Below are 70,882 nucleotides of genomic sequence, written 5' to 3'. Positions count from 1 at the left end.
CAACACCATCCATGTGCGTAAGAATCAAAGCACCACCAGAGAAAGCCTTCTTGACAACATAAGGACCTTCATAGTTAGGTGTCCACTTGCCCCTTGGGTCGGGTTGCTGACTTATTCTTCTTTTCAATACAAGTTCGCCTTCCTTGAATTCTCGAGGTCGGACTTTCTTGTCAAAAGCATTCTTCATTCGCACTTGATACAACTGTCCATGAGTCATAGCATCCATACGTTTCTCTTCAATCAGATTCAATTGATCATACCGACTTTGACACCATTCAGCCTCAGTTAACTTTGCTTCCATGATCACTCGAAGAGATGGAATCTCCACTTCCAGGGGGAGAACTGCTTCCATGCCATATACCAGAGAGAAAGGAGTTGCCCCGGTTGAACTGCGCACCGTAGTACGGTAACCATGCAAGGCAAAAGGTAGCATTTCATGCCAGTCTTTGTAAGTAGTGACCATCTTCTGAACAATCTTCTTGATGTTCTTGTTAGCGGCCTCAACTGCACCATTCATCTGAGGTCTATAAGGAGAAGAGTTGTGATGTTCAATTTTGAATTCTTCACATAAAGCTTGCATCATGCTATTGTTCAGATTGGAACCATTGTCAGTGATGATTTTGTTGGGAACACCATATCGACAGATGATGTTATTCTTGATAAACTTGACAACCACTTGCTTGGTCACATTGGCGTAGGAAGCAGCTTCAACCCACTTGGTGAAATAGTCAATTGCCACTAGGATGAAACGATGTCCATTGGAAGCCTTTGGTTCAATTCTTCCGATCATGTCAATGCCCCACATAGAGAAAGGCCATGGGGAAGAGATAACATTGAGAGCATGTGGAGGCACATGAATCTTGTCGGCATAAATTTGACACTTGTGGCATCTTTTGGCATGTTTGTGGCAATCACGTTCCATAGTTATCCAGTAATAGCCGGCTCTTAACAGCTTTCTTGACATAGTGTGACCCGAAGCGTGGGTCCCAAAAGTACCATCATGTACATCATGCATCAACTTCTCAGCTTCTTGTTTGTCAACACATCTCAACAAGACCATGTCATAGTTCCTCTTGTATAGGATTTCTCCGTCCAGAAGGAACCTGCTAGCCCATCGTCTCAAAGTCTTTTTATCCCTGTTGGAAGCACCAGGTGGATATTCACGATTCTGCAAGAATTGTTTGATGTTGTAATACCAAGGCTTTTTGTCATTCACATCTTCATCAGCCTGATCTGGCACATTTTCAATAGTAAACACATGAGCGGGTCTATCAAGACGCTGCACCTTGATCACAGGCACGTCATTCCAGTGATTGACTCGAAACATGGAAGACAGAGTAGCAAGAGCGTCAGCCATCTGGTTTTCATCCCGAGGGATGTGGTGCAGCTCAACCTTTGTAAAGTATGTCAATAGACGTCTTGCATAGTCACGGTAAGGGATCAGCTTCTCATGATGAGTCTCCCATTCACCCTTTATCTGATTAATAACAAGTGCAGAATCTCCATAGATGTCAAGGTGCTTAATTCTCAGATCAAGGGCTTCTTCAATGCCCAAGATGCATGCTTCGTATTCAGCTATGTTGTTTGTGCAGTCAAAGGTTATTCGAGCGGTGAAAGGAATGTGGTGCCCCTGCGGAGTTACAATGATGGCCCCAATTCCTTTACCATAAGCATTAACAGCACCATCAAACACCAATCCCCACTTGCTATTGGGATCTGGCCCTTCATTGATCGGTGGCTCTTCACAGTCTTTTGCTTTCAGATACATAATTTCTTCATCAGGGAAATCAAACTTAATTGGCTGGTAATCATCAAGAGGCTGGCAAGCAAGATGCTCAGCAAGGACGCTTCCTTTGATGGCTTTCTGAGCTTTGTATACAATATCATATTCAGACAACAACATCTGCCAACGTGCAATCTTTCCAGTAACAGCAGGCTTTTCAAAGATGTACTTGATTGGATCCATTCGGGATATCAACCAAGTTGTGTGATTCACCATATAATGACGCAGGCGTTTGGCAGCCCAGGCTAAAGCACAACAAGTCTTTTCAAGCATTGTATACCGAGTCTCACAGTCGGTGAACTTCTTGCTCAGATAGTAGATGGCATGCTCTTTCTTACCAGTCTCATCTTGCTGACCGAGAACACAACCCACTGAATCATCTAACACTGACAGATACATAATCAAAGGCCTTCCTTCCACTGGCGGGACAAGGATAGGTGGCTCCAACAGGTATTCTTTGATGCTATCAAAAGCTTCCTGACATTCATCATTCCATACAACAGGCTGATTCTTTCTGAGCAATTTGAAAATTGGTCCACAGGTAGTAGTCATGTGAGATATGAATCTTGAAATATAGTTCAGACGTCCGAGGAAACCTCTGACTTGCTTCTCAGTCTGAGGGGCCGGCATCTCTCTGATGGCTCGGACTTTGTCAGGGTCAACTTCAATGCCTCTTTGGCTGACAATGAAGCCTAGCAACTTTCCAGATCGTACACCGAATGTGCACTTGTTAGGATTTAACCGCAGCTTGTACTTTCTCAGTCTTTCAAACATCTTTTTCAAATACACTACATGCTGCTCTTCATCACTTGATTTCACAATCATATCATCAACATATACTTCAATCTCTTTGTGAATCATATCGTGAAACAGAGTTGTCATACCCCTTTGATAGGTAGCACCAGCATTTATCAAGCCAAACGGCATCACTTTATAACAGAACGTTCCCCACGGAGTGATGAAGGACGTCTTTTCTCTATCTTCAGGAGACATTCGTATCTGATTATAACCAGAGAAACCATCCATAAAAGAGAATACTTTGGATTGAGCAGTACTGTCAACAAGCACATCAATATGAGGCAATGGGAAGTTATCTTTCGGACTGGCTTTATTCAGATCTCTGTAATCAACACACATTCGAACTTTCCCATCTTTCTTTGGTACTGGTACGATGTTGGCAATCCATTCAGGGTATTCAGCTGTCATGAGGAAACCCGCATCAATTTGCTTCTGCACTTCAGCCTTGATTTTAAGAGCCATGTCTGGACGAGACCTTCTCAATTTCTGTTTGACAGGAGGACATTCAGGTCTTGTCGGTATCCGATGTTCCACAATCTTGGGATCTAGACCCGGCATATCTTCATAGGACCATGCAAAGACATCTGGATAATCATGGAGAAGCTGAATGATCTTCTTTTTCACTTCTGGCTCAAGTGTAGCACCGATCTTGATCTCTCGCTTGTTCTCTTCAGTACCCAGGTTGATAAGCTCAATCTCTTCCTGGTGAGGCTGAATGGCTCTTCTTTCTTGCTCAAGCAGTCGAGTGATCTCATACGGTACCTCTTCATAATCATCATCCTCATCTTCAGCTTCATATACAGGGAATTCAAAATTTGGAGGAACCATAGGGTCACTGTGTTCAACGGGTTTATTATGGTTCAATCTGCATAATATGATTGGGATGATTTTTAGAAAAATGTTTTTTCTATGCAGATTTTTGAAATTAATAAGAAAAATACAGATGTTTTGGTTTTTTCTGGCATTACCATTATTTCCAAGAAAAAGGCACTAAAAAGTAAAAAAAACAAAGAGTCGTGAGAAAGACGACAACTTTTATTGATAACGGCAATGCCGAAACAAACATGCCCTTACAAAGATATCACTTTCGCCTTGGGCAGAGCGAAAGGATTGTTATTTTGAAAACAAGAAAAACATGAGCAACAAAACACATTACATGGAAGCATGCATGACTAAAGGAACATCAATGGCTTCCCAATTTCTCACGATGCCTCCTGGTATAACAAATGCAGGCACGTGGCTTCCTTCAGTGGCATTTTCAGTAATAGCATTGATGAACCCAGCACTGTAGAAAGTTCCCTTTGAAACAGCAGATGTCGGGGAGAATCCAAGGCCTTCTTTACGCTTGTTTTCCAAGATCTGAATCACCTTATCCCAGCCAGCAGCTTGCCCTGCTTGAACAGCCTTCTGGGCATCTTTCAGTGAGGCCATGCTAGCACCAACCCTCCGGGGCTCTGCGCCCTCAACAGTCAAGCCTTGGAATGACGTCCCTTCTGCGGACCCTGCTTCAACACAAGAGAATGATGATATTTGGCTAACCAGAAATGCCTCCTCACCATATACGGTGATAACCTTACCGTTTCTCATGAACTTGAGCTTCTGATGCAAAGTGGATGTGACTGCTCCAGCGTCGTGGATCCATGGTCTTCCGAGGAGACAGCTGTAAGAGGCGTTGATATCCATGACTTGGAAAGTAATTTGAAAGGTCTCAGGACCAATGGTAATGGGCAAGTCCACCTCCCCGAGAACATCTTTGCGGGATCCATCAAAAGCTTTAACCAGATAGCTGCTTCCTCTCAGAGAAATTCCATGATGGCTCAATTGCCCCAGCGTGGATTCGGGCATTACATTCAGAGACGATCCAGTGTCTACCAATACGTTGGATATCAGGTCAGATCCACAATGTACTGAGATATGCAGAGCCAAGTTGTGGCGTTTCCCTACTTCGGGGAGCTCATCATCACCAAAACCCAAGTTGTTGCAGGCAGTAATATTGCTCACTATCCCATCAAACTGATCCACAGAGACTTCGTGGTCAACATAAGCTTGCTCCAGTATCTTCATTAACACCTTCCTGTGAGCTTCTGAGCTCATGAGCAGAGACAAGATGGATATCTTTGATGGGGTTTGTAGCAGCTGGTCAACAATCTTATAGTCACTTTTCTTGATAAGCCTCAGGATTTCGTCCAGATTGGACTCTTCAATAGATTGGCCTGCTGGGCCGGTGTTCTTGTCAACAGGAGGAGCAACTGGTGGAGTTACCGTAGCAATGGGTGTGACCACCTGTCTTTGAAACAAGGGTGGACGGACCTTTCCGCTTCTCAGAGTTGTGATTTCACTAGCAACATTATCAACTGTAGCTGGGGATACGAGAGGCACCTCCACTCCATTCTCAATCATGGTTGCATTGTATTTGTAGGGAATTGCTTTGGTAGAGGTATACGATACCGGACCAGGTAGCCTGATCACCAAAGGCTCAACATTCTTTGCCTGAGATACACTTTCAACAGGAGAGTCATGGAACACTGGCACAATCACACATACATCACTGACAATCAAGTACTTGTCATCCATCAGACTCTGAATATCATTCTGCACAACACAACAGCCCATAGAATTCTGCAGACATTCTGAACAAGAATCATGATCATGATTGAACAGAGAAGCCTGGCAGAGCCTGATATGTAGAGGTACCAAGGGAGTAACGACATTGCGGACATCCAACATGGGATCCTCTTGAGGAACGGGAATCCTTTCAAAGGCCTCAATCATATTGACAGCAGCATGGTTTGGAAGCGGGTTGTCAAGGACGTGAGGAACGCTATTCTCAAAAGTCAACCGTCCCTTTTCTATCAGATCTTTCACAATATATTTCAGAGCAAAGCAACCTTCGACATCATGGCCTTGAGCACCCTGATGAAATTCACATGTTAAGTCCTGACGGAACCTCGGAGGTAATGGATTAGGCGGAGGCTTGCCTGGTCTGGTGACACAGTGCCCCTTAGCCAATAGAGTTGGGAGCAGCTCGCCATACGACATTGGTATTGGTGGAAAAGAAGGCTTGGGTCGGGGACCCTGTTGTTGCTGCCGTTGCTGTTGAGCAGGAGGCTGTTGTTGTGCTGGCTGAGGAATAGCATTGACGGGCATTGGTGGTTGACCCGGTGGCAGAGGATATTGCTGGTAGAATGGTGGGAAGAAAGGGTGTTGAGAGTATTGCATGTAGTGATAAGGCAGAGGTAGTTGCATGGCTGCTGCAGACGGGTTACCAGACACCATCCCTATGTCAGATTCTTTTCTCTTGTGATGTCCGTTACCGTATTTCTTTGGTGCACTGTTTGATGATTCACCTTTCTCAAGGACAATAATACCATCTCGGACGGCCTCCTCTAATCGAGTGCCCATTGTAACCATATCAGAGAAGTTGTTTGGAGCAGAGACTATCATTCTCTCCTTGTATTCCTTCTTCAGAGTCTTCAGGAATGTCTGCGTCAATTCTTCCTCATCAAGTCGGGGAGAAACACGGGCAGCTGCCCCTCTCCACCTTTGAGCGTATTCACGGAATGTTTCATCTGATTTCTGAGATAGGGCTTTGAGAGAGTCCCTGTTTGGCCTCAGACGGGTGTTGAACTCATATTGTCCTTCAAAAGCAGCAGCGAGTTCCTCAAAGGTATGGATGTTATCTTTGCTCAGACTAGTGTACCAATCTGCTGCATCGTCTGTCAAGCTACTCTGAAAGCAGTGGATCATCAGTGCATCATTGTCGGCATAGTTAGCCATCTTTCGGACATACCGGATAACATGGTTGTGTGGGCAAGAAGTCCCATTGTACTTGTCAAATTCTGGCTCTTTGAATTTCTTAGGAACCTCAAATCGGGATACCAAGCATAGATCACGAGCTTTAGCAGGAGCACCATTGTTTCCTCGGCTAGCCTTGACCTCACGGAGTTCTCCAGCCAACTCCCTTAACTGTCTCTTCATAGCTTCCATTGCGGGATCTTGTCCACGCGGAGTATCAACATCAATCACCTGTTGCACAGTGTGTACAATAGGGTCGGTAACAACAGTGGTTACTTGAGGCATAGCAGTAGACACAGGAATCTGTCCTTGACCAGCAAAACCAGAGATACCAGCAGCAGTATTAGGAGAATAGAAAGGTGGGAGTCCATAAGGACGGCCGTTGGGCATAACAAAACGAGCATCAGTAGCCACAGTAGATAGCGGGATAGGGGGAATCACCTCAGCAGTAACTGGAATAGAAGTGGCTGGTTGTTCCTGTGCAGCCATCATGGTGGACATAGCGTCATGAGCCTTAGCCAGATCTTCTTTCATAGCAGCCAATTCGGCCCGGAGCAGAGCGTTCTCTTCTTCAAAATTAGCCATCATCCTTCTCTTGTGAAATCTTGTCTGATGAATTCTATCTGGTTGGTAGACTTTGCGAGTACGAGCCACTTTTCAGACTGCGGCGGACAAAACCAGGAGGCAATGAGCACGAGAGAAGTTTTTTGTGGTCAATGAATGCATATGATGCATGAAATGTGTAAATGCATGCAAAAAAGACTCTTTTTACGTTATCGAAGGGTTTTAGACAAATTATAAACTCGTAAACATTACTAAACAACAATTAACATAAACGGGAAACACACAATCAACATATGGTTTTACAAGACAATTTCAACATGAACAAATGGAAATAACAACAGAAAATGGCAATCCTCAAGCATAGGAAGTGGAATCATCGTCCTCAGAGTCGGACTCATAGCTGCAGTATCGTGCATAGAAGTCACGGGCCCCCCTAGCTCTCTTGGAGTCCCTCATAAGCAGTCTATATTTCTCCTCAATCTCTCTCTTAGCCTTAGCTAACTCTTTCTTCAGTGTCAAGACCTCATGAGTCTGCTGCTCACCCTTTCCATCCAAAGTCATGATCAGGTTCTCAGCCTCATAGTATCTAGCCCTCCACTGATGCTTCTCCCGACTCTCCATAGCTAGATGCTCCTGATACATCTCCTGGGTAGGTGGGAGTAGAGGCAAAGGCATGGTAGGAACAGTTGCAGACACATATCTCATAGAGGGGTAAGGCATACCAATCTCCTCAGCTTGGTTTATCACCCACTGTGTATAGGCCTCATGAGCGATACCGGACCTCACACCCATATGCTTTACTTCTTTCTTCCGAAGCTTAGTCCAAGCTTGCATGAAATCTTCTCTAATTCCGGTAGGAGCATTGGAGTAGTGAAAGAAGTAAGGAGCTGTAGCAAGATTGATGGGCTTATCTTTCATCGGAAAACCAAATTGTCGCAAAGCAAGCTCCGGGTTATAGTTGATTCCACCCCGGGTACCGAGAAGAGGTACATTAAGAAACTTTCCACCACCAAAGATGATTTCCTTGACCCTAGAAGTGGGAGTGAGCCAAACCACTTCATTTGGAGTGAGGGCCATAATCCTCTGTGAAATAGACCAATTCCTCGGGTTGTCATGGAAAGACTGCGGAAGGTGCGAAATAAACCACCTATAGAGGAGAGGCACACAACAAAGAATGTATCCACGACCTTTGGCGGAACGATCGTGGATAGCATGGTATGTGTCAGCTAGCAAAGTAGGAACCGGATTCTTGGAGTGGAAGATTATAATAGCATTCATGTCCACGAAGCCATCAAGATTCGGAAAGAGAATAAACCCATAGATGAGAAGTGCAAGAATAGCCTCAAGAGTGTCCTGACAAGTGGTATTGAGGTTGGCTTTCCCAAGAAGATACTCTGAAGTGAACCCTCGGATATATGCCTTAGTGACAAGATTCTTGGAGACATCGGTGGTCTTGAGATAGAGATCTTTAGCAATAACCAATGGAGGAAGAGGATTTTCAGGTCCTGAGAAAGGTATCCCCTTAGCAATAGATAGACCTGTCAAGGAAGAATAGGCCTCTAGAGTAGGCACCAACTGAAAGTCTGGAAAAGTGAAGCACCGATACCCCGGATCATAGAATTGCACTAGAGTGTGCACAAGCTTCTCATCCACATTGGTATGGAGAATAGGCAGTAAAGCCCCGTAACGGCGTCGGAAACCAGTCGGATCCTCAATCTTGAGTGCCAAATCCCTCAAACTTGCCAAATCCACTTCCTTGAACTTGTAGGATTTAGTCATCTTCATCCCTACAATGCTTACAAATTCAACTTGTCTAAGCCCTTCGATAACAATGCATGACAAAAAGTTTATGCATGTATGCATGAATGCATAATTATGTTCAAGTTCGGAGAAAACATGGTGGGTTAAAGTTCAAAGTCGAGGAGTCATGGGTGGACACGGCGTCCGGTGAAGCTAGGGCTTTAGGAGATAGTAACCGGGTTCTAAAAAGGTTCCCAAGTTGCAACCTCTCCGACATATCTCACGGTGTCACGAGACAACTCTCGCTCCATGATTATACGTGGAAGGTCTAACTTGAGTGTAGTATCGCGTGACGACTAAAACTCGAGACGACACTCGGTTTAGCCTCCGCACTACGTCCTAGAAAATGGCCATGGATGGGTTTGGTTATCTACGGTCCATAGCGTCATAGAACAATTAGAGGCAAAGTGCCTAAACGCGACGTACACGCGCCGACAACATCACCCCCAAAATGCCTCAGCTATGTGGGATTGATCGCATAATCCAAAACACGAGGCAACCCCCGGAATGAATTGTCGATTATATCCCTCCTAAATCCTAAGTTCACTCAGCCCGGGTGCAGGACTTTTGATATTCTCACCCCACACGTTTGCAAGAAATTGAACATTTATTCACATAGGAAAGCAAGTAAAAGAAGCAAGTAAAAAAGAAGCGCAAGCGTGGAAATAAAGACTAGGCGTAACTCTCGAATCTCCCCAGTGAAGTCGCCAGCTGTTTTATCTTGGTTTTCGGGTGTCAAACATTGATTACGTTTGAACCTTTCAAACCGGTGATATCTTATTTTTTCCTTGGGAAGGGAAAAAGTAAGCAAAACCCTTGAGAATCGAGGTCCGGGAGTTGTTTTCGCTACGGGAAGGTGTTAGGCACCCATAACGACTATAGTAACCTATAGGAACCGTCTTTAATTTCTACGCGCGCGCTTTATTTTTAAATGCTATTTTGAAAGATGTTATTGAACCTAAGAGTTACTAAATGAAGAATTGGAGGGAGAAGAATGTTTTTGGAGTTTTATTTTAGTTGAATTGAAGGAATTTTGTTCCTTGCCTACGTACCCGTTTAAGGGATCAAATCCACCGTAGTTCTTTCTCAAAAAATGTTTTTGTTTTTGTTGGTTGATTTTTAAGTTTGAAAATGGATTTTGAAGAATAGAAAGAGGCCTCAAAGGCATGAGATTAGGAAAAAAGTGAGGTTGAATTAATGATTTGCAAAATATGGTCAAAGTTTGATTATTTTCATTGAAATTTGATTAAGAAAATGGAAAAGAAAATACAATGGGATATTGGATCCCAAGGTTTGTTTGGAAAAGATTTGAGTGGAGTTGTTCACATTTGTTTGGAAAATTGGTTTTTTTTTTCTAAGTATAAGTCCTAGGCATTCATCTAAACATACAATCCTAAACATACATCTAAACATGCATATTCTAGCTACTTAGTGATGTGTGTGCATGTGTCGGTGCTTGTGTCGGTGTACATTTTTAGAGTCCATTGTCCTTTACATCATACCCTAGATACATTCTATGGCCTCTTTGCCAAGAAATCAAAAGCATGAAAGTAAAATATTACAAGAATTCCTAAGTGTTTACATTCTAACTTTTGGTACAAATCAAGTTGCAAGAAAGAAAATAGAGATGAAAATGGGATGCAATGATGGTGCTTATGGTGAATATGAAATATGAAAGGAAAATGGTTAGTAGCATAAGGCAATGTCAAAGAAGTGAAGTAAGAGGAATATTAGAATGTAAAAGGTAGAAAATAAGTGCAAACATGGCTAAAATTTGTTCATAAAATGCAAGAACCAAGTGACCTATAATCCTCACATTCCAATTACATTTTAAAGGTTTAGAAACAAGTATTGGAATGGGAATTAAAGCTACATGGTTTACTTGACATTTTAAAACAAGTTTGAAGCATATTTACATTATTTATTTGCTTAGTGACTTGCAAGCTAGGTAACCTACCAAGACTCACAATTATGCAACAATATTAAACACAAACAGCAGCTAAAACCCTATGGAATCAAGTGGCATAGGTCACTAAAATTTAGCAAGCACCTTGGATTGAAATCAAGCAAAAGATCCACTTATTTTTAGCACAAAATATGACAAAAATAGCAAGAAAAATGATACCTAATTTTTTTTAACCAATTTTAACATGTGAAAATTATCACAAAATACTACAAAAACTATCAAGAGATCTACATGATTTTTTTTTTGGAGATTTTTTAAAGATTTTTAGACTAAAAATTGCAAGAAAGTTGCTAATTCTAATAAAAATGAAGAAAAAATGCTATGCATATTTTTTTTCAAATTTTACCATGTAAAATGTCATAAAAAAAACTAGAATATCATCAAGAACCTATGGAAATTTAATTGGAATTTCTAAAAGATTTTTGAACAGGCAGGGGGTGCAAATAACAAGAAACAGGGGTAAGAATAGCAACAAAGCAAGGAAACACGCAGGAAACTAAGCCCAAACCCAAGCCCAAGGGGTGAATGGATCCTGGATCCTTCAGGAATCAACGAAGGCCGCTGGATTGATCCAATTGGATCAACCCCTAGATCTAACGGCCAGGACATAAAGCTGGTGAACCAAAACTGAACCAGACCGGTTCAGTCACCTATACAAAGGCTATTGGACCGGTCCAGTCCATTATCACCATTCGTTTCTCTCTCTTCTCTCAGACTTCTCTCGTTCTCTCTTCTTCTTACCCTAACCCTAACGGCGCCGTTCATGGCTTTCACACATCAAACATGATTTTGGACACAAATCAAACATAGAACAGACATGAATCACTTCGATCTTGTTATTTTTCTGAAGAAAGTTGTTTGAACCGTTTGATTTTGATTTTTTTTTGGAGAACAAGAGTTCGAAACGCTTCGATCTACACGTTCTTTGAAGACGAGCGTTCAAAACGTTTCGATCTACATGTTTCTACAGGTTTGATTTCGGATTCTTGTGTTTTTTAGGGTTTCAACTTTCTTTTCAAAATTTTTTGAACCAAAACCCTAATTCGAACTACTTTCTTCATTATTCATGGATTTGAAACTCAATTGATGAAATAAACGGTGAATTTTGGACGATTCATGTTTCTAGGGTTTCGTTCGAACTTCTTCGAATCTTTTTCAAAATCTTTCTTCAATTCACCGTTTATTCTTGATCTCAAACCTTCGATGATGATTTCGAAGCAAAAACGAGGAGGTTTTTCATGAATATACCTGGATTTGTTTGGAGATTCGAACAAAAAGATCCACGCAGCTTTGAATTTTTCTGATAGGCTTCGAAACCGAAAATAAATCGGTGTTTTGATCTTTCTCTTCTTCGAACTGTGATCTTGCTTCAATTCCTCTTCTTCTCACTCTCTTCGAACTGTGATCGCACAATTGTGCTTGAATTGCAGTTTTTCAATTCGATGATGATGATTCCTTCGAATCTCTGAGAATTGCGAAACCAAATCACCTCAATCTTGAACTGTTTTCATTGTGCATTCGTTGAATTTGAGTTTTCTGTGATGAATTTCTATGGATTTTGGTTATGAATTGATGAATTTGAGAAACTTTGTGGCGGTGATTGATTTTGATTGCGGTGGTTTTAGTTTGTTACGGTGGTGATTGAATTCTGTTACGGTGGTGATTGGAGAGAGAAATTCTGTTAGAGATTTTTGATGGTGATGTGTCACTGAGTAATTGGGAAAAGTTCTGTGTAATTGGTGATGTGGCCTCAATTTATAGGCCAAGTGTAATGCTCTGGACCAATAGCCTTGTGACACCTGGACCTGGACTTGGAATAATTCGGCCTTGGACTATTTTTGGACTGAGGGCCTTTCTGCAAAATTGAAAGTTACAAGGACCTATCTGTAAAAATAATAAAAGGACTGAAGAAATAAACTTGGACAAAAAGGACTAACTTGCAAAACTGTTAAGTTTCTGGACTAAAGGGTAATTGACCAAAAGATTTAAGAAGTTTGACTTAAAAAAAAACAAATAAAGAAAAGGACCTAAAAGGAAATAGAGTGACTTAGGGGATTGGAATGCAATTTTTGGAATTTTAGGACTTAGGAAAAAAAACTAAAATAAAATTGGAATAAAAAAAGAAATCTGACTAAACGTAAAGTGAAACGTCTAAAATTGACAAAACGGACTAAAACGAACCAATGGCCTAAATGAGGTACTTTAAAGTACCTCTCTGCCGAAATTTCGTGTGAAATGACCAAAATGCCCCTGGGGCTAAAAACGACTAAAAATGACTCAGATGAAATTTTAAAAGGATTTTTATCAAGGAATTGAATCAAAGACTCCTACAAGCAAAATTAAAAGACTCAGAGACAATTTTTAGAGTTTAAACAGTGACTTGACACTTGAAAAGACTAAAATGCCCCTAGGGGCAAAACTGACCTAAAATGACCTCAAATGTAATTTTAAAATGGATTTTGACATAGAATTGAAATGAAGACTTATTCAAACTATTTGAAAGGACTCAAACAAATTTTTAAAGATTGAAAGAGATTTTGACATGGGAAATGACTAAAATGCCCCTAGGGGCTAAACTGACTAAAAAAAATGACTTAACTGATATTTTTGAAATGAATTTTGACATGAGATTGAAACAAGGGCTTATACAGACCAATTTAAAAAGACTCAAACAATTTTCAAAGATTAAAATGAATTGAATGCAGGAAATGACTAAAATACCCTTTTATGTGAATTTTGCAAATAACATTGAAATAAAATGCAGAGAAAGATGCAATTGATCAGAGACATATCAAATGACTTATAATGCAAGAAAAGAAGAATTGATTAGTATTTTTAGGTCCAAAATTAGGGTATAACATCATGCTTTAAGACCATCTTTTTTTTTTTGAAAACTCGGTATCCGATCCAAGAATCGACTAATCCGAGGGGACCAATCCCACCGTCCACTTGCGGGGGGCCCGTTTAAAGCCAGAGCAAGCTCTGTATGGACTTAGCCCACCGAAATTGGCACCAGAGGGAATCGAACCTGAAACCTCTGGAGGAGCAAACTCCAAGATCCCAAGTCAACCACTAGGTCAACCCCAAATGGGTTCAGAAGGAGGAAAGAATGCGTGCAGCTTTAAGGCCATCTTGTTGATGCCCATTGCATCGAAAGAGAATAGTTAGACAACAACTTCGTGATATGTTTTTTGTCAAAAAAAAAAACTTTGCGATATGTTTTAACTGGTTGATGTTGATGGGGCATCTTGAAAAACTAAATCTAGAGAAAGAAATTTAAGAAACAAGAGCATTATATTCAAAAAGACAAAGATCATCATATACTCCCTCCGGTCTCAAATATAAGAAAATATTCCTTTTTTAGATTCATTGAATAATTAATGTATCTGCTTGACAATGTAGTCCAGATACATTAACTACTCAATGAACCTAAAAAAGGAATATTTTCTTATATTTGAGACCGGAGGGAGTACCATGTAATTGAAATGTCATACTCCTATATTGTTAGTTGACCAAGAATGATGTTTCGAATAAGACAAATTGTAGTAGTATAAACCTTAGAGAATTAAAATCTGGGTCACCATATACTTGTCCCAATTTCAAACCTCCCAAGTTGAGAGACTTTTCAAAATGAATGCATATTGCGCAGGAAAGTTGAATTACGTGAAAGTGGTTTTTAATTTGTTTTTTTCTTTCAAATGTAAAACTTTAATTTGCTTTCTTTCAAGCATCTAAGCGGTGTTTTAAATTTCAAACCTATGGATATAATCATATAACTAACTGAATAAGTTACTTTAGATAATTCCTTCAAGAAAAAAAAAGTTAATTTAGATAATGATGAGTATAATTAATGTATAAATATAACGAAATTGATACAAAAATCAAGGAATCAGCCCCAAAAAGTGAATAAGAATGTAAATTTATACCAATATACTCCATATTTATTTGACCTTAAAAAAAACTCCATATTTATTTGACCTTGTCAAAAAAACTCCATATTTATTTGACAACTCAATTATTTTTTTCCCTAAAAAATAACTTAATTATTTTTATATTTATGACTAACTACAAATAGATTTTTTACAGAACTCAGTTATTTTTAATAAGTATGTAATTTTTTCAGCCGTCAGTGGCTAGAAGTTTGACTAACTACAACTCAATTATTTTTTTAAGGAACTAAAAGACTATCTACAAATTTTGTCAATCCTTTTCAAAATTCAAATTTGAGTTTAAAAAATAAAACATAAATATCTAAACCGAAATTTAGATAAGTTTGAATATAGATATTATAAAATTGATATAAATTAAATTAAAATTAATTTAACCAAAACAAATAGAATCCGCTAGTCATTTATAAAAAAAATAATAATAATATGGTATTAAATATATTTATCAGCCAAGAAAAATCTGTAAACAAAATATATCATCCAAGAAGATACACATTTCAATAAATGTCTAAATTTATTTTTTATTGCAATAAAAAAATCCTTGCAATAAAAGAAACTTTTTTAAATATTTTGGAGGGCATTGCTTTAATAAATATCTTAAAAATATGGAAGATTTATTTTTATTAAATTTTTTAAAAGTAAACTTTAAAAAAACTTCATATAAAAATTTAGTTTAAAAAACTTCACATAAAAAAATCATTTTGATCTTTTTGATATTTTTTTAACGGGGATAATAAAAATTTTAAAAATGGTCAAAATGTCAAATTACTCTTTCAATTATATCAAAGGAGTTTAAATTAGCTTCTACTATTTTGGAGTAAGTGCTTCTCATAGAAATCATTTTAAAAATATATTTTGGGAAACGTAACTTTTAGAATTACCAGAAAACGTAACCTTTAGTAAAAAAAAAAAATCACCTTTCTTGGTGGAATAAAAAATATCCCAATTTTAGTGAACGTTTTAAGTTATCAATATATACTCATTTGAGGTTGGCCTAATTGTTGGTTTGAGATCTTGAAGTGTGCTTTTTTTAAGGTCTCAGATTCGATTTTCCCTGATGTTAATTTCGGTGGACAAGTCCATACGGAACAAAGCCCCCGCAATATGGGTCAATGATGAAAGTGAACGAAATAACACGTTACGTAGTACATCGTTTGTTTGAACTTTTTGTGTGGACGAAACAACCTCACATTAAGGGTCTGTTTGGATGATCAAAGAAAGTGAAAGGAAAGATAGTAAAAGGAAAGATTGTTGAAGGAATGAAAGTGAATAGAAAGTGAGTGGAAAGTGAGATGATTATTTAGTTGTTTGGTTTGAGTGATAGTATGAAGAAAGTGAAAGGAAAGATAGTTATATTGTTAGTAAATTGACAAAAATATCCCTATATAATAGATATAATATTTAAGTATTTATTTATATAAATATATTATATTATAAATTAGAATTAAAAATGGTAGATTGAAGTGACGGTTGAGGGAAGCAATAATTAATTAAAGGAAAAAAAATAGCATAGATAATATGGACATGGAAAAAAAATATAGTAACACGACATATCCTTTTGATTTTTTTGAACGGGAAGCATTTATTTTGTTTCAACACCAAGGTTACTTTGGTCATTTTCAGATAATATGGACACTTCCTCACCTTTCCGTCTAATTCAGTGGGGAAAGGTTTCCACTGTGGGTCCCACTTAAAAACATTCTTTCCTCAACTTTTTGCAATATTGCCAAACAGCAGAAGGGGGATCAATCCACTCACTTTCTTTCCTTTGTCTAATCTCTCCATAGAACCAAACACACCCTAAAGAAGAAAGGTTGAAATTTTCAATTAATTCATTAAGATTAGGTTGAAAATATGGAAGGTTGACTCACCTCCGATTTAGTTTGGGAAAAGTTTACAGCCACCAAAATACACTACGCAACCTTGGTAGCTAATGAAGTACAGATTGAAGATTTATCGAAGTTCATAACCAGTTAGGAGATTATTGTCTTCATGTCTTGCTTCACCACCCTCTAACTAGTCTAGTATTTATGCTGTTTTAATTCTAACCTTTGTTCTACATGATGTTTAATATGATATTTAAAGAGTTTCGCTAGAAGACACCATGTATGAAGATGTATTTTAGTAAGTTATACTATAGATATTTGTTAAAAGACATCAACTAATTTTTATGAAAGTGTCTTTTAGCAAGTTATAACTAAAAAGTTGATAATCTCACCTTGAAGCGTGGATTGCTAAAAGACACATTCATGAGGTGTCTTCTAGCAAAACCCATATTTAAATTACTAATAAATAACTCGTATTTCATTGATAAAAAAAATAAATTATACTCTTATATTAAAATATACACTTATCTCTCTTGGTCGTTTAATCACCAAAACATTGTGATTGTTTTTTTTACACCAAAACATTGTTGTTTGAATTGAAATAGTCAAAGAGTAATTAATCATTTGACAAAAAAATCGCATCTTGTTGTCTTCCGGAGCTTAGCTAAGTTGGCAGAAACATTGCCATATGTACGAATCGGAGTTCGAACCTCAAATTCTCCTCTCATTCAGCTTAAAGGACAAACTTCTAGTCACTAAACTACTTAAAAATCACATCATTTTTAAAATTATTTATTTGGCGTTAATCCTCCGATTCTCAAAAGTGGCATTGTAATCTTTAACTTATTTGTGGATAACCGTTCAAGTATGATACCAGTATAATTTGATTATAATAATCACAATCACAATTTGCATACAATTTAATATTCATTCTAAAGTTATAAAAAACAATTTAATATTCATTCTAAAGTTATAAAAAACACGTTTTTGCAATAAAATCAAGAATCCCATTCTTTTACATATGGATAAAGAATCCAGAGAAAGATTTAGAAAAATTGTTTGTATAATAATAAAGAAATCTTTCATTTTTAGGTAAAAAACAAAGTCTACCATTTTTATTGTTATTTGTTTTGTTTAGGAGAACAGTTCTCGACGCCGAGAAAGCACCGCAGTTCCATACGATAAGCTAAGGTTGGAGGAGAAAACTTATTAAACAAGCAAGAGAAGAGTCAACAAAATGTGCTGCTATATTGTTATATATCTATCTATATATCACTTATCCGAGACAATCTGCATAGCAACCCAGAAAATGGCCTACTCAAAAAAACATTCATTCCTCTTGATTTCTACTCTCCTCATGATTCTCCAACTCCAATTCTCTTCTGCAAAAGCTGAAATTAAAGGTGGCTATTGGTATTCTGATAGTGGCCTTGCAGTTTCTGACATTGATCCCTCTTATTTCACCCACTTGTTCTGTGCATTTGCAGACCTTGATTCTAATACCAACCAAGTCACCATTTCTTCTGCAAACGCAGCTAGTTTCTCAACCTTCACTGAAACCATTCAGGCAAAGAGTAGTTCAGTGAAAACCCTTTTATCAATTGGTGGTGGGGGTGGTCCTACTTTGGCACAAAAATTTGCCAATATGGCTAGCCAAGCCAGTAGCCGAAAATCGTTCATAGATTCTTCAATCCAACTTGCCAGAAATAACAACTTCAATGGTCTTGATCTTGACTGGGAGTATCCATCCTCAGACACAGACAAGGCCAACTTCGGTTTACTCATTACAGAGTGGAGAGCTGCTGTGACCCAAGAGTCTAGCAGTTCTGGCAAGCCGGCACTGCTGTTATCTGTTGCAGTGGGTGGCTCTGATCAGATCACCCCATTGGAATACTACCCAGGTCAGGATATTGCAAGCAACTTGGATTGGGTCAATGTAATGACTTATGACCTTTTCACCTCAGATAGTTATCCAACCACGACACAACCACCTGCTCCTTTGAAAAACCCGACAGGCCAGTTCAGTGCAGATGAAGGAATCACAAAATGGATTGGGTTAGGAGTTCCAAAAAGCAAACTAGCATTGGGTGTACCTTTCTACGGTTTCAAGTGGAGTTTATCAGATCCTAATAACCATGATATTTTTGATAAAGCTACACAGGGGCTTGGGGCAGTGAAGTACAAGGATATAATAAATGTTGGGGCGCAGGTTGTGTACAATTCCACATATGTTACTAATTATTGCTTCATAGGGACAGATTGGTATGGATACGATGACACTCAGAGTATATCTGCCAAGGTTGCTTATGCCAAGCAAAATGGATTGTTTGGATACTTTGCTTGGCATATTGAACAAGACAGCAACTGGGCTCTTTCTCAAGCAGGTGGGTAGATCAGTTTCCTAATTAAACATAGCTTCGTTGCACTTTTTATAGATATTTTATAATACTCTCTCTATATACAACTATATATTTTATAACTGTCTGATTGTGAGTCATTCTAACGGGAAAAAAAATTAACTGTATTTTTTGCAGCTTCTCTAGCATGGGCGGCCTAGTAATGGATTGTAGACATAGTCATGTGCTGAAAAGAGAACAAAGATTGAGGGCTATCTAAAGTATATTAAAGTAACTTTTTAGCTTTTATACTCTCATGTAATAATAAAAAATAAGAATGAGATATTTAAGGATCTCTAGTAATAAAAAGGAACTCTTGCCTTTACTTGATCTAATCATTAAGAAAACTTCTACTGCAATATTTTTAGCTTCACAGGCATGGCAATCGTATATGTGGATTGTGGAGCAATAGTCGTACATTGCTTTTCAGTTTTAGCTCTGATATAACTGGTTTTGCTGTCTCCGTATGTTGAACTGTCGTGCACTTTTATACCAAAAGAAAAAGGTCAGAGAATAAAGATAGAGAGCAGTTAGTTTACTTAACAGCAATAACAGTTCATAGACATCAATTAATGGAAGTATCTCTCATTTGATTGATTGTCACTATTTCAAGCAAAACCAGTGAGAAAACGACATATAATGGAGCATTAAATGTCTAAATTGAACAAAACAAAATTCATATTACAAGATCTGACATTATCGTCGTTACATTATATATTCTAAATAAACGAGTGAATTCATAACATATGATTATCATCCTAACATCATATAAATAAGTTAAAGTTTTTGCTAAAATGGTTTAGGACCCTCCCCAACCTAAATGCTTTACCTAAAGTGGTCTTCAAGTCGGACAACGTATCTTATTCTTCTCTTGTAGGTTGCAGTTGCGCTTAAACTCGTGACATATCAATGATTCTTTTTCCTTGTAAATTAGGTGCCCTGTGATGATGGTAGTCTTTTTGTACTCGCTTGTAATAGTTACACTCCACATATTTAACCCTTTTGAGAATGAATAGAATTACTGGTAGCAAGATTTAACAACAGGCAAATTCATAGAATGACATTATCAAAATACTATTAAGAGTCTTATTTATATTTTTCTTCGTTTCTATCCCCTCTTAATGATTTCAACAAAGTATCAAAATTGGATGATATTTTATGAACTTAGCAATTACCAGAATCAGTCATTTGCACTTCATTCATTTTTGACATGTAGCAACCTACTACGATGAGCAAGAACAAAGCCTAATGATGCAACCAATGCCACCAGGTAACCAGCTAATGTTCCAAAGCTTACAGAAATAGGCCATTCCTACAAATTAAGATGAACAGATTACTCTAACAACCAAATTGAGAGAACTTAAGAACAACAGAACAAAACTAGGAATGAAGTGTATATATCTTAAAGGGAGATGTTCAATAAATTTATATTCCAATGACTATATTGAAGTTTTAATGTTTGGCGAGCAATTCTTGTATCCTTCAGCAAGATAAACAATGCCAAAAAGTAAACGGATGAATCAGGCCATCTTAGACCATGGTACTTCTACATTTTAGATTTATATAAAACCTATTATTTTATTAGTGCTATAGCACAGAAACTTTCCCTTTCTGAAACACATTTCAAGCATAGTAGCTAGTAAGAAGAGAGATGCTGGTTTTTAAAAAATGTCATCATAAACATGAATATAAATAACTGAAACATCTTCAAGTGATTAAACAAGTTAAAGAGGGATGATATATGCAAAAATAAAGTAATTGACTTAGGGAAGAGAATGTGTAGAGGTATGTGGAAGAAATGTAACTTTGGTAATAGTAAGAACTGCTCTTCCTATTCGCTCTAGGTAGTATACAGGGATCAATCATCTCAAGTACAAAGGACCAGAAAAAAGAAATTACCTGCCAGGGCCTCTCCCAGTCAAGCGGCATTGGCCAGGCCCCAAACCATCCCCCAATAACTGCTCCATGGGCATGTAAACAAATCAGGTACTCAATAGATCCATTCGGCCTAAACATAGTACAAGGATTATAAAAATGTAAATACAAGTACCAAACTGAAAGGACCAAATAAGTAGATTGCGTTGTGTGGAAAACTTTGCATAACCAAACTTGTAAAGAGTTAAGAAAATTAACTGAAACATACTTTGTTTGTGCAAATATACGTTTCCAATCAGCCCATGACGAACCAAGAACACACGATGCTGGAACTGTCTGCAATAGCATAAGTTGTGCATCAATGAAAGTGTAAAGATGTAATTTATTCAGGGATGGGGAAGAGGATTGATAAGAAATTCATTTCACTACTTGAAATATAGTTGTAGGAGATCTTAATAAAAAATCTTCCAAGAAAAATAGATGTTTGAATTGATATAGTGGGGACATGTCTGAAAGTGATAATGATGCAACTCACTTTCACTTCAATATATGTTGGCTGTCGAGCTTTTCTACAGTGAGGTAAAAAAATATCAATGGCTTATATCTAGAACCTTCCCCAACTGAATCAGATCAAACGTATGTTGTAGACCAGATGATTGATAACATGTAACCGAAGGATAATAGATGTGGTTTTGTTTAAACATGAAAAAGTCTAAGCTAACACCAACATTTCTTTTATGAGAACACAACTTCTACTAAAATAAGATGAATTGCAAAGCATTTTAGTAATATGAGACGAGTTCAATAAAATAAATAACAGAAACATAGTCTTGAAGAAACAGTAACCGTAAGCAAGAAAATGGCAATGGATCAGTCACTCACTGTGAACAATGACATCATAAGAGACCAATATAGAGTCTTGGGCAGGAACCTGTTTCAGGTAAATTTGAAAAGAAAAATCATTGTACACTCTAGTCATTAGGAGATCTTCAAAGTTGAAAATGAAAGGGCATCTTTTACACATAATAGAAGGGGGGTCAAGTCTTTTTGTTTAAAGGAGCAGTGCTATTTAAACTTAGGCCCTGTTTGGATAAAGATAAACATTTTAATTAAGCGCTTATAACATAAACACTTATTAGTGTTTATTTAAAAATTATTTTCATATACATTGTAAGTTGTATTCAAAAGCTATCATTGAGAGCTTATGAACATGTCATACATTGTTTTCATAAACTTAAAAAAGTCAATCTAAACAATTCCTGGATTCCTCTATCTTATCAATAATGAACTCAATCCTGAGCAGAAAAAAATAATGTACTCCAGAAAAACTGATTTAACTTACTGAAAGGTAACAGGCGCACCCAAAGCGATAGCTGCTAAAGAATTTAGCAATGCCCCTGCAGAGTAAAAGATAGAAGAAGTATCATCAATTTTTATAGAACACAGAGTCACTCTCATGACATTGTATTGTAAGCGAAATGATAGTAAAATGTGAAAGTAGCAATGATATTTGAACTAACTAACCTGCTGGGAGTCCTAGAATACCTCTGGCAACAGCTCGCAGGTACTGCATATAGAACATACATACATACATACATAAATAATGATGAAACAGAAAAAAGATAGAATATTGTTTATTATTGAATTGACATGGAAGGAAGAGGCATGCAATGCATTACCGAAGATTGTTGAGGATTGTATCGATAGCGACTGTAGAGAAGGATGACGATTGGAAGCTCAATAATCTAAACGACGACGACGACGAAGGCAGTGAATTAAAAGATAAGAATTGAGAAATTGAATAACAGAAAATAGAAAGAGATGGTAGGTAGGTAGGTAGGTTACCGAAATGAGGAAGAGAGTGAGAGAAGGATCGGTAACGAGGTTGATGGAGTAGACAGTGTTAGATATCCAGAAAGCTAGAGCTAAACCAAGACCGCATAACAAGTTTACTGTAAAGGCTTCTGAACTTGAGATTTCCGCCGCCGATGATTTCCGCCGATCCATGGCGATTTGGAGAGGGAGGATCAATGGCTTGATTTTGTAAATTTAATTTCACAACAGGGGTATTTTACTTTTTTTTTTCTCTCTTTTTTAGTCTTTTATGTTTCTATTTTTTTACTCTTTTATTATTTGTTTTTTTTTTTAAATATGTCTGTGGTCCCTGTAAAATTAGGAGCTTTTAAGTTTAGTCCTTACTTAATTTTAATAGTTTTTTTTACTCCCTATAAAAAAATTTACTTATAATTTTAGTCCCTGCTAAAACAAAATTTGATTAATTATCCTTAAACTCTTAAATTTTTGAACGATTTTTTAACTCTTAAATTTTTGAACGATTTTTTTGAAACAAGTTTAGAACACTATAAAATGTTCATTTACTAAAATTTAGAATTTTCTAACATGAAATGAATTAAATATGAATTTTTTGAAATGACAAAAGTTAAGGATAAAAAGTAATAAAATCTGGATGTAGAAATCAAATTTTACGATAATTTTTTGCGTTTTAGTAATGTTCTAATCATGTTTGCAAAAAAATTATTCAAAAACTTAAGAGTTTAAGTATAAATTAAATAAATTTGAATTGAGTAAGGGCTAATACTCGGTGAATAAAAAAAAAATTAAAGATTAAAAGAACAATTAAAATTAAATAAAGGACTATTTAACCCTTTTATTTATTAAAACAAAATAGGGAGAAGCCCCGAAGTGGAAGTGGAAGTGGAAGTGGAAGTGGGAAGTGGGAAGAGGAAGGGTTTATAGTTTGATAGTTTGACTAACATAACATAATTCTGTAGTTTGTTTGTTGCGAGAGAGAAAAGAGTTGAGTTGACGATGGATCGCTTGCGTCCTCGTAACAGACCTATTTTTTCTGGATTCACCAATTCTGAGGTACCTTCCTACTTTTTTCTTTTACTCTCTAAACTCACTCTTTCTCAATTCAATAACCGTTACCTTTAATCTTATTTCATTTCAGATTGAGAAAATGGAAAAATTGCTAAGGGAATCATCAAAAGGACAATCATTCACCCTCGATTTTTACCAAAAACTAGCCAAAAGTTTCAAGTCTGTTTTCTCTCTCAATCATTGTTTCTTTGTTGGTCGGTTTATTTTCTAACAACAACTAATGAACACACGCTTGTCTTGTAGCTTATCATCTGGTCGTGCTGGGAAACCTGTCATCAAATGGACTCAGGTTATTATTTTTTCTTTACTTGTCTATGTAGCATTTTTTTTTATAAAAATATTGTCTTTTTTTCCTTTGAAATGCACTTTTAATTAATTTTTCCTTTATTTTTATGGGAATTTTAGATACATAGTTGGTTTCAGACTAGACTCCAAGACTCACCAAAAGTACCTCAAAATGAATTGGTTTCTCCTCAATGCAAGGAAGGTCAGACTTCCTACATTACCTTAAACGTTGTTAGGATAGTTGGTGCTGTCTTCAAGCATTCTAATGATCACATTGTCCTGTGTATTTCAATGTTTGGGCCTTTAGGGTCACTTCAGATATGTTGTATTTTTTTTTTTATTTGATGTAATTTACTTCAGAATGCGGCTTGTGAAACTTTATAATGTCAATTTGATGTTAAACTGCATTGATTATGGTGTTAGAGACATGTTAGTTTTAAGAAAATGACACTAAGGACATGGAAGTGACTGGGAAGCAATGAGGGACTATCAAAAGGATCATGAACTTTCCCACTTTCTGTTTTCCTTTACTTTTTTATTTAGTTAGATTCTACCTTGTGTTCGCAAATATTTGAGCCAACTGCTTAAACCAGCACTTCTAGTGAGGTTGAGTCTGAAATGAGTTTTTTGCAGGAGAAAACACCCGAGACTCGTCAGAGTTGGAATTTGAAGCGAGATCTTCGAAAGACCAAGCATGGTGAGCACATATGCAGTTAGCTTAAATTCTTTAGTAATCCATTCGTGAATTCTGCATATATGAAGTATTTTAAATTTTAATGTCACTGAAAGGTTTTAATAAATACTTTTCTGAAACATTAAACCACATGCTGATATTAATCCACACTAAATTGTTATTTTTTAATCTTCAATGCCATTTTTACTTTGGTGGTCCATAGATTGTTTATAGCTTCATCACTGATCTCACTGTATTCCTGGCATGCTTTCGATTTGACAGAAAGATTGCTTGAAATCCTCAATTATGCATTAAACATTTTGTTTTGTAATTTAAAAAGTACCATTGATGTCACTGTCGGTATCAAATTATTATTAATTGTTTTTTATTGTTATAGCAGTTTTTGTGGAGACACATTTTTTGTGGCACGAATTGTATAATAAGTAGCTGAACTTTTTCACATCTATAATAGGCTAAAATTGTGTTGTAGTATTCAGTTAATTTCTGGAAATGCAGTTTGCATAAGAGTTCCCGTATCATACATGCTAAAAAATTGTGAGGCTCATTGTATCTATCTATATAATCTTTTAACTTTTCTCGTCTTTTATAACTATACATGGATGGTCAAGATTCTTTGACTAAAATCTGGCGTTGATGACCATTCATTTAAGTTGTATATATGTATATGTGTGGTGTGTTTCAAGTGAAAGGAGCCAATTTTAACTATAAACCATAAAACAGATAGTATATAGGAGCCAATTTTCTTCCTCCAATGATTTTCAAAACTCTTACTACCAACTAAATCATTAAATTTTGTGCAATTACACTTTTGCCTAGTCGTAGACATACAGGCACAGTATTTTCGACAATGACATCAGTGGCACTTTTTAAATTACAATTTGTCCAAGTCTAAAGGTTTGCTGCAGGTACGATGTTGAGACATTTCTTGCACACAGATTTCTTAGCACAGGGGAACCTGTAAGTTTTTACAATTATATGTTCATAGCTTTCCCCTTATAGGGTGTACTAGATTTTGCCAGCTTAAACAGTTTCTCCTTTTGTAAAGGAAGTCAGAGTCAGATTTGTTGGGTTTGGAGCTGAGGAAGATGAGTGGGTCAACATAAAAAATTCAGTCCGGGAACGCTCAGTTCCTTTCGAGAACACGGAGTGTTCCAACCTGAAAGTTGGAGACTATGTTCTGTGCTTCCAGGTGATTTAGGTCAAAGTTTCCTCACCATAGAACAGTTAAAGGACATCAATGAAATTAACTTGACAGTTTCAATGTGTTTTTAGGAGAGGAGAGATCAAGCAATTTACTATGATGCTCACATTGTAGAGATCCAAAGGAGAATGCATGATATCCGAGGTTGCAGGTGTCACATTTTAATTCGATATGATCACGACAACAACGAGGTGGGTGTTATTTCTGCATTTTGGTTGTGCTAACCATTTCATGTGTGATTTATAATTTTTCTATGTTTTCTTTTTGTTATATTCTAGGAAAGAGTTCGCTTGAGGAGACTTTGCCACAGACCAAGATCTTAGATATACATGACATTATTTCTTTGACGTTCCAGCTGGGTAAGTAGCTTTCCAACAGTTTGCAGTTACCTGGATATGGCAAGAATCAAACAGCAATTGACATTTTGACTATTTGGATGATTTTCTGCGCAATTTTTAAAGCTAGAACATGTATTCTCCCTCCCTTTTTAATTAGGTCGGGAGTCAATGTGCGTAGAAATTAGAAGGGGTGGGTCTTTTGGAAAATGCTGTTTTTTTTAGCAATGGAAAATGTTGTTTAGTTGTTACTAAATTATGTCTATTTTTTCTGTTATTATTTTAGTAGGGAAGGTCACTATAAAAGACACGAAGAATCATATTTAGATTTATCGTTAGAATACTGTGATTAGTATTTTTTCACTCCAACACATAATTAAAAATTGAGATAAATTTTAACTAATGAAAAATACGACATGGTTCCTTTGTTGATGCAATTTTTGTTCTCAACTAGAAATAATCTATTCATGCAAGAGATACTCGTTACAAGTTCAAAAATACAAAAACAAAAGTATACATTAAAAAGAAAAGAAATTAAAATAGAACCACTGATGCAGGTTAAGTGTTTACTGTGAAGTTTTACTTAGATACCACCACAGCCTCACCTCATCATCTTCCAACTCTAAGCATCCCTCTTGGTTTCATACCTGCCATCCTTACATTGCAACTTGATACAACTATCATTGACAAGGCCTCTTCTTTCTCTTCCATCTTGAGAAGAGTACTCCCTTCTAGGAAGCAGGCAATGCATTAGGGTGTGAACTATGGCCTTGCCTCTTTGTAGTTAGTTGTAAGTTACTGCAATGAGTTTAAGATACACTTTATATATATTGATCATAACTAAACTAACTAGTCCTAGCTAACTTGCAACTAACTTAGACAAACTCCAGTCTTCTCTCTGTAACGCTGTGAAAATGAGCATTGTCTTGTTACAAATATTGATGCTATTGGAAGAGGATTAAAGGTGTAACGTTTCGATAAGAATCGTGTATCTAAAGTTTACAATATAAATGCTGCATGAGCAATCAAAACATGTGTTTAAATTATAGTTTGAAGTCGTTTACTTATCTATCTCTCGTCCAATTAATCAATTTACGACCCGTGATCATTGATCTTAAAATAAGTATTTTTAGCTTTTCAAATCCCAATTAATCGAGGTAAATGTGTTGGGGCATATGTGTACCGTCCTCGCGTTTGTACAAATTGATTTTTTGCATATTTTATGCATTGTCTATGCCAACTGAGCCAAACTCACGAGGACAAGGTGGCAATAGTTTAATACTGTTTAATATGCTCGCAAAACTTTGGATTATGATCTTCTTGGATAGCTGATTTGTTGTCATTGTATAGAGGAACAAGGTTAAGGTAGTAAAGTTATGCAAAAGATACATAATCTATTGAATCTTGCAAGTTGTGGAGTCATTTAATCTTTGATTATGATCGCTTGATTGTAGACTGTTTCTTAGACTTTCATGAGATCAACTATAAGCCACAAAAGAGGGGAAGATAGTTTTGTGAATTCAAGCATATGGCCTAGTCAAAGCCACTAAAGGATGAAAGATTTAGATTAGATTAAGTAGAAAAGAGAAGTCGTTTTTGTGTGTATTTGGGGATTCTAACCACTTGTGAACTTGCATCAAATTTTGAACACATGCCTAAATTTTTCTAATTGCCAAAAAAGGATATCTTGTATCAGTGAAGAATGCTACCATAAAAAGTATAGATTTTCTTTAAAAAAAATGTAGATTTATTTTTGACATTTTGAGTGTTCTCAGGTACAAATTATGTTGTTTCTAGAATTTATTCCAACTTAAAAGATGAAATTTAAAATATTTGCAACCAGAATTGGTTTTGCATCTGTTTTATCATTCAACACATGATTACATAACTATTATATCTGAACATAAATAATTCATTTCTAATCAAAATTTATTCACTTAAAAACAATTTTTGGTTTAAAATGTTTTTTTCCTTGAAATAATTTGTGAAAACTAAATTACCTGCAAAAACGTTCGATGCCTCATTTCATTGCTCCACTTGATTGCACAACAGGCAAATCAATTAGTTTTAAATGTTTGATAGCTTCGTTGAGCTTCTTTTTATGTGTTGTTAAATCTTCAAAAAACATCCTCAATGCCGCCTCCAAAAGCAGCAGCTCCCCCACTTGGTTTTCCATCATCCGAGCCAAAAATGTTCTTTCATCAGGCTATTCGTGGCGCCCTGGATCCGGTTCTTCTTCCTTCTGGTTCAGCTCTTGGAGTGAATTTGGTCCCCTTGGATCCCTTGTCCCCATCATTGACATCCATGACCTCCATCTTACGGTTAAGGATGTCACCACTAATGCTCATCGGTCTCAAATGTTGTATACTTCCCTCCCTCAAGTTGTGTTGGATTTTATCAACAGTACCAATTATAGGTTCAATGATGCCGTCAATGATAACTTCATTTGGCCTCACAACAAAAACGGTGTATATTCTACCAAAAGTGGTTATAAATGGCTTCTCTCCCTCAATGAAACTAACATTGGTACTACTCTTTCTTGGTCTTGGATTTGGAGGCAAAAAATCCCGGAAAAATATAAATTCTTTATATGGCTGATGTGTCACAACGCAATTCCCACTTTGTCTCTCCTCCATCACAGAAAGATCACTCCTTCAGCAACTTGTCCTCGTTGTGGAATTTTTGATGAAACCATATTTCATTGTATCCGTGATTGTAGTCTCTCCAGGAATATATGGCAGCACATTGGGTTCACTGAACATTCCTTTTATTCCTCTATCAGTATTGAAGATTGGATAAAGAATGGGCTGAAAGGCAATCTCACAAGCCTGTTCGCAGCAGGTTTATGGTGGATTTGGCGGAGCCGCAATGCTCTGTGCTTGAGCAATGAAACTATCACGCTTCCAAGGCTGGCCTTTCAAATCAACGCTTCAGTAGACGACATCAATCTTTGCTTCAATAGCACAGCGACTGGTCCGGCTTCAGACAGATATGTTAGATGGAATAGTAACAACTTCAGTTGCGCTATCATCAACGTAGATGGAAGTTGCATTGGTTCTCCGGCTCGAGCAGGTTTTGGAGGCTTAATTCGTAACGGAGGGGGTTTATATCTGACAGGTTTTTCTGGTTTCATCCCGCATACCGCTGATATTTTACTTGCGGAACTGACTGCCATTCTCCATGGGATCTCCATTGCTAAGGACATGGGCATCACAGATATGGTTTTATACTCGGATTCTCTTCTTTCTATCAGTCTTATATCAGGCAGCTGCTCCAAGTTCCATGTTCATGCTGTTCTCATTCAAGATATCAAAGATTTGCTTTCAACGGTGAATTATTCGCTCAACCATACTCTCCGAGAGGCTAACCAGTGCGCTGACTATTTTGCTAAACAAGGAGCCAGCATAGACGACGGACTTTTGATCTACACTCAACCTCCTGATGATCTCCGCACTTGCTTGAAGAATGATGCTTCCGGGACTCTGTACCTGAGAGCCTAGCTCCTATTTTTTCTTTTCTCTGTTTCGTTTCCTTTTCTTTTGCTGTTTCTTAACATTTGTAACCAAAAAAAAAAATCTTCAAAAAAAGACTCAATTGGCAACTATGAAAGGGCAATATTTTCAACGACTTCAGAGAACATCAAAAACATTCTTTCAAGGGCTCAAACGAACATAAAAAACATTCCATCCATAGCCCTCAAGAATTTGTTTCTAATGCAATGATTGAGTCATACACACCACCTCATATTTCTTCCAAAATCAAATTCACCTTGAATTTTTCGGACTTCATAAAACAATTGACAAGAACACCATACAATAAACTATCAAAAACTCGTCAATCACGTTATTGGAAGTAACAAAATCGGGCAAAACATCCTACTCTTCAATTCAAGAACAAAATGACATATTCAACAAAACACCTGCAAAATTGACTACTAGATAAAAGCAAATTATGAGAAAGGACGACGAAGAGAAAGGAACAGAAAAGGGGAACATGGGAGAAGACCGGGGAGGTGTTCGATGGGAAGAAATAAGGAAGGGGGAAGAGGGACAGAGATATCAATTCCATGAATGTTACCAACAGACACAACTTTAATAGCCTGCAGCCGCCACAGATTGATAATTGAAGTAGAACAAAACTGCAAAGGAGAGGACATCATAAAGACTTTATGTTAACCAATATGTAGAATTTCTCCAAACTAAAAATCTTGACCATTCAATTTTTCACAGAAAATTCAAATATTTGAACGAGTGGAAATAATCACATGTGGTTAGCTCCCCCAAAAAAAAAAAAACAAATCCTTAAACAACTTTCCTGTTTGACTCATGGGCTGCTTCAGCCTCATCTCATGGCATTGGACAACCAGAAACATCTACACAACCTGAACATCTGATTTGAGAGGAGGAAATGTACATCAGTAACAGCCAAAACATTTGGAACGAAGCTCAGATGCCATCAGGCCATATAAGCATCACATGTTTCATCCATATAAGACATTTATATTCATCACAAATCTCAGGCTGCATAAGATGAATAAAAATATATGCAAATTATATACCTGTTTCTAAGTGTCACGGACTCGGGTAATACTCAACAGAGAAGAGGTATACAAATTAACTCCAAAGACGAGTTTTGAAGACAGCCAACTTCCAACGAATAACAAAACAGCATCTTGCAGTGCTTGTTTTAGAAAAATAATCAAACAAAATAAGCATCCACTCAGGATGAATCACCAGAAATCCATCATGCAGACTGATACTGGAATTACAGCTTGGTCAGAAAAATAAAGAGGAACTTTCAGAGTATCAACACAGATAGAATGCAATTATTTGCAACTAGCACAGACTGAGCTAATGCTTAAACAGCTCTCATTCTTAGAGAGTCAATTGAATTGAAACATTCACAGTAACGTATTAAACAATATGCAAACAAACCATAAGTTCAAAAAGAAAAGTTTTAAAAAACAAGATGCAAGCAAACATAAAATTAAGCATAATTGGGGGGGGGGAACCTAAGAAACTCTATCCTTCATATCAATCAAACCAACCATATTTATGTCTTGAGAAAAACCCAAAGAAACCAAATACATAGGTTGGTGCATTTGAAAATAATACAGTATATGGTTATCACATAAAAGACTAGAACAACAATATTGTGACCACAATGATTACGCTATTACAAACTGCTGGAAAAGTAAACAACTTTTTGTCACCAAGGCCAAATTCAGACATTGAGGAGCCTCGGAGTAGCTTTAAATCAAGAGGTAAGGATAAAAGAGCCAAGTACAAGGTAGGCCTACTTATAGCACCCAGTTCCCGCTGGAAAATTTTAGTTGCATATTTGCAAAATACCATCATCAAACAAAAATAATTACGCCTTCAACATAATAATTACTGTTTAGAACTGTACAAAATTCATTTTAAAAGAGTTGTCCCAATTGACACAAAAGATCTAAGTTTGCTTACAGCTCAAATACTTTTGACAGCATTGAAACATGATGCATAGATTTTGTATCATATAATATATGATGACAACCATAAAGAAAGGTGTAGCATACTGCAAGCACCAATGCTGAACTGCATTCTACAAGAAATTTATCATGGAGGATCTTCAGTTCCCAACTCAGATGTGTAGGCAAGCGGGAATTTTGCAATAGGTCAAAATCATATCAGCTGGAATCTCAAAAAATATCAGCCATTTATGAAACTGTTCTCCCATAACTAATAGATGCGATATAGAGGTTCTTTGCCCATTTTTCCTGCAGAAAAATATATCAAATATAAGCATGTATTAAAGTTGATTGACAATGAATACATGAAAATCAGGTGCACAATTTTACCTTAACATGAGTACTAGGAAAATCAGACGTGCGGAGCGTTTCTTGAGTTTCATCAGGTGGTTTTCTTCTTGGGACACTTAAAATAAAAGCAGCTTGATCAGGCGTTGCAGCAGTTGCAGTAATGCGGTAATTGTTTTCCCACCTTCGATGAATACCTTCACTAGGGTACAGGAAATCAAGTTCCACAACCTAGCATCGAGTTTAGAGAGAAAAGAAGATATACATGTCAGATAGAATTCTTCACTGTCACAAAATTTTCAATCTAAAACAAAGAAAAAAACCTGCTCTGTAAATCCAGCACCACGGGACATAACAATTGCCCATCTAGTGCCAGCAGTGGCCATAGCAGTGACAAAAAATCCTTCCCTCCATTTTTTGTTGATCCACTTAAATGGAAACGAGTCACTGACTTTATAGGATTGTTGCATGTATTGGGTCCCTGTAAGGAACAGCAGATCACAAATAAAAGTGAGACAAGATTTAAACACAACACTACTGGTCATATCATGCAATGCATAGTCAAGTCAACTGTTTCCATCCTAAATATATAATGCATCAAGAATATGACTTTAACCTTTTGACATTACAACCAATGAGGACCCGTTACTAGCTCCAGCTATGGCACTGATGTAATAATTCTTATCCCACTGTTCCATAATCCATTCCTGTGAAACAGATTCATGATTTGTCAAATTGTATAAACTTCAAAATGAATTTAATATAACGCAAATAAAAATATCACTAAAATTGTATTACAATAGATAGTAGAGTAACTGAAAAATGAAAATTAACCAACCTTGTGAAGAAAACTGGAAGAGAGTTCGTAAACTTGTGATGTGAAACCAGTGCCAGCATCCATAATGAGTGCCCAAAGACTAGCACAAGAAGCCACACTGCTAATAAATAAACCATCTTCATTTCCTTTTACAATGTGTTGGGAAAGCCGCTCATCGGCCACATTGTAATGATACCTACGCCAAAATATAGAAAGTCAAAATTGGGTCAACTATACAATAACAGCAAAATATCATGTCATGTCAGCTCAAAACCTTTGTTTCATTGGTCTACGAGCATTGTAAACACTAATCCACTGTGTTGCTGGCTGACCCATTCGGACCTTCTTCTTTGGTTGTTCATCATCATCCTCTTCCATGGTCAATCGTCCTCTCTTTTGTCCAACCTGACATATAAGCTTCACAACACAAACCCATAAAAGGGCTTTAAGAGTATGGCTCTGGATCCTTAAATGATATAACACATGTAAAGTAATAATAAACCAAGTACCTTCTGAGCACCCTCGGTATTTAGGGGCCTAATGTCAGGATTTGGACCCACAATTCCATCAAAAAGGGATATGTATTTTGCATAATTTGGTTCTTCATCAAACTTCAAATTTACTACATATTCTACAAACTGCCGGAAAGGTGCAGGACAAAAGCAACACAAAGCTTCGGGTGAAGTGGCCATCTTTTTCTTGCAGACAAGAAATCCTTTATTTTCTCCCTGTAACAAACAATTTCATAAGAATCATGCTTTTCTTGTAGTATTAACACTAAAGTAATTAAATTTGAAAGAAAAAAAATTGATAAGCAAATTTGAAAAAAGATAACCTGATATCCTTGCCAAGGTAACCGACCACGAAGAAGGAAGACAAGCGTGTAAGCAAGGGATTCCAAGTCATCTCTCCTGCTACTTGTTCTACCAAGATGTGCATGCACACTAGCATAACGAACTGTTCCCCTGCCAAGAATATGATATACAGAATCATTCAAAAACCATACATACATTGATTTAAATAAGGTTTGTAGAAGCTAAATAAAGAACAAACCTAAATACATCTGGGCGTTGATCATAATCAACATGAAGGCCAGTTGAACTATCACGCCAACGAGTTGCTGTGTAGAAAAGTGAGAGAATAAGCATATCTTCATTGACAATGAAAGCATCAAAGGGTAACATGGCTTTTTTTTTTACCTAATCCAAGATCAACCAGAAACAACTTTTTCTCATCAGGGGTTCCCGAGGGTCCAAGCAAGAAGTTTTCAGGCTTTACATCACCATGCACATATCTGCAACAACAACAGCAGGATGAAAAATTGATCTTTGCAACAAGATGCAATTCACGTATACTAGAGCACATGTACAAAAATCATTTGAAACTTGTATATCTATTATATTACTAACATTGGTATTGCATGGTAATTGATAAAGCAATAATTGCAATTTAAGTATTTACTAATTGACCATTGCAGGCAGGGGAAGAACAAAAACAAATTTGAGGGCATGGATCATACACTGTAATATGACAAGTATCTGAGCACTTGAGGAATCCTAAAAGCTAGCTATCAAGGAGGAAGAACCAATCTACTAAAATACTCACCCAACACGCCATACTACTTGATTTGGGACTTATGAATCCCATAATACCCAAGTCCCTATCATAATCACAGAATGATATAATAATTTAATTGAGATACAGTAATGGAAAAATTTCAAAATGAAGTGTGTGCACAACTTTTCATGAGCACATCTCAGGTGCCAAACAGGTTCACCCCATAGGCCACAGCAAGTGGAACTTGGGTTAACTCCTGCTCTCAGTCTGAACTAATGAGAAAACTGCAGGGAGTTAAAATTATTAAGCTTGACACACTGATCCTGGTACCCTTAGCATGGACCTCACCCTACTGGATAAAAAGAAACCTCACCCCTCTGGATAACAAGAAACCTCTCCTCCACAACACTTAATTTAGTAAAACAGTATGAACAAATTCTATTATATGATCCAGAGCTAAATCAGAAGAATTTCAGATGTAATAGTTTCCCAACCGATTTATTTTTGCATAAATAAATGTTGCTCAACCTCGGGGTAAAAAAAAAACTATGTTGTTTCATTGTGACACGCATAGTCAATAACAAATGATTGAACGTGTTTCCCCATGAGGTAAAAAAACGGAACACCCAAATGATAACATAAGGCGAGACTCAGGCAGCAGGCTGCCCCATAGACAATCTGTTAGTAAAGAAAGCCCATGTATAAATAATAAATATAATATAACCAGGAAAATGAGTCTCACCCTCTACAATGCATCTTCTCTAATATAGAGATAGCCTCGATTGCAATACATGCCACCATTTCAGTAGACATCCTAGATCCAAAAAAGAACTAAGGTTAGACATGCTATATTGACCAAGACATTTACAAAAAATATGATGAATTACATTTCAATAAAATTACAGAGAGATACTTACGTGTGTGAGTTGTTATTCCAAACATCCCATAGACTAGAGCCAAGCATATCCATGACCTGTGTGTAACATTATGTTACAAAAACCTTCAGAGACAATAGAAACCCCCATTACTTTATTAAAAAACTTACAAGCACATACCATAATGTAGTAGTCACCTTGCCGTCCCTTGTAATGTACTCGTGGAACACCATGACTACCACCTAATGTGCTATAAAAAGTGAGCATGGCAAAGTTAGCATTCATGCATAGAAAATGCCTTCAGCAAAGCAGCTCCACTCTATTGAAACAGAAAAGAGGGTAAACTCACTTGTAAACCTGCCATTCATGTGGAGGTCCGTAATTGCACCCTTTGCTGTTTCTATGCTCAAATTTTAATGCTACCTGCAATTATTGGAGCAATATCTGTAACTATCTATAAAAGTCATAGATGCCTTTGGTGTACAAATTTTTTCCCACAACAATGTTATTTAATCACCATATCTATTCCCGTTGCTTCGGCACAAAATAACGGTCGTAACGCCCTTACATTTTATAAAGTTTTTTTTCCAACTAAAATATTATGTAACAACCCTTACAAAATTAAAAAATTCAGACACCCAAATGGCAACATGTATCAATCACGGAGCACCACAATGGCAGACATAAACACCGTACATACCTCAACGGCACCAGAACCAGCTCCTACGCGTCGGCCAACATAGACTTGCCCAAATCCTCCCTTCCCAAGCTTCCTATCTAATCTATATAATGGAGAACCACCAACTTGAATCTGTAATTAAGAAAGAACAAAATACATTAAAATTCCTAACACATGACAAAAATTATCTTCTAACAAAAAAATTTGCTGTAATCCATAACGTCTGACTCAACTAGAAACAACGAATTAGCAACAAAACATTAACAAGAAACAAAAATAGAGAAGGAAAAAAAAAACATTTGCATGCTTCACTATGAACATTTCTGAGGAATCAAAATCACCTTCTCAGGAAGTGGAGTTGTACTCCCTTCTTCTTCGGCTCCCGGAGCTTTATCGGCACTACGGCCACCACTATCGTACTCATCCATAGCTTCCTCTCTAGAAACCCTAACCACTGCCTTCTTCTTATTCTCTCCTTCCTCTTCTTTCAATCTCTCTACTCCTGTTTCGTCGTCGTTATTCACAATGTTTTCGATTTTCTCGGCAACGATCGTGTTCTTCTTCTTCTTCTGCCTCCGATTCCTTCTGGTCTGTGCGGCGGTGGCAGCGACGGCTCTCCTCCCGCCGGCGACCGGCGGCGCGTTATCAGTGAGACGGTTTATGCGAGGTCGGGTACGCAACTCAGGCATCGTAAAGATAGCGTTGGTCCATGAAGATGAGAGAGATTCGCGAAAGTTCCAAAGTCATTGATGAGTGAAGTATCGTATATAAGAGAGGGTAAATAAACAATGTATAATGAGATATTAGGGTTTGTGATGAGAGGGAAATGGAAGTGTTTAGAGATCTGTGATGGGAGGGAAATGAAAATGAAAATGAAAATGAGAGTGATTTGTTATGCTTCTAGATTTTCTAGTACAGAGAATGAGATAGATAGAGAGAGAAGAACTGCTTTGTTTTTTCAAATTACAAAACAAAAAACATTTTCCATTTTTCGTACGATTAAATAAAACATTTTATTCCTTATATAATTAATTTGGTCTTAAAGGACCGACCGTATCTAATTAGGATTAGGATTATGATTTTTAAAATATTTTTTTAGATAAAAAAATCTTTTGGTATTTGTTTAATTTAATTTAAGAATGTCAAATGGTATGCAATTAGGGGTTTAGTAGTTCGACTTCCTTTTTTTTAAAAAAAGTAGTTCAATTGTTTTGAAAAGTTAAAAATGTTGGAAAAATTAGACACAGAATTATTATAAGGTAATAAACAACAAGAAATATTAGCATCAAAATAATAAAACACTAAATACAATAGAATAGAGAATAAGTAAACTTATCGATTATTGACTGAGGCGTGCACGAAGTACTGGGTTTAAGAGTATTTCGTCACCCCGGATGGATCATCCGATGCGATAGGTCTCATAGCTAGTACTCTCCAGGATACAACAGTCACTTCTTGCTAGCACCGCACGTGAATTAGCAAGGTCTCAGGAACCACTATTGGACGCTCAAGGGAACTTATATATATTTGTTATTTGTTATAAAACGTAGAGATGAAAATGGCTAACATATATGTTCTATCATGCACTATGTACCTCGTGCACCCAAACCCACCTCTTATTTTATACACATACGTATAATAGCCTCTAAATAATGGGCATTGAAACAGAAATTATATCATAATTATTCCTAGCTTTCAACGGTTACATAACAAGTAAATAGGACAGTTACATAGCAAGTAAATAGGAGCACATACATTTGACCAGGTAAATTGCAACCATAAGTACATGAAGTTGGAATAGAAATAGAAACGTGATTGCCACTTAGTCAAAAGGAAAACTGATTATAATATTTAATAAAATTAATAATAAATATAATAATACTTTAAAATAAATAATTAATCAATCAAAAAATTCCCACAATCCCCCACAATTATTTATTTTAAAGTTTTAGGTGTTCCCAAGAGCGTGAAAAATCAATGCATAAGCACTAGTGTCTTTTGGACTATGAACTAGCACATAGAGCAAATGAAATTTGATCCACTAGATTGTCGGTGAGATTATAACCTCTATGAACCTCATTATGTATGTGAATCAGTGACCTCATCACTCACATTGACCTCTCGTCCAAAGTTTGTTCAACGCGGTGTGGTGCATTTTGGCCTTGCACCTATGCCTGGATTTCATGAGTGGCTCTAGAAAGTCTGCCCAACCTTTCATAGAGGCGGCCCCACCTCCAACACTCGTATAGGTAAATCTATCAAGTGTACACCACAGTCAAGCACACCACTCAAATATATGAGCTATAGATTTATTAAGAGTTTATAAACTCAACCTTCAACGTTGTAGTTTACACTATCCTACACCATAAGGATGAATTCCCAAAAATAAAATGGATAGTGTCTCATCAAATTGACAAGCGACTTGTTCTTACCCATATGAACATAACCTTGCAAATTTTCACAATTTATGTTGGGTTACCATCGCTCTCAATTTTTGTATTGGACATAATTCATCCCCCTTCGATGTATATATATTTTTAACTATACAGCAGATGTATCAACAAATCACAAATAATACATTGACCAAGACGTCTCTCGGCCAGTATCTCATATAAATTATCAAAACATCATCTATGATATATTATCATAGGTTTGCTTAAATAAATTCTAAGCCACAACACCCCCACATCGGAGGAAATTAAATCTACATCTAGATTTATTATACAGGTCTACTTGAAAATACTTTCAAGCGACAACACCCCCACATTGGGTAAATATAAAATCATGTGTGAATTTTATGCAAGTCTGCTTGAATTATTTTTCAAGTGACAACACCCCACATTGGGAAAAATAAATCCACACATAGATAAATTAAACATCATTGTATTATTTTAATACAATGGATAATCCACAATATATGTCACCAATATTTTAAGGTGTATCTCATTATATATCTCATGAGTTTATCAAGTGCCACAAAAAATATATTCAGGTCTGCTTAAATTAAGCAACAACATCTTTATTGCACTTATTTCACTCGTGCATATCATATATGTATCTCTATAAGTTTCTCAATTTTTTTTTCCTTCCAATAATATATTAAATAATATTTCACAATCAAACAATATTCTCAAATATATATTCTCATGCATACAAAGCGTATATACACACGTCACTAAATTCTCCCAATCATAAATATATTATATTCGCCCACAATAAATATAGTTAAAAAAATTTCACACAAATTGAAGTATATATCACAAAATTTATACTAACAAAATTTTCAGGCTTCTGCAAATATCCATCAAACACTTAGTCACATATAAAGTTCATTCATACACAGTTAGTCACATATATATAAAGCTCATTCATAGACACTGGTTTTACATAATACATATAAACCGAAATGCAATGAGGTTCTAAACCAAATCTCTATTAGTTGAAGAACAATATAAGAATTCAATCATTGTGTATGAGAGATCAATAATCATGTTATTGAACTCAATATAAAACTCCCACACTTTGAGAGTGTACAAGTTGATCATAAATTGCAAGAAACAGAACAATAATATACATGAAAATGCATAGTTCTAATTTAGTAGTAATTAGGAAATAGAGACACAGTTAATAATATTATTATACTCGGTCTAATTTTACTGCTGCAACTATGTTTCATATATCAAACAACAATTAATTGGTCTCTTAACATTGAAACTATTCTACCATAATAACATCAACGAGACAGATAGCTACAATCATAGATAACAAAATAAAAAATTTGTACGCATCCAACATAGTCAAAAAATTATTTGATGATTTATCATTTATATCACAAACACATCTTGATCTTTAAAATTAGAGTTCTAATCACGTCTGCTATCTATTTAATAAAATATAATTTAAGATAGCCAAAAATCATGATCATTTTCTCATATTAAAATAAAGGGTTAATACATTTTTACCCCCCTGTAATATAGGCGAGTTCCGGTTTTCCCCCCTGTAAAAAAGATTATTTCGATTCCAACCCTGTAATATAAAGATTCCGTCGAAAACCCCCCTGGTCCCATTTGACACACTCCCCTGCTGACGTGGCAATGACGTGGCGCGCCACATGTGAAATTATTATTTTTTTTTTTTTTTGGCTGACATGTGTGTATTTAGTTAACACATCACTATTTATTAAAATCATTTTAAAAATTAAAAAAAAAACATTAAAATTCTTTTAAAAACACAAATTAAAAACCCAAAGGGGAAAGAATGTTCATTCAGATCCAGTCTTCATCTTCCTCAACTCATCGCCATTCCTCTTCTCCATTTTCGTAATCCTGTTCTTCTGGATTTTCGTTTTCGGATTCAGTTTCCTTCATTGTTCCTAACCGCGATTTCGTAGTCTTTATTTTCGTTTTTTGGGGTTTGATATGGCTGGAAGCAAAGCATCATCAATTGGGAACGAAAATGGAAGAAATGCACCCAAATGTGGGTGCAATAGGCTTATGCGATTGTGGGTATCAAACACAGATGAAAACCCAAAGAGGAAATTTTGGAGATGCTGTAATTTTTGGGAGGTAAAATTTATCGATTTTATTTTATTTTATTTTGATTCATGTTCTTGTCAGCTAAATCTGTTGTGATTATTTGATGTAGAATGAAGATCATTGTAATTTGTTCATATGGGATGATGAGTTAGAAACACCAAGAGTGCAGGCCCTGTTGAAAAGATTGGCTGCAAAGAACAGAGACAATGGACTTGGTGAATCTACATTGCAAAACTCAAAAGGTTCAAGTGGCTATGATGTTGGAAGCAGCAACATGGTGAATCTAACTTCTAAGAATGTTGAAGATGGTTGCAAGAACTGTGCAATGATAGCTGAATATCTAAGGGTGTTTGGCAAGGAAATTGGAGAGGAAGTTGGAAAAGAACTTGGAAAGGAATTAGGCAAGGTATATGGGTCTGAGAGGGCCTCAACCAAGCACCTAAAAATGAAGAAGAAACTGCAATATGAAAGAAGCAAAAGCTTTGGCCTACTTGTTTTATTGGTGTTGTCATGGATCTTCTTCTTGGTTGTTTTGAAGTTTATGTCTCCTGTCGAAATGTAATGTGTTAAAAAGTGACCTTTTGTAACATCTATAACTAGTATAATGTAATGGTTTAGTATGATGCAATGGTTTAGTATGATGTAATGGTTGGTATTAATGAATGAAATATGTTGGTTATGTTACATTCTGGTTTAACTTTGGCATTAGTAACACTAAGATTCACTACAAAAAGACTTGAGAACACTGCTAAGATTGCATATAAGCCTTAAGTAAATAAAAGAGAAAGTGCAATAGTCATAAGATAATAGTGAATAAGTCATTACATATAAGTGCATAAAAGACACAGGTTGTACTTAAAGACATTACACAATTCAAAAGATAGCACACATTGTGCTTAAAGTCATAACAAAATACAGAGTTTCAAAAGATAGCACATGTTGTGCATGAAGTCATAACAAAAAACAGAGTTTCAAAAGATAGCGCATAGTGCTTAATGTCATTACAAATCACTAAACTATTTCTCTGCAACTACAGTCTTCATTGTTCTGATGATTGGAAGAACTACTCCATCTTTTGTGCCTGCTGTAGGTTCTTCTTGTGTTAATACCCCTTCTTCAGACTCATCCAACACCATTGGTGCAGCTGCAGTAGCCCCAGGACCTGTAATTTTCTTTGTCTTTAGCTTTCTAAGCCTTTCACTAGTTCTCTTCCTTACCTGCTGGCCTATATTGGTCATCTTAGCAGCATTAGTCACAACATTGAGCATCCTTGGGCCATTAAGCATCCTTGGGCCATTGAGCATTCTTGGGCCAGTTGCAGCAACAACAGGCACATCAGCTGGTGCAGTTGCTGTACCAGACACAGGCACATCTGCTGGTGCAGTTTCATTAACTGACACAGGCACATCTGCTGGTGCAGTTTCAGTACCAGACACATCAGAGACATAGACATCAGGAATGGATGCAATCAGTTCATCAGTAATGTCATCAAACACATTATCCAGTGATTCCACACCAATTTGAGAACTGACTTCCTTCTACAAAATAGTTTTCAAACAATATATAAGTTATTCTTTCTAAACACTATCTTGGTAATAAATAATGGACATGCAGTGGTAATAAGTTACCTGTCTTTTAGCAGGGTTATCAGAGTTGTCCATTTCAGCAGTAGTAGTTTCAGTCTGACCATTAGATGTCTCACCATTTTCATGGACATCCACATTTTCACCACATTCAGTATGCTTCCTTGTCTTTCTCTGTAACATATTAATATTAAATCAGATGTGTACAGTTAACAAAGTGTGCTTTTAAATAAGTTGAAATAATATACCTTTCTCTTAGCAGCATTTGGATCCTGAATAGTACTTTTACACCTCCTAGAGTTGTGGCCAAACTTGTCACATTTGGTACATCTATAACTCACTCCAGGTCTTCTCATTCTAGTCCCAAGCTCATCAACTTCCCTGATCCTCAGTTTTTTGGGTCTACCAGCTCCTCTTTTGTAGTGTGGAGGCAAAGGCTCCTCTATGTCTACCTCAGGCCACATTTCCATGCCATTGATGGGACTGACTCCAAAACTATAACACTCTATATACTTTGACCTTGAATAGTAATGGTCAACAAAATCTGAGGGGTTCTGTTTCCTATAAGATAATGCAGCTACTGCATGTCTACATGGAATCCCTACCAATTCCCAAAACCCACAAGAACAAGTTCTCTTAGCAGTATCTACAATAAACTGTTGGTCACCATAATGATGTATCACTTGCCATTCATCACCCATTGAAAGACTTGGTGTCCATTGTCCAGACAAAAACACTTCTTTATTTAACCTCTTCCTAGGCATAGGCATAATGTTGTGTTGCCACCTATCTAATTTAATTCTAGCAGTGCCAATCTTATTCATTAAGTAAGTCCTAATCCATTCACACATAGACAAAAATGGTTTATCCCTAGCCACTAATATTGTTGCATTAAAGGACTCAGTTAAGTTATTCATTACTACATCACACTTAGGGTAGTAAGAAAAAGCATGCTTACACCAACTTTTAGTAGGGTGCAGCATCAACCATTCCCAGGCACCAACATCAACCTTCTTCAATTCATCCATTTTTGCCTTCCAAGCTTGAAAGTAGGTTGCTTTAGCAGCACCCATCATCAGGTCCCTTATCAAGGTTCCACCACCAAACTTCTTCTTGAAGTTTGCATATAAATGTCTTAAACAGAGTCTGTGCTCAATTGACTCAAACATTTCTTCAAACACTGACATTAATCCCTATAATAGTATAACTCACAAAAGTAAAAAGTACATTAATATAAGATAGTAAAACTCATAAAATTACAAACAGTTAAAAATGATAAAACATAATGTTATACCTTCTGTTGATCTGATATGAATACATATCTTCTGTCATTTCCTATGTCATTCATCAACAGCTCCATAAACCATTTCCAGCTTGCCTTGCTTTCTACTTCAACAACACCAAAGGCCAGGGGAAAATACTGGTCATTGGGGTCCCTTCCAACAGCTAGCAGAAGTTGTCCACCATATTTGGTCTTCAAGTGGCACCCATCTACCCCCACAAAGGGTCTACATGCAGCTTTGAACCCTCTCTTGCAGCCATCAAAGGAAAAGTAGAAAGACCCAAATCTGGGTTGAATTGTAGGACCAAGTCTTTCAACATTTACCTTAGCAGTGTTACCTGGATAAACTCTGATTAACTCAGCAGCATACCTCCATACCATGCTATATTGCCTGTCAGCATCCCCATCAACAATCTTCTGTGCTAGTTGCTTTGCCTTCCATGCCCTTCCCTTTGTAATCTCTACTGAGTAGTTCTTCCTCATATCATTCATGATGTCTTTGATTGTGACTTTCTCACTGGTTTGAAGTTTGTTAACAACAGCAAAGTTTGCAACCCACTTGGACTTGGCAGATCTGTTTTTTGTAACCCTCCCACACGTGTGATCCTTTACATAGCTTTTAATTTGGTAAGTGCGCCTGTCACCCACTTTAGAACAAAGACATAAATACCCACACTTTTTTTCCCCTTCTTTTCTTTTTTCTCCTTTTTTCAAAGCATCTTCCTTACACACAGCCCTTACCCTATAGCTCTCATTTTTTTCAAAGCTAATTTCATGACCATTAAGTACATTCCACTCTATTATTGCCTCCTTGAACTCTTTTAAAGAATTAAATTCCATTCCTAACATAAACTTATAGTCCTTGTTTAATTGCTCCCTTCTAAACTTTTCATATCTAGGTCCTGCCTCATGGTCAGATTCATCTGGATCTGAGCTATCTAACTCCTCACTAAAGTATTCCTCAACTGGTTCCACCATATGACCCTTACCTTTTCCCTTTCCATCACATAAGTTTTGCTTTTGTCCTTCTTCCATATGAGCCTTACCCTTTCCCTTACTTCCATTTGCTGAACTATTGCCTATTAACAACTTATGTGCAGGGACTTCTTCAGTTTCAACAACATCAAACCCATCATCTAGTGCAGTAGCTCTCTCATTTTCACTGTCATCTAGCTCCACATCATAACTGCTATAACCACTATCATCATCCACATCAGAGTTGAACTTCATATAAAAACAAATGGGTTCCCTGATTTCCAAATCTCTTTCTAATACATCCTGTTGATTGTGTTCTAAGTATATATGTCCATCAACTTCATCACCAATAGCCCTTATAGCAACTTCTTCAGCAAGGTGGTCAACATAAATTTGAAAAAACTTACCATCCTCCCCATCAACTGCACCCCAAATCCTGTAGTGTTGTTTATCATAGCCCCAACCAGTTACAATCTCATCAATAGCATCCATACCCCAAGTCTGCAGGTCTATATCACTTACAATTGCTTGCTTTCCACCTCTATAGAACAAGATATCATCCTTAACAAATTCACCACCGTGATGAAAGATACAGTTGAACAACAATTTTTCCTGACAAAATTTTAACACCAATCAAAATTAGACACGTGTAAGTGTGGACCCCACAAACATACCCCACACATACACACACAGTCAGCAAAGCAATTTCCTTTCTCAGGAATAAAAAACCCTAAAAGACAACACCCTAAAAGACAAAAATCAGTGCAAAAAATTGATTTTTAAACCCCGTAACAGGACCACAGCAGCTATAAACAACCCTCGTTGTTTTTAAATCCATGCAAAAATTCCATTTTTAAACCCTTGAAACAAAGAAGTAGGATAAAGAATAAAGAAACTTACTGAATCGTTTCCACCATCTTTGTTCATATTCGCCTCTGCTACGACCGGATTTCCTTCGGGTTGAACGCTTTTCAGCGTGTTCTTCTTCTTCGCATCGTTTCTCTTTCCTTCCGTAGCTACCTTCTTCTTCTTCGCGTTCTTCAGGTTCTTCTTCGAGTTCGTCATCTTCTTCTTCGAGTTCGTTTCTGAGTTAGGGTTCGTTTCTGGTTGAGAGATTCTGAGAAAATGGAAGATGAAGAGTGAAGTGTGTTATGTGAGGGTTGAAAACGAAAATGCAATGTGACTTTCTAATTTCTAATTTCTCTGATTTTTGTTTTTAAAAGATTTTAAGTTTTTTAATGTTTTTTAAAAAAAAATTAATGTTTTTTTTTAATTTTTAAAATGATTTTAATAAATAGTGATGTGTTAACTAAATACACACATGTCAGCCAAAAAAAAAATAAAAAAAAAATAAAAATTTCACATGTGGCGCGCCACGTCATTGCCACGTCAGCAGGGGAGTGTGTCAAATGGGACCAGGGGGGTTTTCGACGGAATCTTCATATTACAGGGTTGGAATCGAAAGAATCTTTTTTACAGGGGGGAAAACCGGAACTCGCCTATATTACAGGGGGGTAAAAATGTATTAACCCTAAAATAAAATAGCATGCAGCTTCAAAAACCATTCAAGTTTTATACTAGAGCTAATAATTATCAAATCAAAGGTCCAAAACAAATGTAGTGGTATCAAAGAAAGCCGATAGCGTACCAGTTTCAAAGCAAATAAATAAAAACATAGAGTCATAATTTTCTAAAAATACATTCAATACACTTTCAGAGTTTTAACACACAAAAATCAATATCTTTGAGGATTAAAAGTAAGGATATGTACCTTGCCTCTTGTGGATGGTTTCAAGAGGAGAATAATTTATAACTTACAATGAAGTTGATCAAATCATGCTCTTGTAGACTAAACCTATGAATTATGCCATCTCCCTCTAAACAAAAGTTCACCCAATTTTTGGCTCTCTCAATGCTCACTAGACCAAAATTTCGTACGATGCTTCGACGGAGTTTCCAAATCCATCATACATGTCGCATAACATAAAACCAACGTTAGTGCTACTAGTTTTTCATTCAACAGTATAAAGAATTCTGAAATTAGAATTAGTAACAAGTATTGTTTAGAATAATAATTCTATGTCACAAAATACTCTTAAGATTGTTGGAAAAATTAGCACAAAATTATTATAAGGTAATAAACAACAAGAAATATTAGCATCAAATTAATGGAACACTAAATACAATAGAATAGATAATAAGTAAACTTATCAATTATTGACTGAGGCGTGCACGAAGCACTGGGCTTAAGAGTATTTCGCCACCCCGGATGGATCATCCGATGCGATAGGTGTCATAGCTAGTACTCTCCAGGATACAACGGTCACTTCTTGCTAGCACCGCACGTGAATTAGCAAGGTCTCAGGAACCACTATTGGATGCTCAAGGGAACTTATATATATTTGTTATTTGTTATAAAACGTAGAGATGAAAATGGCTAACATATATGTTCTATCATGCACTCTGTACCTTGTGCACCCAAACCCACCTCTTATTTTATACACATACGTATAATAGCCTCTAAATAATGGGCATTGAAACCGAAATTATATCAGAATTATTCCTAGCTTTCAACGGTTACATAACAAGTAAATAGGACAGTTACATAGCAAGTAAATAGGAGCACATGCATTTGACTAGGTAAATTGCAACCATAAGTACATGAAGTTGGAATAGAAATAGAAACGTGATTGCCACTTAGTCAAAAGGAAAACTAATTATAATATTTAATAAAATTAATAATAAATATAATAATACTTTAAAATAAATAATTAATCAATCAAAAAATTCCTACAATCCCCCACAATTATTTATTTTAAAGTTTTAGGTGCGTGAAAAATCAATGCATAAGCACTAGTGTCTTTTGGACTACGAACTAGCACATAGAGCAAATGAAATTTGATCCACTAGATTGTCGGTGAGATTATAACCTCTATGAACCTCATTATGTATGTGAATCAGTGACCTCATCACTCACATTGACCTCTCGTCCAAAGTTTGTTTAACGCGGTGTGGTGCATTTTGGTCTTGCACCTATGCCTGGATTTCATGAGTGGCTCTAGAAAGTCTGCCCAACCTTTCATAGAGGCGGCCCCACCTCCAACACTCATATAGGTAAATCTATCAAGTGTACACCACAGTCAAGCACACCACTCAAATATATGAGCTATAGATTTATTAAGAGTTTATAAACTCAACCTTCAACGCTGTAGTTTACACTATCCTACACCATAGGGATGAATTCTCAAAAATAAAATGGATAGTGTCTCATCAAATTGACAAGCGACTTGTTCTTACCCATATGAACATAACCTTGCAAATTTTCACAATTTATGTTGGATTACCATCGCACTCAATTTTTGTATTGGACATAATCCATCTCCCTTCGATGTATATATATTTTTAACTATACCGCAGATGTATCAACAAATCACAAATAATACATTGACCAAGACGTCTCTCGGCCAGTATCTCATATAAATTATCAAAACATCATCTATGATATATTATCATAGGTTTGCTTAAATAAATTCTAAGCCACAACACCCCCACATCGGAGGAAATTAAATCTATATCTAGATTTATTATACAGGTCTACTTGAAAATACTTTCAAGCGACAACACCCCCACATTGGGTAAATATAAAATCATGTGTGAATTTTATGCAAGTCTGCTTGAATTATTTTTCAAGTGACGACACCCCACATTGGGAAAAATAAATCCACACATAGATAAATTAAACATCATTGTATTATTTTAATACAATGGATAATCCACAATATATGTCACCAATATTTTAAGGTGTATCTCATTATATATCTCATGAGTTTATCAAGTGCCACAAAAAATATATTCAGGTCTGCTTAAATTAAGCAACAACATCTTTATTGCACTTATTTCACTCGTGCATATCATATATGTATCTCTATAAGTTTCTCAATTTTTTTTTTCCTTCCAATAATATATTAAATAATATTTCACAATCAAACAATATTCTCAAATATATATTCTCATGCATACAAAGCGTATATACACACGTCACTAAATTCTCCCAATCATAAATATATTATATTCGCCCACAATAAATATAGTTAAGAAAATTTCACACAAATTGAAGTATATATCACAAAATTTATACTAACAAAATTTTCAGGCTTATGCAAATATCCCTCAAACACTTAGTCACATATAAAGTTCATTCATACACAGTTGGTCACATATATATAAAGCTCATTCATAGACACTGGTTTTACATAATACATATAAACCGAAATGCAATGAGGTTCTAAACCAAATCTCTATTAGTTGAAGAACAATATAAGAATTCAATCATTGTGTATGAGAGATCAATAATCATGTTATTAAACTCAATATAAAACCCCCACACTTTGAGAGTGTACAAGTTGATCATAAATTGCAAGAAACAAAACAGTAATATACATGAAAATGCATAGTCCTAATTTAGTAGTAATTAGGAAATAGAGACACAATTAATAATATTATTATACTCGGTCTAATTTTACTGCTGCAACTATGTTTCATATATCAAACAACAATTAATTGGTCTCTTAACATTGAAACTATTCTACCATAATAACATCAACGAGACAGATAGCTACAATCATAGATAACAAAATAAAAAATTTGTACGCATCCAACATAGTCAAAAAATTATTTGATGATTTATCATTTATATCACAAACACATCTTGATCTTTAAAATTAGAGTTCTAATCACATCTGCTATCTATTTAATAAAATATAATTTAAGATAGCCAAAAATCATGATCATTTTCTCATATTAAAATAAAATAGCATGCAGCTTCAAAAACCATTCAAGTTTTATACTAGAGCTAATAATTATCAAATCAAAGGTCCAAAGCAAATGTAGTGGTATCAAAGAAAGCCGATAGCGTACCAGTTTCAAAGCAAATAAATAAAAACATAGAGTCATAATTTTCTAAAAATACATTCAATACACTTTCAGAGTTTTAACACACAAAAATCAATATCTTTGAGGATTAAAAGTAAGGATATGTACCTTGCCTCTTGTGGATGGTTTCAAGAGGAGAATAATTTATAACTTACAATGGAGTTGATCAAATCATGCTCTTGTAGACTAAACCTATGAATTATGCCATCTCCCTCTAAACAAAAGTTCACCCAATTTTTGGCTCTCTCAATGCTCACTAGACCAAAATTTCGTACGATGCTTCGACGGAGTTTCCGAATCCATCATACATGTCGCATAACATAAAACCAACGTTAGTGCTACTAGTTTTTCATTCAACAGTATAAAGAATTCTGAAATTAGAATTAGTAACAAGTATTGTTCATAATAATAATTCTATGTCACAAAATACTCTTAAGATTGTTGGAAAAATTAGTCACAAAATTATTATAAGGTAATAAACAACAGGAAATATTAGCATCAAAATAATAGAACACTAAATACAATAGAATAGATAATAAGTAAACTTATCGATTATTGACTGAGGCGTGCACGAAGCACTGGGCTTAAGAGTATTTCGCCACCCCGGATGGATCATCCGATGCGATAGGTCTCATAGCTAGTACTCTCCAGGATACAACGGTCACTTCTTGCTAGCACCGCACGTGAATTAGCAAGGTCTCAGAAACCACTATTGGATGCTCAAGGGAACTTATATATATTTGTTATTTGTTATAAAACGTAGAGATGAAAATGGCTAACATATATGTTCTATCATGCACTCTGTACCTTGTGCACCCAAACCCACCTCTTATTTTATACACATACGTATAATAGCCTCTAAATAATGGGCATTGAAACCGAAATTATGTCAGAATTATTCCTAGCTTTCAACGGTTACATAACAAGTAAATAGGACAGTTACATAGCAAGTAAATAGGAGCACATGCATTTGACCAGGTAAATTGCAACCATAAGTACATGAAGTTGGAATAGAAATAGAAACGTGATTGCCACTTAGTCAAAAGGAAAACTAATTATAATATTTAATAAAATTAATAATAAATATAATAATACTTTAAAATAAATAATTAATCAATCAAAAAATTCCTACAAAAAATCCACAGTTTATCAACTTCTATTATCTTTTTCATATTTTCATTTTTATCAAAGAATATCCAGTATTCTATCAATGTTCATATTCTTCTTCATATTTTGTTTAGCTTGAGTTAGCACAAAATTTCAGGCATTAATTTCAAATCAGACTTTTGTGGATTGTTAAAAACCTTTTGTAAACCCGAAAGACCGTATGTTTGTTGAGAAAATTGGTATGATGAAGGGTTTTTGTAAGAAAAAATTGAATGATTCCTTCATTTCGGACCATAAGTGTTTGAAAACAGATTTTCTATTTAAGAGTTGTTAAGATGGTTAATACTGTATTGGTTGAAGTCTTATCATGAACAGTATTGGTAGGGTCTGTTTCATCAACGTTAATAGAAACATGGTTTAAAGCATCTATATCATACATTTCCCTTTTCTTGGATCGTGTCGCTCGGTCAGTCATCCAATGATAATGGTTGTGTAGTTTTATCTATAAGAGCATGACCGACTTCTATATTCTTATTCATCAAAGCTTATCCCTCGAGAGCATCAACCACCATCCTTGGTATGCAATACAACCCATTGTAGAAATTATAAACAATTAATCAATTTTCAAGCCCATGGCGAGGACACAGCCTTAGAATAAAAACTTGTTATTTATTTCGCGATTGAGATGTTTATGAAGGGAGATATTTGTCAATGAAGGCTTGTTGCATTTGATCTCGTGTAGTGATGGCATCATAAGGCAACGGATGTAGCGAAAGCTTAGTAAACAAAGGAAGAGTCTTTGTCTTATGGCATCACTTATCACGCTATTCATTTTCGATGTATCACAACATTCAAGAAAAATTGGCAAATGGAGGTTTGGATCATCCGTTGGCAAACCCGAAATTGACTTTGCTAGAAAACATAAAAGGAAGATTTAAGGTCAAAATTATTCAACTCCACTGTCGGGCGTGCAATGCTAGAGTGCGACTTTGTGGCGTTAGAAGATGCATAATCTTTTAAAGTTTTATTCTCAACCATATGAAAATTTCTCGACTATTCTCTTCGTCGTTGATGGAGAAATTCTTTAGCTCGTATATTGGTTTAACAACTGCCCCAAGACTTTGAACTCTATGTAATCAACAAAGAAAAGCAAACAACAACAGATAAATAAAAACGAAGAATTCAGTTTATTCGATACAGGAAAACAAATCAATGTCAATCAAAGTTCCCTGACAACGACACCAAAGACATAATACTCCCTTCGGTCTCAAATGTATGAAACTTTTCACTTTTTAGATTCATTCAATAAGTGATGTATGTGGTCTTTATTATAGACCACATACATCATTTATTGAATGAACCAAAAAAGTGAAAAATTTCTTACATTTAAGACCGGAGGGAGTATGCTGCAAGCGCGCGACTCTATCATGTGGTAAATTATTGATCTCATATAGACTTTGTTTAGTTCCATTTATTTTATAAGACGATTAGCTAAAAAATATCCATACTTTGGATGAATGGTTTTGATAGATAATATGCAATGATATATAACATATTAGGATTGTGGTTTCATCACGATGATAAAAATTAGTTGTCATAAACAAAAAAAAAATCACAACGATGAAAACTACAAACCCCATCCTTCTTGTTTGTTGTATTGTGTAAATCAAATTTCTAAAGATAAGATAAACTAATATAACTAATGTCCCTTTCCATAGATGCAAAAATATATTTTCAACCAATATGACATCCCATTTTTCATGGTAGAATTGTTGAAAAACCCCATTAAAATTTATTAGCCTATACCGTCTCAGAAATATCTATACAATTTTCATGATTTGAAATTATTCTTCAATCTTATATATCTGAAAACAACCTTCATATTTCAGTCCATCGATTGATGTCTAAGAACGTATAACTAATCATATGAATATGTAATCACATTTGCTAATATCAAACTTCCTCTTTGGATCCATTGCTCAATATTTAGGATTAGAAAATTATACACACAAAGAGTGACAATATTAAATCAGAAGGTTTTCAAATCCATAACAAAAAGAAAGAAGCTAGATCATGGAAAACTTATTATTGGATTTCTAAGACTAAAAAAGTCTCCTCACTCATGATCATAGTAAACACGACAATTAAAAACAGCAAAGAAGAAAACATTAATTATATTAAAATTTCAAAGTACATGAACAAAGAACAAGTTCTCGATTAGGGTTGATAATGAATCGAGTAAACTCGAACATACTTCGTAGCCCAACCCAACAATTAACTCATTGAAATACTTCGTAGCCCAACCCAACAATTAACTCATTGAACTTTGTTCATGAACCAAGCGAGTTAAATCTGAGCTGAAAATTGGGTTCGTTAAATCAAAAAGCTAAATTGATATGAATGTTTATTCGGTTCATGAGTTGGTTCGATCATAGGAACTAGTTTTAGCGTACTTTTTTGTATGAATGTTTTAAGTTGTTTGTATTTTTTAGTTTTCTATATTTTATCTGGTTCAAAGTTTGCATCCGTGTCTAATCTTTACGGAATATACACGTGATACACAATAATATTGAACAATTTCAGTCTCATTTAAATTGTTAAATTGATAAATTATTTTTTTAATTGTGCTTGATTATAGTTAAAATCTGGAGAATGCTAACTATTGCTCCCGGGGCATTGGTTAAGCCACTAAAATAAGTAAAGTTTTTATAAAAAATGATATAATTATTACTTGATTAAAAGTAAAAACCTGTGATTTCAAGACAAAACTTATATTCTTGCCCGGCCCTTAAAATATTTAGTTTAATACGCTAACCTTCTATACGACTACTATTTAGTCATACACAATAGAGGATAAATATGAAAAAGGAAAAAAAAATAGAGGATAAATATGAAAAATAGCTTTATCAGCATTTATTTTATTTTTTGCGATTATCGTGTAAGAAAGTACGTTAGGATTAGTCGTTCACGGTTTGACCGCAACATTATGGTGTTTGACTTGAATTAGTTAATTGAAATCAATTTTTTTTGTTTAGGACAAGAATTGAAATCAATTGTATCCTTAAATTTGCGTCTATAGACTGTCTAAACGTTGAAGCTGGGATTTAAAGCTTTGACCGTGGATTTAATTGATTACAACATTGAACTTGTTTCTCAAATAGTCTTCCTTTATTAGTTTTTTTTTTCCTCGTCAAATAGTATTATTTTTTTTTGAGGGAAGTATAGTTAAAAATATAAAAATTTTAAACTGAACAAATCGGGTGTTAGATCAAAATATCATATAATTATGTAATGTCATCATTAAAAAATAAATAAATTATATAATATCCTACCCAATGTTTTACCACTCGAGAGTTTACCTCAACTCTTTTTGTCCAGGTAAACTCGACTAGAAAACTCGATTCGAGAACTCGTACGAGTTTACCTAAAATTAAAATTAAATAAAATTTATTATTTAGAATATGTAAACTAATATAATATTGTAATTAGTCCAATAGTGCAAAATATGACTAAATTATAAAGGTTTTCAACCATCATAATAAAACAATATATTCAATCAAACATCAAAATACAAAATAAACTTGCAAAATCATAAGTCTATTAAGTATTAACCATCCAAAAAGGCAAGTTTCACAAGTTCCTAAAGTTATCAATAAAACTATCAAAAAAAATTAGACTTATATTCCGATTTTACTCGAGTTTACCCGATTTTACCGAGTTTACCCCCCATTGTGTATTCCGATCAAAAGTGTGGGCGTACTGAACATAAAATTTATGAAAATGTTTATATTTCCTCATTTTTGTCCTAAAATCAATTTATTCAAAACCAATTTTTATCATCAAACACATTCAATTTATAAATTTTGGTGAATTTTGAAAAGACTAAAATTTAATAAGAGGTAATCTGTAAAGAGTAAAAAGTAAAAGAGTCACCAAAAGAGTAAAAACAATTTTTGTTTCTTGTTACCAAAAGAGTTAATGATTTGAAAGGGAAGGTCAACGCAGTAACGTGGAGAAGTAAAAAAGAGGTAGCTATTGTTGTTGTTGTTGATAACAGAACAGTACGAAAATAGTACATTGCATTGCAGGTCTCAATAATAACGCATCAACAAACAACTACAGTCTACAGGTAAGGTAATCAACATTAACAGGAGCCGTAGAAATAGAGTTGTTTGTTATTTGAGCTTCAATATGATTCACCTGCCACGGGTTCCACTTGTGTAACATAGTTGGTTTTAATGTTATATAACATCACCCAATCAGGGTGTGCCACGTGGCACACCCTTTTTTTTTAAAAAAAAATTCAATTAAAGGAGGAGAATAAGAGAAAACACGTGAGTGGGAGACAAGTGAAATAGAAAACCCACCCCCTTTTGCTTCCGCCTTCCAGTTCAAAACAAACTCAGTCACCATCATCATCATCATCGTCAGTTTTCCGTCCACCATGAGTCACCGCCGCCGCCGTGAACCTGCCATGAATGTGTCATCATAAGGTATTTTTTTCTTTTTTCTTTTTCTTTAGAATGATTGAAATGTTCATAGAAATAAGATTAACCCATAATAAAAATCAAAATTTCTTTGAATTATTTGTGTATTGCTGGTGGTTATTATTTGTGTATTGCTGGTGGTTTTTTACCTTGTTTTCTTGCTTGGTTTTGGTGGGTTTAAAGCATGTAGGCCTTAAGCATGTTGCTGGTTCTGTTTTTGCTTGGCAGGAGCTGTTCAGCCTGCAGAATTCTGCAGGTTTTGGCATTTTGTTGGCTGCAGGTGGTGCAACCTTGTTGAGTTTTTGTCATTTGTTCATTAGTGTTTATGTGTTTTTTCCGCTTATGCGTTTTTTGACAGCAACTTATTAAGTTGTTTCAATTGCACATCAATTCAGTTTTCAACAACTTATGTGTCTATGACCTTAATTGAAATTGATATATATATATATATATATTTATGTGAGACATTGCTATATTTGCAAATTAAAGTGTTTGCTGAAGTTTTCTTTGTTCTTTCACTACCTTTGCATGACTAGTAGTATATGCAAAATTTGCATAAAGTAAACTTGCTAACTTTATTTTGGTGTATATATATTCAAACAACTTAAGCTCAGTTATTTTTAACAGGCTGGAGAGTTACTAAATCATCCACATCTTCAGCCTTACATTCTTAAAATTCACCAAAAACTAAATAGACCCAGAAGTGCTTTTCCACTCCAATGGCCCGATTCAAACTATGGTAGGAGAACTCGATTTGTGGAGCCAGAATCTGTTTCTACTCTTTCTGACCAAGACAGATTCCTGTCACTAAACAATCACAGGGCCTTGAATCCTAGTATTTCTGGAACTAAACAAAGTTCTCAATATTCTATGCAAAGAGGTCAAGGATTATCCACTTGTTCAGAAGAGAAGCTCTACAACTTATCTGCTGGTGGTGTCCGTGATTACTGCAATACTACTAATAACAACAATTTTATTATAACAATTTTTTCATTAGTTTGTCACAATTCAAAAAATCCAAATCAACCTACTCTCAAGAGATAAGTGAAAGAATATTTGTTGTTATTATTAGTCTACTGATTCTCTACAAACCTTCAATGAATCCTAAAATTCATTCCAAATCAAATTCAACAAATTTGAAAGAAAATATTGTGAAGGCAAGAGGAAGAATTGACGGCGGCGGCTTATGGCATAACTGTGGTCGACGGTGGAGAGGAGGACGGCGGCGGAGAGAAGTTGATGGTGGGTGGTGGGAGTGAGATCGCAAGGAGAAGGAGAAGAGGAACAAATCTGTTTGTTGTCTCTCACTCACGTGTTCTCTTATTCTCCTTTAATTGAATTTTTTCTTTAAAAAAAAAGGGTGTGCCACGTGGCACACCCTGATTGGGTGATGTTATATAACATTAAAATCAACTATGTTACACAAGTGGAACCCCACATGCATGCACATGATGTTTTACCTGGTTCAAACACAACATTTGTGACACATCACCATCAATAGCGATCTTGATGATCCAACCATTTCTGCAACCTCAACTCTCTGTAAAACCTCTCTATGAACTCCTCCGCCGCTTGGTCCACCTCAAACACCTTCTCCTCCTTCACCGTCTCCCTTTTCGTTATCTTCACGCGCCTCCCTTCATTTCTGGTTCCACGATAAACCCTCATTTGCCGGCGACTGTGTTCTGCCGCCGGAGATAATAGCTTCCTCCTACTACTGTTGACACCGTGAGAAAGACGAGGTGGACTGCTGCTACAGCTGAACTGATACTCCAACGGTGATACGAAATACATATCAGCTTCACGTGGACGGCACATGAGAGCTTCGTGGTGCTTCACTATCATGTTGTTCAGTGATTTCCCTATGTTTTTTCCTCTCTTCATCACTTCTTGCATATCCTGCATAACTCTGTTACTCTTAGAGACACCGTTTTGTATCAGAAAACCTATCAAACGCACCGTTTTGCTCACTTTCTCAATTACCACCATTGGTTGTTTATCCATGCATGTAATATCTGTAACATTATTTGGGAGGCACCACTCTGTTTCTGTCTCTAGTTTCATCAATGATTAGCAATGTAAGTATAGAAAGTATGGGAGAGAAAGAGCAGCAAAATTGTAACAAAGGCAATGGGATTATTGGTCAAGAGTGTTAGTTTTGTGAGGGAAGACTTATGATTTAAAGGAAAGAAAAAAGATAGGATAAGGGCAAAGAAAGAGAATGTTGGTTTGATTTGATGTTGCTGTTTTGGATATTGAAGAATATTGATAGGTAGTGAAGTATAATCATGACAGTTTTATTGTGATTGTCCTTCTTTTTCCTTTCTTTCTATGTTATTGGAACTCCTTTTAATTAATTTATTTTTCTTTGGCATGCTTTGTTAATTTTCGTTAGTTGTTGACAATTTAATTAAATGTGTCCTTGAACAAGTTCTGTCTTGCTGCTAAAGAGTTCAAAGTGGTATAAAGAAACTTATCAGCAATTAAAAGTTAGTAAAATGATTCGATCGAAATTGATATCACACACCAAAAAGGGGTGGAGACTTTGTTATCTCTGACCCACATATTGTTATGAGAGTTGAAAGAAATTAATAACTCTGTTAAGAGAGGCAAACATAAAGGTTGAATTGAAATGATTTTTCTTTTTTCTTTAAATCGGGGCCTTCATGTGATCTAAGTATATATGTTAAGACCTAAGTGTAACTCAATTGCTCAAGCAATGATGAATTTGTGAGGGAAAACCGTTATTCCACCTCCACAAAACACCTTTGCAAATTGAGGTATACCGGCACTCTTGCTGTATAAATTTATAAATTAACGATTATTTTATCAAATAAAAATTTATTTGTCAATATTTATATTTTAGAAAACATTATTTCATAAGAAAAAAACATCATTTAATTGTTTATAAGAATCATATTAAATTTTTAACATTTTCTCATAAAAAATAAGCAATATTCTTTAATATAAGTAATAAAAGTTCAAAAAAAGTAAATTTTATTTCGTCGAAACTTTTGCTAAATAAGATATAATTATTATAATTGGCAATGATAAAAAATAATTCTTTTTCTTAAAAAAAAACTCATTTAATTGTTAATTTAAGGATTTGGTGTACGGGTACACTCAAAGTATTGAGTGTACCATAGAATTTGCAAAAAGGGATTAGTCTCGTAGCAAATCAAAAGGAACCGGGTTTTAGGAGTATTGAGAGATTATCTTGTTAATCGATCACTTTCCTAAATCTATTCGTGAACAATTTTTCCAACATTTTATACACATCTATTAAGAAAATAAGTCAATATAAATCTCTCAAGAACTTTGACAATATCTTGTTAATCTTATATTCTTTGTTGATTATCTTTCTTAGGGAACAAGACAATGAATGAACTAATGCAATACACCCTGTAACGAGTAGTTAAATAACAAAGAAATCACTCTTAATGTCATCCAAAAAATTCTTGATGAATCCAAATGATGCACCGTAAAGGTAAAGACCGGGCATTTGAGGCTATTATAAACCAACATTGTGTGTGTTCATAACATCTTCTTTAGATGATGAAGAAATTTAAAGCCAGTTGCCTTATACAATTAGTTTTTTAAAACTGGAATTTTTTTCAACAAAGGTCTATTTCAAAAGTTAATATTGAAAATGCTTCTCAAAATGGTTTAAAATCACACCCTTCACCTCCTCCACACTTTCCATTCTTCCTTCTACCAACTCGAGGCTAAATACTTCATTTATTCTTTTTCTCTTTTTCACACGCATCCACGAATTAGATAACGGCTCTACCCACACAATAATGATAAATTTGATATGAATGAAACTCACAACATACTTTATATCATGCACTTTTAAATCTACACTAGTGTGTTAACCCGTGCAATGCACGGGCACCAAACTATTATTTTTTAGTCTCAAAAATATATTATATTTTTTGCCGAGTAAAATAAACAATGGTGTCCTTAAAAAAACGATGTTTCAAATAGTTATTTAGATAAGCACGGTTTAAAATTTCGTCATACTTAAAATATTTTTTTGCTAGACTATCATTCTCGTTTGTGTAGTTGATTTTTGTTTAATAGGTTGGTCCACACCAGTGTTGACTACCCCATAAAGCTCAACGATGGTATCATAGTTCGGTTTGATATTGGATGCATAAGGCGTGACAATGGGGTGTAATTGAGAAGGGTTTTACGTTTCCCTTCCAATCCTCGACTTTCATATACTTATATGTTACCCTACTCATATTCAATGGGGATCAGAAATCGAATCTCATCCCCCTCTCCGACAGCTTTGGGTATCCCCGCCTTATCGTCATCCCCGTAGTGAATAATTTTTTTAATACAAAAAGAAGTTTTTTCGAGCACAACAGGAAATTTTATATTGCATTATTCAACAATATGCTAACATTAACATTTCTATGATTGAGAAATTTGGTTGCTCCTTTAAATTTCAATAACAATTATTATGACATGGAAAATCTCAATAGGTAATAAAGTAATTTTCTTCGTTTGAAAAGAGTTTGAGTATGTGTTCGGGGTGGGTACCTATATACATGTTACTCATGTTGAGAAATCAGTGATAACCTAAACCTATACTCAAATCCAGTCAAAGCGGAGGACCCCGTCAAATCGGGGTGGGTTTGGGCGGGTAACTGCGGGTACGGGTTTTGTTGTCATGCTTAGTAGAAAGTCTCATAATTGAGGGAGAGATGTTAATGTGTCAAGTGTAAGTTAAACTTCCACATTGAATGCAAGAGTGGATGTTGAGAAACATATACTCCCTTTAGTCTCATTTATAAGCAAATTTCTACTTTTTAAATTCATTCAATAAATGATGTATATGGTCTACAATAGACCAAATACATCATTTATTAAATGAATCTAAAAAGTTCTCGTGGGCTTAGCTCAATTAGTATGGAAAAATGCAAGGTTCGGGGTTCAAACCCCGACCATTACCAAAAATATGTATCTAAAAAGTCAAAATTTACTTATAATAGTGACCAGATGGAGTAAGTGATATGATCCATCTACCTAATACCTTAAGGTTTATGGTAAAGATACGGTGTCAAACTCACTTGTGTGGATTCCCATAGTTTGATGTGATAATCAAATTCAATGTAGGATCCCCTGAAAGACACAATATTATGATCAACTTTTTTTTTTAGTTTTTGTATGTCATTCTCTTTCCTATGAATTTGTTCATTCAACCTCTATTGTTTTAAATTCATTCATTTTTTTATTTTTGGTGGCAAGTGATCATGGAAATTTGCATATGTGTTACACTAATTTGACAAAATACATGTTTATTACACATTTAAAATTATGTTGCATTTTTTTTAAGGGTTAATTATGTTTCTAGTCCCTATAAAATAGCGACCTTGTAAGTTTAGTCCCTACTAATTTTAATAGCATTTTTAGTCCCTAATTTTGTTTTTCTGCAATGAGTATTAGTCCCTACTCAATTCAAATTTGTTTAATTTATGTTTAAACTCTTAAATTTTTGAACAATTTTTTGTAGACATGTTTAGAACATTACTAAAAGTTCGTCCGCAAAAAATTATTGCAAAATTTGATTTCTACATCCAGATTTTATTACTTTTTATCTTTAACTTTTGTCGTTTTAAAAAATTCATATTTAATTCATTTCATGTCAGAAAATTCTAAATTTTAGTAAACGAACCTTTCATAGTGTTCTAATCTTGTCTCAAAAAAATCGTTCAAAAATTTAAGAGTTTAAGGATAATTAATCAAACTTTGTTTTAGCAGGGACTAAAATTATAAGTAAATTTTTTTTATAGGGACTAAAAGTGCTATTAAAATTAAGTAGGGACTAAACTTACAAGGTCGCTATTTTATAGGGACAAGAAACATAATTAACCCTTTTTTTAATTGAATCTATTTTTTGGTAAAATAATTACACCAAAATTTCAAACTCTATCAACAAACTCATAAAATTACCGACAACTCACATTATTTCCTATACTCTCACAAACACACACAATACTTATTTTTTCTCTCTTATCTTCTTTCATGTTCAAACTTCCTTTTCATATATGTTCTTTTTCTTCGAATATACTTTCTCTCTTCTCTTGAAAAGAATGAACAAAAATCTCCCTCCATGAAACACCACTAACCAACCTTTTTGAACATGTTGTACCTCCGTTTAACCTTATTCGACTATATCACATGCTTACAGACGCGGAGAATTACACAGCTGATTAATAAATTTTAATGTATCAAGTGTGAATTAAAGTTCTTTAAAAAAAGTGTGAATTAAAGTTATATATTGGATGAAATAGTAGAATTTGAATAACAAATAAGTGAGATGAATCATATAACTACTGTTTTAAGATTTAGGGTGACTATGTGATATCAAACTCGATGTAGGATACCCAGAAAGTTCCAAAATTATGATGAACTATTTTGTTAGTTTTTAGATGTCATTTGTTTAATTTTTCATCTTAAATTTTAGTTATTAGATGTCAGTTTCATGCTATTTTTTTATTCAACCTCCATTATTTCAAGTTCATTGGTGAAATCTAACAATGAAAAAATATAGATGTATTTTGTTGAGTTGAAAAAATATACGCTTGTTTGAAATTTTAAAATGACGTGACGTTTTTTTAATTGAGTCTAATTTTTGATAAAATAATTATCTCAAAATCTTCAAATCCTTCAAAAAGAAAACTGCAAAATTTTCATCAACTCATTTCATTCCTTATACTTTCACGGTTAAAACACACATTTTTTTTTCTTATCATTTCTCTCATGTTAAATTTGATTTTTCATCGTCTTTCTTTTTCTAATTTAATTTATTTACTATCATAGAAGAAAGAAACATAAACCTACCACCTTAAAACCACCACCAACCACCTTTTTTAGCATATTGTAACAACTTTATTTGGCAATGTCCCCAGATTAAGAGAAATGTGTTACGTTCCCAAATTAAGTTCTACATTGGATGCAATAGTATATGGTGAGGAAAATTTAAGAGAAATGACTCATGTTTTCTATATGGTGAGGAAAATAAGTTCTATATTATTTTTTATTTATCAATAAAATTTATTTATCTCGTGTTTTTTCAAATATGTCCGTGTTTTCTTATTGTCGCAATAACAAATATGTGTCCCGTATTTTTTACATTTATTAGTGATAAATATATGTCTTGTGGTTTTATGCATAGTGAAAATATATTTGATAAATATTTGTCTAGTGTTTTCTTGATATTTATCAATGACTAATATTTGTCCTGTGATTGTTTTTGTAAAAAAAAAAATATTTGTCCCGTGATTTTTTTTTTGCATGAGTGATTAATAGTTGTCCCATTTTTTTAATATTTATCAATGGAAATATTTGTCTCGTGTTTTTTATGCATCGATGACAAATACGTGTCTCTTATTTATTTATTTTTGACAGAACGTGCCTCTTATTTTTATATATCATTGATAAATATGTTTCCCGTGATTTTTCTTAATTTATTAGTGATAAATATTTGTCATGTTTTTTATTTACATTTTTTATAAATCAATGACAAATACTTGTATTGTGTTTTTTATACTCTTTACTGAGAAATATTTGTTACAAATTTATTCAAGATTCCTTGGTTTATGCGTATTTTTTATATTTATTGACGACAAATGTTTGTCGATTGTTTGTAATTGATTATTAAGTGGATTAACTTATCTTATAGTTAATTGTGGATTCAACGTATCCTAACTTATTTTTATTTTGAATAAGTGGAGTAAGAAATTGATGTTCAACATTTTTTATTATTTATTTTTGAATGAAATCATTATAATTATTTTGTGAAGGGATATTGAAGTTAATGTGAATTGATGAAATAGAAATATTGGAATGCAACATTTACTTATTTGTTAGTTTTAATATATGAAATACCCCCCTCAAAAAAATAAATGAAATGCAATTAATGTTGTATTATTTTTCCTTTTTCACTCAACTCATTTGAATAATGTGACACTTTTTCCTTAAAAAAAAATAACATGTCATTTTTGTTTTATAATACGACCATTTCATTGTTTCTACTTTTTTAATATTTTGTTTGCAAGACCATTTCAATTTTAGTTTTTAATGTTCAAAAAAAAAAATTAGAGACATAAAAAAAGTTTACATACAAAAAGCAATGTAATCAATTGAGATTATGATTCTTTGACCAATGCAAAATATATCCTATAAATAAATAGATATTTTATAATTTGAAAAAAAAACTATATTTTTGCAAATTTAATAAATTCTAATTCTAAGTTTTTATTTTGAAATTATGTCATTTTATATAATTTGACTACCAATCAAAACTATTGAGTTAAACTTTTCCTTTTATCATAAATGGTGTCATTAAAAACAAGTTTGTCATAAGTGGTGATTTGATTATGATTGTTAGTCAACTTTGCATTGCCATTTTTTGTCAAAAAACTTTGCATTGCCATTTGCCACATGTAATTTTTCCTTTATATTTGATCTTGATATGCCATGTGGATTGTTTCATTTTGTTTATTCTCAAATGTATGTATAGAGGATATTGATTGAAATTTTGGGTCCGTTGTTGGAATTTACCCTATAATACACGTGAAGTCTGAAAAATGATCTTATAAAATTAAAAAACACATTCTAACTATGTAATTTGAGATTCTTATTATTTTTGACCATATAATATACATGAAGTCAAGAAAACAGACCTAGAAATTGAATTTTTTCATGATTTTTTTTTTTCTGGGGATTTTAAGCCGTGAAAATATGGTTTTACACATAAAGTTAGAATTTTTCAACTAGAGACAAATTAATTATAACTTTTTAAAGCACCAAAAACTCAAAAAACAAAACAATCGAAATCTCAATCTAAAAATCAAATTTTGAGCTGATTGTTTGCAGAGATATTTATAAAAATACATCAAAAGAATATGCAAAGTTCCATAGCATTTCAAAGATGTTTCGATTTATTTTTATTTTTCAACCTAAACGTGCAAAATTGCAATTTTGTTCTGAGTAAACGTATAATCACGGGTCAAATTTTTTCCCCTAATTTTGTAGGCTTGGTTAGATGATCATAAAAACTGTCACCATAAAATTTTAGAGTTTTTAAACGAGAGACGAATTAATTATGAATTGTTTAAAAAATTCATAATTATGGAGAATAAAAGTTCAAAATTAATCTGTCCCAAGTCGAAAAAATATAATTTTTTGTGAAAAGACATATATAAACGTCTTAAATATGCATGGAAAAAATTATGAAAAATTCAACCCTTAGGTCATTTTTTGAGACTGCATGTATATTATAGGATCAAAAATAAAAATAATCTCAAATTACATAGTCAAAAAATGTGTTTTTTTTACATGGTCACTTTTCGAACACTACATTACAAACAATTAACTCTAAAATTTATACGCATCCTCCTAAATTTATATGAAATTCATACGATGATTTTATGAGAGGATATTAATTTTAAACAACAATAAGACTATTGAAAAGTGTTCCCTCACAAAAAAAAAGTATTGAGAAGTAGGGGTGGGCAAAAATAACCAAAATCCATTTTGAACCGGTTAACCGAACCGAACCACATCAAAATTAACTGAACCATTTAACCAATTCTCGAACCGAACCATTATTTTGATAACAATTCACTAACCGAACTGAACCGTTAGTAACCACAATTATCCGAACCGAACCAAACCGAACCATTAAGCATATCTATTTAAAAACAATTTATTTTAAAAAACAATTTATTCAAAACAACTTATTTTAAAATAAATTCATTTATGCAAAACAACTTATTTTAAAATCAAATTATTCAAAACAGCTTATTTATGCAAAACAACTTATTAGGATCTCATTTTCCAAAATAACTTATTAGAAACAGCTTATTTATGCAAAACAACTTATTAGGATCTCTTTTTTCAAAACAACTTATTTAAAACAACTTATTCAAAACAGCTTATTTACGCAAAACAGCTTATTAGGATCACTTTTTTCAAAATAACTTATTCAAAACAGCTTATGTTTTAATACTTGATATTGTCCGTATTGGACATGATTTACCTGCCACATGCACATGATGTGCTATCTCTCTCAAACTCAAACACACACGACACATCAGCATTAACCATGATGATGATCCAACCATTTCTGCAACCTAAGCTCTCTGTAGAATCTGTCTATGAACTCCTCTGCCGCCTGGTCAACATGAAACTCTTTCTCCATTTCTGTCTCCCTCGACAAAGTTGTCATCTTCAAGCGCCTCCTTTCATTGCCGCTTCCACGACACACCTTCATTTTCCAGCGACCGTCCTCCTTGGCCGGAGATAAAAGCTTCCTCCTACTACTGCTGGCGCCACCGCGAGACAGACGAGGTGGACTGCTACTACAGCTGAACTGATACTCCAACGGTGAAACGAAATACAAATCAACATCACGTGGACGGCACGTGAGTGCTTCGTGGTGCTTCACCATCACGTTGTTCAATGCTTTCCCTATGTTTTTTCCTCTTTTCATCATTTCTTGAACATCTTGCATCACTCTGTTACTCTTAGAGACACCGTTTTGTAACATGAAACCTAGTAAACGCACCGTTTTGCTCACTTTTTCAATCACGACCGTTGGTTGGTTATCCATGCATGTAATGTCTGTAACATTGTTTGGGAGACACCACTCTGTTCCTATGACTAGTTTCATCGATCTCTAGTTATCTGTTACAATTAATTAATTATTAACAATGTAACTAGCAAGTATTTGAGAGAAGAGTGATTGGGTTTGTGGGGAAAGACTTGTGAATTTAAAGGAATGAAAAAGCGTAGGATAAGGGTAGAAAGACTTATGAATTGATAGGTAGTAGTAGTGAAGTTTATATGATAATGAAAGTTTCATGGTGCTTGTCCTTCTTTTGTTATTTTCATGACCTTCTTTTGTTATTATGTTATTTTAATTATAATATATTCCCTGCACATATTCCTTTTAATTATTTTATTTTTCTTTGGCATGCTTTTCTATGTTAGTTGATAATTCAATTAACAAAAATGTGTCTTTGAACAAGTCATTGTTTGTTTTAAATGGGTATAAAAAAAAGAGTAGTGATACATAGACCACCTTAGGTGGCATGTACCACTTGTACACCCACACATAATTGTGACATATGTTCATGTGGTCCCCACACACACACAAAAAACTCACATTCACACACTCTCACACATTCTCACATGGGAGTGGTACATAGTTTGTACGGAGAAAAGGGTGTTCATGAAACATTATCCTAAAAAAAACCTCCCATTACTTAAATTAACACGATTGAAATTGATATCACCAACCAAACAGAGGTGGAGAGACTTTGTTACCTGTGACCCACACATGGGTGGCCCTGAATATAGGCAGGAGGGAGGCCGCCTAAGTCATCATTTGCTTAAGGATATTAAAATTATTATTTTTACTTAATACTCCCTCCGTCCTAAAATATCTGGTCCAATTTGGTTTTTCACACAGATCATGAAAAATATATAAATAAAGGGGAAAATGGAATATATTGTATTGAGAATGATGAAAGTAGTATTAATTAGAGTTATATTGTATTGAAAATGATGAAAGTTGTATTGAAAATTGAAATGAGTCAACTATTTTGGGACACTTTTTTTTTGTAAATGAGTCAGATATTCCGGGACGGAGGGAGTAGTTAATACTATATACATATACATACATTTATTTTTTTGTCTTAAAAGATTTATTCACAATCAAGGTCCTCTAACAATATTTTTTGTCTAAGTGACACATATTCATCTACTTATATATTTTGGTGATCCAAGTGACACTGTCCTTTGTCTCCTATCAACGACACAAGAATGTTTCTCGCTAAGTTATGATAAATCCAACCTCTCCTTACCAATTAATCCTAGAGTTCCGTTAATTAACCATGACGTTGAGTTACCTATAAAGTAATCAACTTCTTAAACGTTAGCTACTCCATATTGAGATTCAAACGCAATGATCAATTCATTTTTTATTTTTTTTGGTTACAAGGCTAAAGATAAAACAGAAAAACAAAAACAGACAACAGGGAAAAGGAAAACAAGGCTAGCGCCTTAGATAACAGGTTCCTAATTCATCCTTCTTTAAAAGAGGCAGCAGGTCCTCCGGGGGAGAAGAGTGGATGGACAACTTAACATCATTCGAGGCTCCAAGCTTGGCCATAAAGTCTGCACACTGATTGCCTTCTCTAAGCGTATGGATAAGAGAGTAATGTCTTGAGCTCATGAGGTCTTTGATATTTTGTATAAGCACACTGATTGCTTATACAAAAAATGATCAATTCATTCATACAGTATAAATGAAACATAAATTTGTACCAAAAAAAAAATGAAACATAAATGATAAAAATAAAAGGGAACATATAACTAGAGAGTGATAAAATCACTCATAGCTTCGATTAATTTAGTTATACATCTTCATGCTATAAACATAATCATAATTAGATTCATAAATTAAAATGTTAATAAACCTGGAACTGCCGATGCTTGCTTCTTCTACACCGTGTGCCTTTCTCCATTACGTGCACACACATTTCTCTAAATTGTCATCCTTTCCTTTTATAGAAATTATTCTCAACAGTCTAACTTTTGCTGCATTCATGCATTCCACACATCTGCCAGGCAGTGGAGAAACTAGGCCATGATTTTATTTTTATTTTTATAGAAGGTCATGCAGTTTTTAGTGGGATCCAAAATTAGATAATTCTACTTCTAATTTTGATAACAAGACTAGACTTCTTCTCTAAAATTCATACATTTACAAGTTACAAACATACTCATTTTTATTAATTAAAACACATGAGTCTCACCATTTTTTTTATAGGACTCGCATAAATTATAAATTGGTTTTAACTGATAAAAAAAGAGTATGTCAAAAGAGTGTGTTTGTTTTTTTAAAAAACTCAGTATCCGATTAATTTGAGGGGTTCAATCTCATCCGCCACTTGCAGGAACACAATTTAAAGTCGGAACATAGCTCTGTAAAGACCTACCCTGTCGAAATTAAAATAAGAGAAATCAAATCCGAGACCTTCACATGAACACATTCTAAGGTCCCAAATCAATACAACTAAACCAGTCAAATGGGTTTAAAAAGTGTGTTGTTGCATTTCTCATTATCATATTTATTGTTTCCAATTTAGATAGCTAATTGAACTTCCTTAGGTAGAACACTAACATTTATTTTACATAAAAAAATTGTATCCAATGGTTTTGGATTTTTCATCTTGGTTATAATCTAATATAAAATTGATGTTTAATTTGGATGGCTAAAGGCTCCCTTATAGTTTTTTGTTGTTAAATATATTTTTGGTTTCTTATTTTATATTCTATATTATATATTTAATTTTGTAACAAAAAAAAAATCTATATTTAATTCGTATAAAAAATTTCTCTCATGATTGGTTAATGAAGCTCTTATGTTAACTATGACTCAAGTCACATATGTGCAACTATATGTAGCTTTTAATTTATACATAGACTTCCAACAAGTTGCATGTGTAACTATATGAAGCTCTTATGTTATACATAGGCTTCCAATAAAAGAAGTATTTTATTTGTATAAATAGCATCAATCAACAGCTATAATATTCTTCAAATGGACAATCTCATTTATACCCGCAACTGATGTGGACCCAAAAGGATTCACAAAATCTGGATCTTGACCTTGGTGAAAACTTTCTTGAATAAGAGAGGAAAATGAAGTAGAAAAGGTAAGAAAACAAAAAGAAAAATCAAATAAACTAGAAAGAGAACATACAAGGTGGAAGCCTTCCACCTTGTATGTTCTCTTTCTGTAGCCTTCCACCTTGAATGCACAAACTTGGCGTAAACCTTGTCTGTTATCAATATATGATTATTTATTCGTGACTTTTCAAAGTTCATTGGAGTCCCTAATTAATTTACATGTCAAAGGAAACACTTTTTGAAAATCAAAATTCGTCCGAAGTTTTTTTCTGATATGAAAATTCATTAGTAATCCTAAAACATGACTTGCATAGCAATTTAACGTTAATATTATAAGTTTGTGTCTGGACAATGAATAAACAACAAAGCATACGAAAGCACTCTCATAGAGTGGAGCCTAATGATGCATTTGACAGTACAATAAACAATATATAAATCAAGAATAATATATTAGTATATAGACAATTATTACTACATGTATTAAATATAATGAAAACGTAGATTAGGTGAGGGGAAGAGCAAAAAAAAACCGTTGACTAAAACATAAAAGGTGTAAACAGAACTGTGTGTGATTGTATCAAAGGCTAAAGTGAAAGCTCAACTATCCTTCTGTGCATCTGTTATTGTAAATAGAATTAACAGACAAGGTTTTCCATCAGTTGCGGGTATAAATGAGGTGACTCATATTTCTGTTACAACAATGCAACACTGTCATTGCAAAACAACACTCACTCTTTTATACCAATTGCACTGTAAACATATTATAGAATGTTTAACCACTATAGACCTATTTGACAACATTTTGCACTTGCAATGCTTACCTACTTACCTTCAATCATCGTCAAGTGTAATCGAGGTCGAGGCCGAACAACTAGGAGCATCTTGCGTAGAAAGTAGATCTGCAAAACAAAACATTTCAGTATGTTTCAACCAATTAAACAACTAGTAAGTAGTAAGAAAGGATAGAAAAGTATCTTACCTTCCTCAATTTTCTCAATAACATCAAGATCTTCACTAGAAAGAAAACATGTAAATGGTGCGTCAAGCCAATCTTGAGTACAAATCAGTGCTTCCACAGTTCTTGGTGTTAAAGAACTACGGTATGGGTCAAGGACCCTTCCCCCGGTACTAAAAGTAGATTCAGAGGCTACAGTGGATATAGGGATGGCCAACACATCTCTTGCAATGCTTGCAAGTATTGGCAGACGGCTTGAGTTAATCTTCCACCATTCTAGCAAATCAAAGTCCGGACGATCCTCTTCTACATTTTCATTTATAAGGTATTTTTGTAATTCGGTCGCTGATGTGTTGCACTCGTCCGATTCATAGAAATCACACAATTCATATGGATCTTCAGCTTCATTAAGAACACCTGCTACATTTCCATAATTACCTAGACGAGACACTCCCCCACCTGAGTATTCCTCGTAAATAGACTTCAAACACGACTGTATTTTTGTTGTCAAAGATTCTGCCTCAGCACTACTATAGATCCTTCTGGCCATCCAGTCCACAAGCTTCAGTTTACGACGAGGGTCTAATACCATTGCAATCAACAAAAACATGTTAAGAGATTCAGGATCTCCCCAATATTTATTGTATTTTGCCCTCATCTTTAAAGCCATTGACTTTAAACTTGCATCTTCAGAACAACACATTTTCGCAATCTTTTGTCCAACACTAAAAACCTCAAGCATATACAAGTTGCTGGTCAAGTAAGAAGATCCTGAAACACGCACTGTAGCGTCATGAAATATCTTTAGGAATGGAAGAATTGACCCAACTTCTTCCCAATCTTTCAGTGTAGGCACGCCTTTATCTTTCCTCATTTCATTAACATATTGTTGATCTGTGAATTCAAGCTCTATAAAGGTCTTCATATGTTTGAACGCCGAATTCATCATTGTGTAAGTTGCGTTCCACCGCGTCTCACAATCTAGCCCAACATAACCTTTAAATGAAATGGTTTCACGATCAATACATTTCTTGAATCTCTGAAATCTTGAAGGAGTACGTCTGACATACCTCACAGCTGATCGGATTCTCAAAATAGATTCATTAACTATTGTCAGCCCGTCCTTCACAATAAGGTTTAGAATGTGGGCGCAGCACCGTGTGTGAAGGTGCTCTCCATTTGAAACTAGACCATTTTGAGATAGAAGCCATCTTTTGAGATGTCGAATTCCAACGTCATTTGAGGAAGCATTATCCACTGTCACACTAAGTACACGACCAAGTTCCCAACCATTCAAGCACTCCTTAACCGTTTTTGCCATAATTTCTCCTGTGTATTCTGTGACTTGCATAAAATTCAAAACCTTCTTCTGCAATTTCCAATTGTTATCAATGAAATGGGCTGTGAGACACATGTAATTAA

At 34.9% G+C, this 70,882-nt stretch overlaps 8 protein-coding genes across 10 annotated transcripts; 3 read left to right on the top strand and 5 right to left on the bottom strand.

The window, feature by feature from the left end:
- Positions 1–17,766: 17,766 nt before the first annotated feature.
- On the top strand, positions 17,767–19,210 carry LOC146942768 (class V chitinase-like). The gene is made up of 2 exons (XM_085756833.1): positions 17,767–18,863; positions 19,014–19,210. The coding sequence occupies exons 1-2, from the start codon at positions 17,789–17,791 to the stop codon at positions 19,034–19,036; spliced, it is 1,098 nt and encodes a 365-aa protein (XP_085612959.1). The 5' UTR covers positions 17,767–17,788; the 3' UTR covers positions 19,037–19,210.
- Positions 18,981–22,795, bottom strand: LOC146942767 (phosphatidylinositol-glycan biosynthesis class F-like protein). 3 transcript variants are annotated; one of them, XM_085756838.1, is made up of 9 exons: positions 22,596–22,795; positions 22,430–22,495; positions 22,275–22,317; positions 22,093–22,147; positions 21,633–21,681; positions 21,019–21,086; positions 20,775–20,883; positions 20,051–20,187; positions 18,981–19,359 (listed from the first exon to the last, which is right to left on the bottom strand). In XM_085756838.1, exons 1-8 carry the CDS (start codon positions 22,755–22,757, stop codon positions 20,071–20,073), a joined length of 669 nt encoding a protein of 222 aa, XP_085612964.1. In that variant the 5' UTR covers positions 22,758–22,795; the 3' UTR covers positions 18,981–19,359; positions 20,051–20,070. The 3 variants fall into 3 exon arrangements, with proteins under 3 accessions (XP_085612964.1, XP_085612963.1, XP_085612962.1); XM_085756837.1 differs by lacking the exon at positions 18,981–19,359 and adding an exon at positions 19,513–19,874; XM_085756836.1 differs by lacking the exon at positions 18,981–19,359 and having other exon boundaries at positions 19,513–20,187.
- A 735-nt stretch (positions 22,796–23,530) lies between these two features.
- LOC146942766 (protein SAWADEE HOMEODOMAIN HOMOLOG 1-like) lies at positions 23,531–26,472 on the top strand. Its single transcript, XM_085756834.1, has 9 exons — positions 23,531–23,636; positions 23,722–23,810; positions 23,895–23,940; positions 24,057–24,138; positions 24,570–24,633; positions 25,536–25,587; positions 25,676–25,819; positions 25,903–26,022; positions 26,110–26,472. Exons 1-9 carry the CDS (start codon positions 23,580–23,582, stop codon positions 26,152–26,154), a joined length of 699 nt encoding a protein of 232 aa, XP_085612960.1. The 5' UTR covers positions 23,531–23,579; the 3' UTR covers positions 26,155–26,472.
- Positions 26,473–31,522: 5,050 nt separating this feature from the next.
- LOC146942765 (Protein kinase family protein) lies at positions 31,523–36,771 on the bottom strand. Its single transcript, XM_085756832.1, has 16 exons — positions 36,233–36,771; positions 35,913–36,023; positions 35,562–35,635; positions 35,393–35,462; positions 35,255–35,310; positions 35,080–35,151; positions 33,980–34,074; positions 33,834–33,900; positions 33,616–33,745; positions 33,290–33,508; positions 33,055–33,197; positions 32,802–32,976; positions 32,580–32,670; positions 32,287–32,444; positions 32,006–32,194; positions 31,523–31,924 (listed from the first exon to the last, which is right to left on the bottom strand). The coding sequence occupies exons 1-16, from the start codon at positions 36,578–36,580 to the stop codon at positions 31,865–31,867; spliced, it is 2,058 nt and encodes a 685-aa protein (XP_085612958.1). The 5' UTR covers positions 36,581–36,771; the 3' UTR covers positions 31,523–31,864.
- A 3,538-nt stretch (positions 36,772–40,309) lies between these two features.
- On the top strand, positions 40,310–40,988 carry LOC146942764 (uncharacterized). The gene is made up of 2 exons (XM_085756839.1): positions 40,310–40,456; positions 40,536–40,988. Exons 1-2 carry the CDS (start codon positions 40,310–40,312, stop codon positions 40,986–40,988), a joined length of 600 nt encoding a protein of 199 aa, XP_085612965.1.
- Positions 40,989–41,341: 353 nt separating this feature from the next.
- LOC146942763 (uncharacterized) lies at positions 41,342–45,311 on the bottom strand. Its single transcript, XM_085756840.1, has 5 exons — positions 45,167–45,311; positions 43,304–44,878; positions 42,258–43,202; positions 42,055–42,183; positions 41,342–41,964 (listed from the first exon to the last, which is right to left on the bottom strand). Exons 1-5 carry the CDS (start codon positions 45,191–45,193, stop codon positions 41,443–41,445), a joined length of 3,198 nt encoding a protein of 1,065 aa, XP_085612966.1. The 5' UTR covers positions 45,194–45,311; the 3' UTR covers positions 41,342–41,442.
- A 10,921-nt stretch (positions 45,312–56,232) lies between these two features.
- LOC146942762 (uncharacterized) lies at positions 56,233–57,098 on the bottom strand. Its single transcript, XM_085756831.1, has one exon. The coding sequence runs from the start codon at positions 56,854–56,856 to the stop codon at positions 56,287–56,289; it is 570 nt and encodes a 189-aa protein (XP_085612957.1). The 5' UTR covers positions 56,857–57,098; the 3' UTR covers positions 56,233–56,286.
- Positions 57,099–64,818: 7,720 nt separating this feature from the next.
- Positions 64,819–65,734, bottom strand: LOC146942761 (uncharacterized). Its single transcript, XM_085756830.1, has one exon. It carries the CDS (start codon positions 65,477–65,479, stop codon positions 64,907–64,909), a length of 573 nt encoding a protein of 190 aa, XP_085612956.1. The 5' UTR covers positions 65,480–65,734; the 3' UTR covers positions 64,819–64,906.
- Positions 65,735–70,882: the final 5,148 nt, after the last annotated feature.

Source organism: Medicago sativa, chromosome 3 (genome assembly GCF_051527215.1).
Source record: "Medicago sativa cultivar Bolivia chromosome 3, Bolivia_mono, whole genome shotgun sequence".
Taxonomy (NCBI): domain Eukaryota; kingdom Viridiplantae; phylum Streptophyta; class Magnoliopsida; order Fabales; family Fabaceae; genus Medicago; species Medicago sativa.
The sequence above is the reverse complement of the archived record's forward strand: the minus strand, read 5'-3'. Positions and strand labels throughout refer to the sequence as shown.

What these genes read in the sequence shown, in the direction of transcription:
- LOC146942761 (XM_085756830.1), bottom strand. Translation starts at nt 65,479, where the DNA reads ATGAAACTAGTCATAGGAACAGAGTGGTGTCTCCCAAACAATGTTACA.
- LOC146942762 (XM_085756831.1), bottom strand. Translation starts at nt 56,856, where the DNA reads ATGAAACTAGAGACAGAAACAGAGTGGTGCCTCCCAAATAATGTTACA.
- LOC146942765 (XM_085756832.1), bottom strand. Translation starts at nt 36,580, where the DNA reads ATGCCTGAGTTGCGTACCCGACCTCGCATAAACCGTCTCACTGATAAC. An exon ending in GAGAAGATGCATTGTAGAGG is followed by an intron (nt 34,075 to 35,079) that starts GTGAGACTCATT and finishes TTGTTGTTGCAG; the next exon opens with ATATGTGCATGGTGATGTAA. An exon ending in CAACGCCCAGATGTATTTAG is followed by an intron (nt 33,746 to 33,833) that starts GTTTGTTCTTTA and finishes TATTCTTGGCAG; the next exon opens with GGGAACAGTTCGTTATGCTA.
- LOC146942764 (XM_085756839.1), top strand. Translation starts at nt 40,310, where the DNA reads ATGGCTGGAAGCAAAGCATCATCAATTGGGAACGAAAATGGAAGAAAT. An exon ending in GATGCTGTAATTTTTGGGAG is followed by an intron (nt 40,457 to 40,535) that starts GTAAAATTTATC and finishes TATTTGATGTAG; the next exon opens with AATGAAGATCATTGTAATTT.
- LOC146942763 (XM_085756840.1), bottom strand. Translation starts at nt 45,193, where the DNA reads ATGAACAAAGATGGTGGAAACGATTCA. An exon ending in CAAATGCTGCTAAGAGAAAG is followed by an intron (nt 42,184 to 42,257) that starts GTATATTATTTC and finishes AATATGTTACAG; the next exon opens with AGAAAGACAAGGAAGCATAC. An exon ending in ATAACCCTGCTAAAAGACAG is followed by an intron (nt 41,965 to 42,054) that starts GTAACTTATTAC and finishes ACTATTTTGTAG; the next exon opens with AAGGAAGTCAGTTCTCAAAT.
- LOC146942766 (XM_085756834.1), top strand. Translation starts at nt 23,580, where the DNA reads ATGGATCGCTTGCGTCCTCGTAACAGACCTATTTTTTCTGGATTCACC. An exon ending in AAACTAGCCAAAAGTTTCAA is followed by an intron (nt 23,811 to 23,894) that starts GTCTGTTTTCTC and finishes CTTGTCTTGTAG; the next exon opens with CTTATCATCTGGTCGTGCTG. An exon ending in ATGATCACGACAACAACGAG is followed by an intron (nt 26,023 to 26,109) that starts GTGGGTGTTATT and finishes GTTATATTCTAG; the next exon opens with GAAAGAGTTCGCTTGAGGAG.
- LOC146942768 (XM_085756833.1), top strand. Translation starts at nt 17,789, where the DNA reads ATGGCCTACTCAAAAAAACATTCATTCCTCTTGATTTCTACTCTCCTC. An exon ending in CTGGGCTCTTTCTCAAGCAG is followed by an intron (nt 18,864 to 19,013) that starts GTGGGTAGATCA and finishes TATTTTTTGCAG; the next exon opens with CTTCTCTAGCATGGGCGGCC.
- LOC146942767 (XM_085756838.1), bottom strand. Translation starts at nt 22,757, where the DNA reads ATGGATCGGCGGAAATCATCGGCGGCGGAAATCTCAAGTTCAGAAGCC. An exon ending in TATTCTAGGACTCCCAGCAG is followed by an intron (nt 22,148 to 22,274) that starts GTTAGTTAGTTC and finishes TTTACTCTGCAG; the next exon opens with GGGCATTGCTAAATTCTTTA. An exon ending in ACTGGGAGAGGCCCTGGCAG is followed by an intron (nt 20,188 to 20,774) that starts GTAATTTCTTTT and finishes CTTAATTTGTAG; the next exon opens with GAATGGCCTATTTCTGTAAG.